This window comes from Myxocyprinus asiaticus, chromosome 14, assembly GCF_019703515.2.
Source record: "Myxocyprinus asiaticus isolate MX2 ecotype Aquarium Trade chromosome 14, UBuf_Myxa_2, whole genome shotgun sequence".
In the NCBI taxonomy this organism is placed as follows: Eukaryota; Metazoa; Chordata; class Actinopteri; order Cypriniformes; family Catostomidae; genus Myxocyprinus; species Myxocyprinus asiaticus.
This window is the reverse complement of record NC_059357.1, coordinates 23,865,846-23,926,793: the sequence shown is the minus strand read 5'-3', so window position 1 is coordinate 23,926,793 and position 60,948 is coordinate 23,865,846. Positions and strand designations below refer to the sequence as shown.

Sequence of the window (60,948 nt, the reverse complement as noted above, 5' to 3'; positions counted from 1 at the left end):
AAGTTTGTGACTATTTTTTGAAGGCCAACAAATGTAAAGACTGTCTATATACACAATAGTCGTGCTCACACATACAGCCTTTTCCAGAAAATTACCTACAATTTCCAGTTTAGAGGCCATGTGTGAACACAACCCTTTTGAAAATACTGGTAATTTTTTTTCTTCTGGCAATATTCGCTTAATACGAAGTTGTATCATAACCTATACTGTACATTTCCTTGATAGTATGTGTGAACAGCACATTTTGTACATTTACCAGTAAAGGCAACCCAACGATATTCCTGTAATTTACCTGGTTGTATGTGTGAACAGGGCTATTGTCAAACAGGCAGAGCAAAGCTGAAATTGTAAAACCAATTTATGTAGATTAATTTGAACTTAACAGTCCTTCATTAGACACTTGACAACAAGATCAGTATTATGTGGGATGTGGGTGAGTGACATATGGATGTAAAAAGGATAAAGCAAAAGGAATACACGCTATTACCGCAAACAGGCAAAAGTCAAGCCATCACTCTTTTGCAAATAAACACAAACACACACTGGTTGCATTAAACAACCTTTTAGAATAGTGTCTTCAATAAGTTGCCATGGACAGACTTATCATGCAAGGCAATCATTTTTGAGATTATGTTACACATTGGATAAAACAAGCCAACAATGAAACACTTTGAATGGATGCTACAAACAAATAAGGGGAAAAGTTATTTTTTAACACAGTTAAAATTGTCAACATATAGATTGAAATAACTAAGGGTTTTCCAAAAGCATACTGTATATGCTGTGTGTGTACTGTATACTGTATATAATGTGCAATCCAAGTATTCTTATCTGAGCATGTTGGGATCATTACCAGCTCGGTGCATATATGTAAATTTTCTGCTCCATATTTAAACAGTGAGCCAGTTTATAGACGTTCATCTGATGACTAGAGGAAGAGAAAAGAACAGCAGCAGTTCAAACTGGCTTGTAAAATACGGCTGCTACCTTCATCATGTTCTCTTCGTTTTCAGTGTTGCTTCTGGCAATGGTATCCTGTAAGTTCACTTTTCTCTGTGATATAGAACAATGGTGATATATATATATAATCAAAATAAATAAAAACTTAGTCTTCAAACTGAATGCACTATATCTCACAAATCTGGTATTATTTCATTTCCAACAGGTGTTAATTCATATGACCTCACTCAGCCTGAGTTCATGACTGTTCGACCTGGTGACACTTTGACTATCAACTGTAAAGTCTCCTATTCAATTACTAGTTCGAGTAATTATGGTACAGGCTGGATTCGTCAGCCTGCAGGAGAAACTCTGGAGTGGATTGGAGTGATCTACTATGATGGGAGCTTAGCCTACAAGGATTCACTGAAAAACAAGTTCAGTATCACCAGAGACACCTCCAGTAACACAATCACATTGAAGGGGAATAATATACAAGCTCAAGACACAGCTGTGTATTATTGTGCCAGAGACATCACAGTGACAGACACTAACAGCCCCCCTGTACAAAAACATTTTCATGTTAAAAATAGGGCATTCACGATGAACAATCACATAAAAATACATAATAATTAGCTATAAGAAATTGGAAATAATATATATATATAAAACATTAAAAATACTCGTATGACTGATTATCCAAGAGGCACAAGAATAAAGCGACATTTTAAATAAAACTTTATGAATATGTGCAGCCAGTATTTCTAAATTGTAAACCTTTTGAATGAAAATGCGCATGTTGTGATTTCAGATCGGATGGGCGCGGTCTCGACTCCGTTTGCGGTCTCTGTTAATTGTGCGTGTCTGGAGCTTGTCAAGTGTAACATTAACTAAGATACGACATCATATACACTTTCCACTTCTTGAAATATCTATATTAATGTATCAAACGATTCACGCGTGATTCTCATGTATTTATTTATGGCCTAAATCTGAACGCGATGTTAAATTCCTGACCTTAAGTTATTTAACGTCGGAGCCCGTCTATCCGTCTTTTAAAGTTAACCGCATTTATATCCACATCAGCGATTAAAAAAATTAACTGGATAAGACTTTATTCTGAAAAAAAAACAAAAACAAAAAACAAAAACAAAAAAAACAAAAAACAAACAAACAAACAAACAAACAAACAAAAAAAAGTAAAAATGCTCCATAAATGCTCCATAGAGTATTCTTCTATTCTGAATATTCCTCCTTATGTAAAACAAAGAAACATTCTCCATCTTTTTTTAAACTGTGCTACCTCTGGTAAGGCGCTATCTAAATTTGACATTATTATTATTATTTAACTAAATAATGGTGTCTTATCATAAAAATGACTGATAGATTTATGGAATTTTCACCTGTTTTTATGCTATATTGATTTTATTTTAATTTCTTTTAATGTTTGAAATTGTATTTATTATTCACTGCAAAATGTGTGCTTGATATTTCACATTTTGAGTGACACCTCCTGCTTCCAGAATAATGTTGTTATACATACACAGACAAATGAAAATTCTGTTTCATGCAGATATTAATATCTGAAATACCAGGAGAAACCACAGCCAATTATTGTATAATAATAACAATAATAATTATTATTAGGCTATTGTTATGAAAAGGCATATTTTATTAATAGAAACTATAAATACAAAGTTTAACATTTAAAATTATTAAAATATTATTTTATTTAGTTTTGACGCATTTCCGGTTTAAGCTCCGCCCACACCCGGTTCTATCCGAATACAGAGACAGATCATTTTGTCATATGAACAGATACAGATAATGGCTTCGCTGCACACCTAATATATATATATATATCAGTGACTCTTCTAAAAACTATATATTTATATATATAGTTTTTAGAAGAGTCACTGAAGTGCTCATTTTATTTGTCCTGTGTGAGCTACAACAGTACATTTTTGTCCCAATGGCAGTAGATGGCAGTAACTTACAGTATACTGAATAGCATTAATTTTCAGTTGTTTTAAACATTGCTGGAAAAAAAAAGTTAATCATAAAACATGTGCTTTGTGTTGTAACATTTAAATGAACTGTTTTAATTCAAATAACAAATACTATTTAACTCATATAGATAGAAAAGTTAGGCTATATTGCAGGTTACCACTTTTTATAGTGATTATGATATGATTTTAATATAATGTCTGCATACAGGCATAATTTTCTGTAATTTAGCTACAATAAAGAAATAATTAAAAGACATTTAAGAATAAACAATAAAAAGAAATACAATGCATGAAAAATACTTTTACATCTAATATCCTAACAGAAAAATAACAGTATCTGAAATATCTCAAATTCCACCATAAAATCTCAACACACATTTCATATTATCCAAATAAATTTGCATAATGTGGAAACTTCAAAATTAACTGGTTTTATTCAAGTGAAAAATATGATTTATCATCACTGAATTAACCTGAATACATTTGGATAACCAATAAAACCAGTTTTTTAGGGTCAGATCAAGTAAACACAGCTCCTTATGGTAACAGGTTACCACGTTTTACAGTGTACCATTAGTCCTCTGATATTCATTTATGCAAATCACCTTCCTTCTTTAAATGTGCTGTCCCTATGCATGTGTGTGATCTGAACAGCCATCTGAACAGCTCTGGGAGTACACATAACAAACTTAACATACACCATGTTACAAAAGATTGCTGTATTTGTATTTCTGGCAGTTTTATCATGTAAGTCACCACAAAAATGCAAAATTGCTGCTAATGAGTTCTACTTTATACTTAATTATGTTCTTTTTTTCCATAGGTATTCAGTGTCAGACATTCACTCAGTCTGAAGCAGTGGTTAAAAAACCTGGAGAATCTCACAAACTTACATGTACAATAAATGGATTTACTTTCAGCAGTCTTGTTTTGAACTGGATCAGACAGACCCCTGGAAAAGGACTGGAGTGGATTGCTTTTATCCATACATCCAGTTCTTCTGTCTACTATTCTCAGTCTGTTCAAGGAAGGTTCACAGTGTCCAGAGATGACTCCAGATGCCAATTGTACCTACAGATGAACAGCCTAAAGACTGAAGACACTGCTGTTTATTACTGTGCTAAGAGACACAGTGAACTTAATGTCACTAAGCCATACAAAAAAACACTTCCTCATTCATGTATTGTATGCACATGTAGAAAATGTATTTATTAACTGCAGGGTATTTCATGCAGATACAGCCTGGATTTGTCATCCTGCAAGAAAAGATCTAGAGTGGATCAGCCTGATCTTATACGTAGTTCTTAAAATAGGAGACTTATAGTACTTTAAGGATTTACTAACAATTAGTAGATAATTGTGTAAATATAATATATATAAATGAAATTGAATAATAACTCAACAATCACCATCTTTAGCATCAGTCACATCACTTTGACATTTGCCATGAGTTCTTTGCAGTTGTGTGTAAGGCACAGAGAGGCAAATAATTAATTTAATAATTAATAAATAATAATTTTTTGTATTGAATCATGGAAAGGTAATCATGTTTTGCAGCCGTGCTGGCTGTAGCCAACAAAGTAATATTGGGGAACAGTAGAGGGAACTTTTGTCTTTTAAAAGATAATCATTTAGTTCAGATTAGTTTGAAATTGAAGGTCATGCCCACTGAAGCCCAAATCAAGTGAAAAATTGTTTGTAAGTGCCATGATTACAATTAAAATTATAGAAATATCCCACAAAATTATATTTTATACAGTAATCTAAGGTTATGAAAAGAAGAGATTCTGATAGCAGTGATATTGTCATAACTTCTTATACCAGATTTTAAAGCCCCACCCCTTTTGTAATCAGAATGTAAATTACACAAAGTATTTCTACCTACAGTCTTCAATGATTCATTTGCAGTTCTCTGGTCTCCCTGCATGCCTTGAGATGGCACACATTTCATTCTTATTTCTTATTTCTTATTTCTTTCAATTAATTCTGTCTTCAGTGTTGAATTAATTAACTAATGTAATGTATTGAATATGACACTGTCAACTGCTCATTTTAACCTTCTTTTGTTTTAGATGTTAATGGTCAGAGTCTTGAGTCAATCCCTTCAAGTTCTGTCAGCAAATGGAGAAACTCTGAATCTCACCTGTAAAGGATCTGGATTTGATTTCGGACAATATGGCATGCACTGGAAGGCTTGAATCCGAGCACTGACATCCCGTCAGCATGACACAGGCATATGCAAAACAAACCAAAACACTTCTCTTTGAAATATAACAAAGTTTATTTATGCAGTAATATCAATTAATAATTAATACAATGCAGTCAATAAACTTCCAACTTCCAACTACAAACTAAACAGTGATATGATTAGATATGGTAACCAAAATAATCCTATAACACATGAGGGTGTGTGTGTGAGAGAGAGGGTGTGTGTGTGTGTGTAAAATGGCGGACGTGATTCTCGTGGAGAGTATGTCACGCGAGACTTCCGGCCAAAGAATATGGCCGCAAATGTGGCCGGAGAGAAACCAGTCAATGGTGTCTGCCAGTTTACCGCGTGTATCCACTTGTACGATAGCTTAGGGACAAAGCTGAGCTTTATCACGAAGCTATCTACTAGCCAAAAATGTGTGCGAGAATGTTTGTGAGGGGTCGCGTGTGTGTGTGTGTGTGTGTGTGTGTGTAAGGAGGGACAGAGAGAGAATAAAGTGACGGCCCCAAAGCCGATTTCGTGATCGTGGGAGAGAAAGCAGCTGTTAGTTTATCACTCAGAGACGCGGTGGACGGCTCTTAAACTGTCCCGCGGTCTTTGGTTCTTTAATGGATAAACTCAGTGTGCCGGTCTCACCCGTGATGGTGGAAATGCACAACAGTCCAATGTGGTTGGACTACAATACAGCAGATCTCATTCGTGATAATTAATACCTTAAGTATTAGCCGCAATGAGCGGACTCGGTTTTCCATAAACTGTACAAGCAATAACCTTGATACACAAGAATAACACACTGTAATATTCTATCTTTGCCCAGATGTAAACCTCTTACTTGAATCGCTTGAGGACACAGACGAATGTGTGTTCATCCGTCCTTTAACTCCGACTCGGTTCCTCGAGGCTCGGGTGATGACGGGAGGCCGTTTCCTCGCTCTGTCGGCGGGCGGTACGGCTGCTGATTCTCGGCGGGCTGGCGGAGAAATCAGTGACGTCGACTTGATTGAAGATGGAAGAGAAATCTTTTCTTTTCATTTCTGCAGACAAACAGATGAAGATGCGGATTGCTCGGCGGTCTCCTTTGGATCCGTTAGAGTGTTCGATGGATCACAGAGTAATCTCAACTCGTCCAGCGAGATGGAGATTGTATGGCCACAGTTTCAAGTCGGACATTACTTCCTTGTGCCACGAGACTGCACCTGAGAGCAGCGATGAGCTGCGTCTACACACGGTGAGCAAAGTTGCTGGAAGCAAATCCCGGAAGCATCTCAGAGATATTTCTACTCCCGATGATGTCATGGTTGAGGGATGTTCTGTTGTGTGCCACATCCAATAGGAGTTGAGAGTTTGATCCTTTAGTAAGCAAAGCTTCATGGGATTTGTAGTCTGTTTTGGACTTTGTTTGATTTTGGCACGTTTTTATCAGTAAGACTTATGACTTGGTATGTGGGCCTCAGTTAGGTTTTATGACTGGGTTAGGCCTGCCTTTGTCTTCTATCTGAATACATGAGGCCCAATAGCAGTCTCAGAATAAGAGCTCATCTGCTAAATGCATTAACTGTGAGATATTATGTAATCATCACAACTCATCATTCTTGTATGAAGCATATTCACGCAATTCTGTGCTGCTTGAATCAGATTTTGCCTTCACTAAACTAGAGTATTAGGCCTACATGATTAAATGTAATTCGGAAATAATGCAGACATCAAAAGACACCTCCAAGGTTTAATCACTAAAACAATATCTTTAAATGTTTACACTAGTATAGTATAATATTAGAGACTTTAACATTATTCAATTCAAAGCATGAGACTTGTTTAAAATAACATTGTAATGATAGTGTGATGCTTCTTTATAATCCCAGTCATAGGCAGAGCGTGTGTAAGGCTGGGCAATGTTTAGCCTTCCCCTGGCCATGGGCATGATGTTCGTATTAATGCTTATTAGCAGGCACGTGCACACATAGACGTCAAAGGGAGCTTGAGCACCTGCCCTTTTTCTTCCTCGAGAGAAAGTGCCCTTTTTCTGGGGTGCTTTTTTTTTTCTTTTTTTTTTTTTTTTAAATAAATGAATATATATATATATATATATATATATTCCTGTTTGTGCACAGCTTCCCTGTCAAACAAATATATTTATTGAATAAAAAATCTAAATATCAGGCCGGTGACAAAGATGAGACTTTGTCAAGTTCTGATGCCCTCCCTCCCTCTCTCCCTCTCTCTCCCTCCCTCTCTCTCTCTCTCTCTCCCTCCGCGTCTCCGCGCAGCAGCAGCACACATCGGCACATCAGACACACAAACACACAGACAGGCAGACAGGCAGGCAGCAGCCCCTCCCAGCTCCTATCTCAGTTGTGTTTTTCATGGCCTGTGTGGAAGTGAGTGGTGATGAACAAAAGACTAAGCTACCAGTGCCTCGTCTTTACAGCTAATTAGCCAAAAGCCAAAAATAGTTAACTTGTGTCTTGCTAACATGCATGACTCATGAGCTACTACCTAATGTTATAAGTTAGCTAAAGTTTAGCTAAGGCAATATATCATGGCCATACAGGCTAATGTACTGTACTTAATGGAGACACTACAGGTGAATACAGTAAAATTTGTGTCTAATAACGTCATCACAATCGCCACATTGATATGCAGATTAGGCGTTAACTAATTAAAATGTGTTAATCTGCATACATTTGACAAGGCACTGCAGGTGAATAGGATAAACAAAATAACTAAAACATATCACCACAGAACTACCCCAGTTAATAACTTACATCAAGAGTCTTTTCCCCTGAAATGCTATGTTTAAATATGCAGATTAGCTTGTTTTGGTTAATTTAGAAGAAATCTACAGATGCAGACAGACGGAGGGTAGTAGGCTTAAAACAAACACCATCTAAATGTGTATTTTGGAAGTTTTCTTTCCATTAGAGTAAAAGAAGACATGGAAGCAAAATAGACCAAAATCTCAAAATTTACCACTACATGAAAAAGGTGTCCTGCCTTAAACAGTAACTTCATAATTTTGATCGTAGGCTCCTCATCTAAAACGATTTATTGCTTTGTGCAAAATAAACAAATTATTAGTGAAACTATGTCCCTCTCCTTGGTGTAGTCATTTATTCTAAATATATACTTGAAACTAGTAGCATAGAAAACATGCACATTGTGGCACAGTTTCCTTTGCTGTTGCCTGCTCTTGTGATAAACTTAGTGAATACTAAAGAAGACCATGGTCTCTGTGTGAACTGATTATATTGTATAAATCTGTTGAGTATGAAACAATTGCGTGAGTGTGAGGGAATTAAAATAAATTGGTAAGGAAGTCAGAGTTGTGTTAATATATTTAACGTTTTGTTTAAAAAAAATTTTTAAATAAAAAATTATGAGAAGTGCCCTTTTTTCCACTTGAGCTCCTGCCCCCCAAAATGTCTGTGCACGTCACTGCTTATTAGGTATTGATCGGAAATCCCTTTTTGCCTCTCTGGGATAACACTGCTTGTAGCTGCCCCAGTAAAATGTCTAGGATCAGTTCCCCCACCTCATACACAAACTTTTATTACTAGCATAAAGGGAAAGCTGACTCTAGATCAGTGGCCATGGCAAAATTCATCTTAAAATGTTAATCTCTTAAATCACTGTGTGCATGGAGAATGTCTTTATTTCTGAAAGAATTTAACATAAAAAAAAAAAAAAAAAAAATAATATATATATATATATATATATATATATATATATATATATATATATATATATATATATATATATATATATAACGTAGTGCAATTCTTACATTAATATTTATTTATTAGATTCTGGTAGCATTGAAAGGAGTGTATCCGCATTTGTAACATTCCTTTTTAATTGCATCCATTCACATTTAAATCAATAAGCATCCGATCAAATGTGAAACGATCCAGCATGGAGATGACTGAAAATAAATTCATCATTGTTCCTTGAGCTTGTGAAGAAGACTCTCTCCACTGGCTTTGATCTTAACTTCCAAAACTTTAATTCAACTGCATGACAGGTGCAGGACCACTTTTAAAAGCGTATGCAGGTCCAAACAGTTCTGTTTTTTATTTTATTTTAATTAGCAAAGAGTTTTTACTACATATTATTTAATTTACTGTTATGCCAATAAAATAAATCCTGCATATTTGCTTGCTGTAGCCTAATATTGAGTCGCTAAAATAATTATTAATATGAATAGCCTACTGGCATCTGTGTAAATAACAATAATTAACCATTTATTCATCTAGAGATGTTTTTTTATGGAGTGTGAACATGAGCAGTTGGTAGTAGATAATTGCCATTTAATAAAATATGTTGTCTTGAATGCAAGGGTTACATTAAGATTTCGGAGGTGGGGAACCTTAATCGTGTGATTGTTGTTATAACATACATTCAATTTAAAAATATGGGTGTATAATTATGTATATTTATAGGCCATTATGGTATTTCATAGAATATTTGGTTTCTTCTCTCAGATGAAAATCATTTCTCTCTGACTGGGATTCTGTTATATAATCATTTTTAACTCAATTGTGAAAATAGTTATGTGATTTAGTACATTAAATGACAAAAATAAATGTTTAATAATGATATCAGATGTATTTTATAATAATCAGATGACAGCTGGGACAAGTTTATCTTCTTATCCAATTATTTTAGTATTTAAAAGTAAATGCACATTCTTAAGGGGTATACAGCTTTGAAATAAACTATGCAAAATTGCTACTGCACATTGATCTCAGAAATGGGTGAGCAATTGATTCCATACAATATTTCATGATTTCTATAAATCAGAGACCGCATCACAGAACAATAAGGAATCAGAATGCGCGTCTGTATGCGGGGGCACGCAGTCACGCGCCGCTCTTGAATAGCTGCCTCTACCAGCATGCAGAACTGACTAGAGTGAAGCATAATGAACTTGAAAGGTGTCTGATCAAGTATACTCGTGAAATGTGTGAAAGCCAGAATGTGTGAAATAACAAACAAAAACCGTGTCGGAAACAAAATAGAAATAGAATAGACTGACAAACAAGCAAAGGTGCCGGACAGTTGCAGCCCAATTTAAGCCCTGACTGAATATGGCTCTAGATAGCAATAACTGTATTTAAATAAGATCCCAATAAGATAATCTTAATATTCTTTCTATCTAAGCATCCAGGGTCCATTATCAGCTCTTTATGTATATGCACATTTTCTGTTCCATATTTAAACAATGCGCATCGCACATTATCATGTTAGGGCATTCATCATAATGAACAATATGAAACATAATAAACCACAGGCTATAATGTAATGAGCTAATATAATTAACATGTGAATACAATCAGCTAATAAAAAACTTCCTTTGCCATACATAGCCTATGACAGATTGAAAATTCAAGGTAGCTCACCTTTACAGTATAAGGTTCTAGTCGGTTGTTTAATAAAGTGCAACTTTTGAGTACCTTGTGTTATTGTTGTGTGTGGTTAGATTTTCCATAGCTCGTTTAGTTTGTATGGTGTAGGTAGGCTACAACAGTACAGTTGTACGACCAGTGACATGTCCAGACTTTTTTGACTAGGGTGGCCCATGTGGGGCACAGACTCATTCAAGGGTGTCATGAAGCGTAACTCAACATCCCTTATTTCATTATTGTTAATAATAATAATAATAATATGTACATTTTCAGGAATTTTTAATAGGTGAATGTTGTTTAATTGATTAATTGTTAGTGTGGTGATGGGGGTATGGCCAAGCAACATTTGCAGAGAGAGAGGCCTGGAGAGGCAGAACAGTAAGGATTGACACCAGTGGGAAATCACCTCTATGTTTATACTGAAAAGTGGACCTTTACCTGGCTCCTGCTTCCTCCGTCAAAAGAAATCTAGAGACCTGTCACAGTGGTGCTAAAACCCGAGAATTTGGAGGAAGAGTCCTCGCCCTTTGCCGCTCTGATCAAGACCCTCACCAGCATCCACCAAATGCAACATCAGGCTCTGATTGAGCTGCGCCAGGAACAGGAGCAGCGATTCCGAATCAGAATTAGCTTTATTGCCAAGTATGCTTACACATACAAGGAATTTGTTTTGGTGACAAACTTCCAGTGCACAAACAATACAGCAACAAGACAGAGATAATAAAAAATAGAATAAAAAGTGAATAGAAAATATAAGTATATAGAGAAAGACAATATATATATACAGGTGCATCTCAATAAATTAGAATGTCGTGGAAAAGTTCATTTATTTCAGTAATTCAACTCAAATTGTGAAACTCGTGTATTAAATAAATTCAATGCACACAGACTGAAGTAGTTTAAGTCTTTGGTTCTTTTAATTGTGATGATTTTGGCTCACATTTAACAAAAACCCACCAATTCACTATTTCAAAAAATTAGAATATGGTGACATGCCAATCAGCTAATCAACTCAAAACACCTGCAAAGGTTTCCTGAGCCTTCAAAATGGTCTCTCAGTTTGGTTCACTAGGCTACACAATCATGGGGAAGACTGCTGATCTGACAGTTGTCCAGAAGACAATCATTGACACCCTTCACAAGGAAGGTAAGCCACAAACATTCATTGCCAAAGAAGCTGGCTGTTCACAGAGTGCTGTATCCAAGCATGTTAACAGAAAGTTGAGTGGAAGGAAAAAGTGTGGAAGAAAAAGATGCACAACCAACCGAGAGAACCGCAGCCTTATGAGGATTGTCAAGCAAAATCGATTCAAGAATTTGGGTGAACTTCACAAGGAATGGACTGAGGCTGGGGTCAAGGCATCAAGAGCCACCACACACAGACGTGTCAAGGAATTTGGCTACAGTTGTCGTATTCCTCTTGTTAAGCCACTCCTGAACCACAGACAACGTCAGAGGCGTCTTACCTGGGCTAAGGAGAAGAAGAACTGGACTGTTGCCCAGTGGTCCAAAGTCCTCTTTTCAGATGAGAGCAAGTTTTGTATTTCATTTGGAAACCAAGGTCCTAGAGTCTGGAGGAAGGGTGGAGAAGTTGATAGCCCAAGTTGCTTGAAGTCCAGTGTTAAGTTTCCACAGTCTGTGATGATTTGGGGTGCAATGTCATCTGCTGTGTTGGTCCATTTTGTTTTTTGAAAACCAAAGTCACTGCACCCGTTTACCAAGAAAGTTTGGAGCACTTCATGCTTCCTTCTGCTGACCAGCTTTTTAAAGATGCTGATTTCATTTTCCAGCAGGATTTGGCACCTGCCCACACTGCCAAAAGCACCAAAAGTTGGTTAAATGACCATGGTTGGTGTGCTTGACTGGCCAGCAAACTCACCAGACCTGAACCCCATAGAGAATCTATGGGGTATTGTCAAGAGGAAAATGAGAAACAAGTGTGTGTGTGTGTGTGTGTGTGTGTACGTATGTACAAATACAAATACAAATCTGTTATATACAGATGCAAGGGAATGTATGGCAGAAGAGGTATGGTATGATGGATAAATAGAAATAGACTAAGCTGTGTATTGCACATAATTATTGCTCAGTGGGGCAGTTTTAATTGTTCATGAGATGGATAGCCTGAGGGAAAAAACTGTTCCTGTGCTTGACGGTTCTGGTGCTCAGTGTATCGGCGTGAGGTGAACCTAAATGAATGCTGCCAAAGTGCTGTTTAGAATGGTGAGCGGGGTAAATGTTGGGGTGTTCTCCTAAAGTCCACTATCATCTCCACTGTTCTGAGCGTGTTCAGCTCCAGGTTGTTTTGACTGCTCCAGTGAGCCAGCCGTTCAACCTCCCTTCTGTATACAGACTCATCGTCATCTTGGATGAGGCCGATGAGAGTAGTGTCATCTGCAAACTTCAGAAGCTTGACAGAAGGGTCCTTGGTGGTGCAGTCATTGGTATACAGGGAGAAGAGTAGTGGGGAGAGCACACATCCCTGGGGGGCACCAGTGCTGCTTGTACATGTGCTGGAAGTGAATTTCCCACTAGCTGCTGCCTGTCCGTCAGAAAGCTGGTGATCCACTGACAGATGAATGTGGGAACAGAGAGTTGGTGTAATTTAGTCCGGAGAATAGCTGGGATGATGGTGTTGAAAGCCAAACTGAGGTCCAAAAAAAGGATCCTTGCATATGACCCTGGTCTGTCCAGATGTTGCAGGATATGATGCAATCCCATGCTGACTACATCATCCACAGACCTGTTTGCTCAAAAAGCAAATTAAAGGGAACTAGAAAGGGTCCAGTGATGCCCTTCAGGTGGCCCAACACCAGTCTTTCAAATGATTTCATGACCACAGACATTAGAGTGATGAGTCTGTAGTCATTAAGTCCTGTGATTTTGGGTTTCTTTGGGACAGGAATGATGATGGTGTGTTTGAAGCAGCATGAAACTTCACACTGCTCCAGTGAAGATCTGTGTATAGATGGGGGCCAGCTGGTCAGCGCAGGATTTTAGACAAGTGGGTGAAACACTGTCTGCTTTCCTTGTCTTTTGTTTCCGGAAGACACAGCACACCTCCTCTTCACAGATCTTAAGTGCATGTTGAGTAGCAGAAGGGGGAGGAGGGGGGTTGCAGGAGGTGTTGATATTTGTGTGAAGGGAAGGTCAGATTGGGTGTGGGGTGTGAGACTGGGCCTCTACAGTAAAACACATTCAAGTCTTCAGCCAGTTGTTGATTCCCCACAGTGTTGGGGGATAGTGTCTTAAAGTTAGTAAATTCTTTCAGGCCATTCTACACTGATGCAGGGTCATTAGATGAAAACTTGTTTTTCAGTTTCTCAGAGTAGCTTCTTTTAGCCGCTCTGATTTCCTTATTCAGTGTTTTCCTGGCCTGATTGTACAAGATTTTATCTCCACTTCTGTTCAGTCCCTTTGGCCTGATGAAGCTGCCTGAAATTTGCTGTAAACCATGGTTTGTCATTGTTGTATGTTAAATAAGTCCTTGTAGGAATGCACATATCCTCACAGAAACTGAAATATGATGTCACAGTATCTGTGAGCTCGTCCAGAGTGGTGTCTGCAGCCTCAAATACACTCCAATCAGTGCAGTCAAAGCAGGCTTGTAGTTCCAGCTCTGCTTCATTGGTCCATCTCTTTACAGTCTTTACTACAGGTTTACAGGTTTAGGTGTAAAGACACCTAATCTAAAGTGGGAACCATTTTTGTTTATAAATCCCATAACAAGGACTGAAATGCAAAAATCTAAATCAGTTCTCTATGTACTTTTACATTTTTATTTGCATTTATTTAGCAAAGTTTTTACATCAACGCAAATCACCGCCCTTTTCTTATGTAAATAGGAACACACAGACATAATTAAAGGGTTTTTGTTTTTTACAGAGCACCAGCAGAGAGAAAATACAGCAACAAACATGTAAAGCTGCACCCTTGTGAGTATTAGCCTTCAACATAACACAAGCATTTCTAGACAGGCAATGTGTAACTTGTCTAATTAATATTGGTTGTTTATAGGTCTTGAATGGATTAAACTGGATCAACCTGCAGTCATGGTAGTAAAACCAGGGGAATCATTTTCCATTGCTTGTAAGATTAACTGGATATTCAGCCTCAGGCGGTGGCTACACAAACTGGATACAACATTCAAGGGAAAAGCAATGGAATGGATTGGATATTTCTATAGTTCCAGTAGCAATCGTGTCATAGATTCACTGAAGAATAAGATCGGTTTCTCTGCTGAATCTTCCAGCAATACAGTGTTTTTAACAGGAAAAGACTTTAACCCTGAGCACACAGCTGTGTATTACTGTGCTCGTTACACACTGTGCCACAAACTGTCAAAAACCTGTACAAGAATCTTTCAATTAAACACTCTCACAAATGTTCAATAAACAGGAAATTTTAGGTATTTGTCGACAATGAAAGCCATTGTAGAGTTTCTTTTTATATTTTTGTTTGATACAATATCTCATCACACAATACATGACTACAAATGTTTACAAATCAATAAAAAATTTCAAAAAACAATAAATGCTTTGAACACCGAATTGCCTGGACGATGTTTTAGATCAGCTGCATTTTAATTTTTCTCATAATGAGATTTTGCAGGCTTCTAAGGTTTACAGTGTACCAGCATTCAGCTGTAGGCCTTCTTCTTTAATTAAATTAAAATCTGATCTATGCATTGTTATCTATATATTATGATCCAGGTAGATATACATATAATGCTATGATTTTTGTTTATATATTAATAATTAAAAAGTCATAAAATTTGAAGAATGTACATAATTAAATACACTGAAAAAATAATTTTAAGATTTTTGCATTTCAAATTGAATTGAGTAATCTTTGATAAGAAAAAGAAATGTTTAAATTAATTTGTTAAACATTTAACAATTAATTTTGATGGAATTTTGTTATGAAATTGAAATGTGTAAATCTTAAAAATAGACAAATAGTTTTGAGTGTATTTGAAAAATCATCGTAATTAATCTATTTTTTTTAAAGGCTGAAACAGCCATAGTTTATTTATTTTAAAATTGTGCATTTTTACATGTTTGATACAAAGAAAAACACATCTGTTTGTCCCCGTTATGTTTCCATTAAATTATCAGCACAAAATTACAAATTGACAATCCCTAAATGACCACTGTTGTGTTAATCTGGTTTGAGTATGCAGCATCTTCTTAAAGAATGTAAAGTGGATGGACATTTCTCATCAGGCTTGCTTAAGTCATATTTTTTTATTAATTTAATTAGTTATAAAAAAAATCATGCCATGTGAAATCATGCTATTATTCTCCATTTGTTTATATTTAGAATGTAAAAACAATTATGTTGGAAATGTGAATGGCAGCTTCAAAATGCATCTTAATTTCAGCTATAGATACTCCACATATAGATGGATACAGTTTAACAAATGTTCTGCCTGTTTAAATATTTTTAAAAGCCCTTTGTCTTTTTGTATCTGCATAACGTCACCACCTTCTGATTGACATGAACATATATGACCCATCCTTCTCTATTAATGTAGTGCATGTCACCTTGATCTTGCTCACCTCATTGTCCAAAAAATGTTGAACAAACTACTTTACCTTCTGCTTTTACTGGCCGTTACAAGCGTGTGCCATAACATTATGAACCTATTACCATCTCAAATTGTAACAATAGAAATTATCATGATGTTGAGTTCTTCTTATTTATTTATTTTAATAAATAATAAAATTATTTTTCCCAATAGGAGTGAAAGGTCAAAACTTAGAGTCCATTTCCTCTGAATCAGTGGTAAAGTCTGGAAAAGCTCTGAGTCTTTCCTGTAGAGCAGGGGTCCCCAAACTTTTTCTGCGAGGGCCACATCATTTTTCCTTTCTTTAATGGGGGGCTATTAAAACTACTGTGAAAGGCAGGCCTTTCACAGTAGTAAAACCTAACTCAGCCCCCACACACCAAGTCGTAAATCTTACTGATAAAATCGCGCCAAAATCAAACAAAGGGAGTCCAAAACAGACTACAAATCCCATGAAGCCTAAAGGATCGAACTCTCAACTCCTATTGGATGAGGCACACAACAGAACATCCCTCAAACCATGACATCATCAGGAGTAGAAATACCTCTGAAATGCTTCCGGGATTTGCTTCCAGCAACTTTGTTCACCTTTGCTCTCAGGTGCAACCTCGTGGCACAAGGAAGTAACGTCCGACTTGAAACTGTGGCCATACAATCTCCATCTCGCTGGACAACCTGGTTCAACCGAACACTCTAACGGATCCGAAGGAGACCGCTGAGCAATCCGCATCTTCATCCGTTTGCCTGCAGAAGTGAAGATATATTTTATTTCACCCAATTTGGAATGCCCAATTCCCAGGGTGCTTTTAAGTCCTCGTGGTCGCGTAGTGCTTCGCCTCAGTCCGGGTGGCGGAGGATGAATCCCAGTTGCCTCTGAGTCTGAGACCATCAACCCACGCATCTGATCACGTGGCTTGTTGAATGCGTTGCCACGGAGACATTGCGCGTGTGGAGGCTTCACGCCATCCACCGTGGCATCCGCGCTCAACTCACCACTCGCCCCACCGAGAACGAACCACATTATAGTGACCACGAGGAGGTTACCCCATATGACTCTACCCTCCCTAGCAACCGGGCCAATTTGGTTGCTTAGGAGACCTGGCTGGAGTCACTCAGCACACCCTGGGATTCGAACTAGCGAACTAGCGAACTCCAGGGGTGGTAGCCAGCATCTTTTTCCACTGAGCTACCCAGGCCAACTCTGCTGAGAATCAACAGCCGTGCCCACCAACAGAGCGAGGAAACGGCCTCCCGTCATCACCCGAGCCTCAAGGAACCGGGTCAGAGTTAAAGGACGGAGGGACACACATTCTACCTGTGTCCTCATGCGATTCAAGTAAGAGGTTTACGTCTGGGCAGAGATAGAATATTATAGTGTGTTATTCTTGTGTTACAAGGTTTTTGCTTGTACAGTTTACGGACCGCCATGTCTGCTCATTATTAATACTCAGGGTATTAATTATCACAAATCTGTTTTGCTGTGTGGTCCAACCAAATTGGACAGTTGTGCATTTTCGCCATCGCGGGTCAAAGAACGTGGGACTTGTACGAGCCGTCCACCGCGTCTCTGAGCGATAAACTAACAGCTGCTTTCTCTCCCACGATCGCGAAATCGGCTTTAGGGCTGTCACTTTATTCTCCCGTTCACACTCGCTCTCTCACACACACACACCCTCATGTGTTATAGAATTATTTTTATTTCCATCTAATCATATCACTGTTTAGTTTGTAGTTGTAAGTCGGAAGTTTATTGACTGCACTGTATTAATTATTAATTGATATTACTGCATAAATAAACTTTGTTTATATTACAAAGAGAAGTGTTTTGGTTTGTTTTGCATATGCCTGTGTCATGCTGACGGGATGTCAGTGCTCGGATTCAAGCCTTCATTCATTGTTTTTTTTCCCGAAAACCGATATTCTTCGGATGTCGATTTTCCTAAGAAAACAATCTAATATTGAGACTGTTATACTATGTGGTTATTAGTCCCTGATTCCATGGTGGTGCCCTGTCAATGTTAATCCTTATTAATATTCTATTGATTTTTGATAATTGATAATTATCTTTGATGATTGTTGAATTTGAATGATCAATAAGCTAGTGTTAATTTTAATTAATGTTTCATCGATGTTAACAATTAATGATTATCTTTGACAATTGTTGATTTAAAGGATTAAAAAAAGCTAACATTTATTCTCATCAATTTTCTATTGATTTTAATAATTAATAATTATCTTTGATAATAATTAATTATTGCTAATAACCAAACCCGCTCCTAAACGTAGCGCACTACATTTACTGGAGCCCCATATGAGGTTTTAATGAGTTAGATTCAATGAATTAATTGAAATATTAATTAATAACTAAAGAAATAATTATCTGATAGTAACACTGATCTAAGCAACCAGTAAAGTCCTATAGAAGCGAAGGGGTTCTGTAAAAGGTGGATTTCTTTAGCGTGGACATGTAGCTCACGGAACCGCACGTCAAACTCCGCCTTCAGCATTTCCAGCGCTTCCACGGACTTTTCAGCTGGGAATGGAGCCACTGGTTTCTCAGCTGAGAGACTTTGGGTAACGGGGAGATGAGTGAAGTCTTGCTTTTGCACTTGTCCCACAAGCAGTGCTAGCTTTTATGTGGGAATACATGTCACATATTAGTTTCCCCTTGCCTTGGAGCTGCAAGTTGAGGCCGTTCAACATTTCTGTCACATCTGTTAAAAAGGCAAGGTCCCATTTCCATTCTGCGTGGATCAGTTCAGGGACAGTTCTGCCCTTTGTCAGAAGAAAGGCGTTGATTTTGGGTAGCAGCTCATAAAAACGCCTCAAAACTCTGACTCGGCTTAACCATCGGACTTCAGTATGGTAAAGCACATCTCCGTGAGCAGACTGTAGCTCGGCGAGAAAGGCTTGGAACTGCCGGTGTTTAAGTGCTCTGATGAAGTTTATACATGACACCACCACCTTCATGACTGATTCCCACTTCAAAACTTTGCAGCAGAGTGCTTGTTGGTGAATCAGGCAGTGGACTTGTAACGGGGGGCTGAGACCTCTTTCCTCCATTTCTCTATTCATGCATCCTATAAGCCCCCTCGACGCGCCAACCATACTAGGAGCCCCGTCGGTAGTGATGCTGGCCAGCTTAGACCAGTCTAGACCCAGCTCTCCCATCATTTGGCACACTTTACCAAAAATATCCTCCCCTGTCATAGTGCCTTTTAGACTTGTAGGGCTGCCAGCTCTTCGGACACTTCAAAGTTTGAGCTAACGGCGCGAAGAAAAATTAGCAGCTGTGCCGTGTCCTGCACGTCATTGCTCTCATCCAGTGCTAATGCAAAAAATTCAAATTCTTTCACTTTCTCCTGCAGCTAGGCATATACATTATCCCCCATTTCTTCAATTCGTCTGGTGATTGTACTTGCGGACAGACTCACCGCATTTAAGACGTCTTTTTTATCGGGGCACACCTCCTCCGCAACAGCATTCATACATTTCTTGACGAACTCACCGTCACTGAATGGCCTACCGCTGGTTGCAATCAGTTTAGCTACCTGAAAGCTAGCTCGAACGGATGACTGGTTCAACTGGGTTTGGCGTACAAACGTATTGTGCTGAGCTAATAGTACACTTTTTAGCTTCGACACTTTGTCTGCTCTCATTTGGCCTTGTGTAAGGCTGGCACCAGAATGTCTACAACCAAAATGCGCCATTTCCGGTAAAAGTCAAAGAACTCTGCGAGAATCAACGTCATAGAACTCTCTCACAAAAGCTGAAATCTACATCTGAATATCACCACAGTGTGATAAATTGCAAATCACCTTGCTGCCCCCCCTTCTCTCTCCCCCTTCTCCCCTTCATCAGCTCTGGACCAACACAAAAGACACAAGATTTATATGTAAAAATATAGCAAATACCATGAAAACAAAGAATGCAACTGTATGTGTTTGATATCATTTAAAAGGTCTCTGTGCGACTGGTATAGTGGTCTCTTTCCCATGTTGATAAAACTAATGGTAACAAAGTTATAAGGTCTTTGCCAAATACTGCATAATTCTGGAGGTGTCTCCCCCTCCTTGACCTACAATTGAAATGATCTCCTGTATGTTAACAAGGTTAAACCCCAGGAAGTTAAGAACCCATTCACCCCCAAATACTCATTGTTCAAAGGATGATACCATTTGGTACACAATGTTTATTCTGTCTAGATATTTAAGGAAAGTTGGCATGAAGCTCTGGGAATCTGTATGCAGATCTACCATGCTGTACCGCTGCATGTAGTTTTGTCAGGTATGTTTCTTTGACTTGTCTTTTATTTTTAGTAATGCTTGTTTATTCTGATCATGTGAAATTGGCTTTGATTTGAATTTCTGCAACAATGTTTTATATCCTACCTGACAAATAAATTGTTATTATTTGATTTATTCTGAATTACTCTGAAATCATTTCTGGAGCTTTAATATAGGAGGAAGCCATTTAAACCACTCAGGACAACCAGGTAGGACAACCACCTAGGACAACCAGGTAGGACGACCACCTAGGACAGCCGGGTAGGATTTGAATTTCATTAGACCAGGGTAGACCATACTGGAGCTTTAATATAGGAGAAACCACTCAGGACAACCGGGTAGGAGAAAACCATTTAAAGATTCTCAGTCACTGCTCACCGCCCGTCTTAGCAAGTTGTATTTACGTGACTAAGCGGCAATATCGTCTGGTTATGAGACAAGCCAAACCAGACGATATTAGTTAACCCTACAACCGCTGACTAAGAACGGAACTGGCTATCCATTTTCGGGAGGTTTACGTAATTTAATAACGGCCGGAGTAAGTCTCCAAAGATCAAAAGGACAATGAATAGAAGAGGATTTAGAGTAATCAATAACCTAAAAATGTTAAATTAAAAGAATGATCAGAAATTAATTAGAGCTTAAATATAAATTAGAGGTCAACTTAAAATTGGAGTCAGATTAATATAAAATTGGAGTCAGATAAAGTGAATAACAGAATTAAATGTGAATTAACAATAATTGCTTTACTTCAGAAATTTTTTTACATTTGACTGAGGATAGCATGCCAAGATATAATCACTAAGGACCTTATTAGGAACACCTGTACACCTATTTATTCATGCGATTATCTAATCAGCTAATCGTGTGGCAGCAGTGCAATGCATTACATTATGCAGATATGGGTCAGGAGCTTCAGTTAATGTTCACATCAACCATCAGAATATTAAATGAACTTTAAATAATTTAATTATTTCTAAAAGTGAAGGGGACATGCCCCACTCAGTTATAATATTTCCTATGCCCCGTCTCAGTGATTTCGACCGTGACATGATTGATGGTACCAGACAGGCTGGTTTGAGTATTTCTGTAACTGCTGATCTCCTGGGATTTTTATGCACAACAGTCTCTAGATTTTACTCAGAATGGTGCCAATATCTGGAATTTCAATATCTGGAATTTCAATCTAAAAATTTTCCATTTTCAGACTTAAATAATCAGTAGAATTATTCTCTATGTTTAGTGGCAGGTAAATGGTGTCACATATAGGCAGGTAGTAAATGTGTCTCATAAAAGGCTTCCTGCTTGTTTTTATACTTGACCTATAAAGGTTATTGTGCTGGAAATCTACATGGAAATCTACATAAGGCCCAGTGGGCAGGACACCTACATATCATTGTGATCAATGATAAAACCTGTGGTGTGTTCAATAACAAAGCAGACACAATTCATATTTAGAATAATTAATATTTAGGGGGTTATAGTAATGTAGTGCAGATATGGGAACAATAGTTAAGGGCAACATTTTTCAACTTATGCAAATACAGTACTTTTTAGGCAGCAAGTAACAAATTAAGATACTGCTTACTCAACCATTTCAGAAAAGGGTACTGTTTCTGTTAACTTTAATCACATTTACAATTTCATAATATCTCAAGTATTCTATAAACAAATGAATTAGTCCCTGCAACAAGAGGACATTTTTTTTAACCCCAAATAATGTTCTTTTACTTATTGGACAGTGTGACGAGGAGGAGGGCGTGGTCGGGCCATGAGGACACATGCCCGGCGCTGAATTGTCCTAATCAGCCGGGAGGGGGATAAAGATTAGCTGGAGGCACCAGTTAGAGAGAGAGAGACACACACACACGCAGCTGCTGTGTGTGTGTCTGTGTGTTATGTTTGTTTAAGTTCAGTTATGTCATTAAAGTTATGTTGACTGTTCTGCCGGTTCCTGCCTCCTCCTTGCCCATCGTGAACCCTGTTACAGATAGTCATTTATTTTTTATTTTTTATTTAATCACTTGAAGAAAACTGAAAATGAAAAATATGAATTTGTTCTCAAAATAAATGCCATAATGTCAAAGATTTTCATCAGCTACATACATTTGCAACATTTTAAATGTTATAAAATATAAGATCAAATTACCTCAAAATCAAACTTCGGATATTGCACACAATGATCTCATAAATCAGGAATATTTTGCAGTGTATAGTAACAAACAGGTATTTAGTAAAGTGCTATGTTGGTTTTTGTTGCTATTTAATGTTTTGGGAGAAATAAAAATCAAAGTGCCTTTTACCCCAGTGGCCCTTTAGTCCTGTTGTCCCCTATTATTAATTTAGCAGTTAGATAGTCACTGTACTTAGGTAAGATATAGTGCTGTATGCAAATATTCCACTCCTTCTCCTGAGTTTGAGAGATGAATGAATATAAAACAGATCGCTCAAGCTCAGCTCATCTCAAGCCATGTTTTCCTCATATCTGTTTTTGCTGCTTTCCGCAGCTATGTCTTGTAAGTCTTAATAGCTACAGGGCTATTACAATTGGAAATGTTTTCTTAAATGTTTAATCATGTCATATATCCAGGTGTCCACTGTGTTGAACTGATTCAGCCTTCTTCGACTCTTTTAAGGCCTGGTCAGGCATTGACACTGACCTGTAAGTTTTCTGGATATATTTTGACTGATGGCAACTACTGCAGTCACTGGATACGACAGGCTGCAGGAAAAGCTCTGGAATGGATTGAAGCGATATGTGGTGGTGGTGACATACTACAGTGATAAACTAAAAAGTAGATTTCAAGTTACCAGAGACTCTTCCAGCAGCACAGTGACTCTACAAGGACAGAATATGCAGATTGAGGACACAGCTGTGTATTACTGTGCACGAGAATATCAGATCACAGTGATACAAACCACAAGCACTTCTGTTAAAATGCAGCTTGAATGAAAAGCACAACAGAAAAGTTATTTTGAGCTTTCATGTCAATAGCATGAAAAGGCATAAACAATCTCATAAAATATGCCCTGATTTGTTTTTAGACTTGTCCCACATTAGGCCCAGTAGTCAGGAAACCCACATTACTGTGGTCTATGATAGAACCACTGATGTTCCCTATCTGTCACTCACTCGACGTTGGTGTCGATGTAGTGACACTAGGGGTCACTCTTGGGAGCCCGAGACACCTCTGGTCTTTGATAAAAGGCCAATGAAAATTGGCGAGTGGTATTTATATGCCACTCCCCCGAACATACGGGTATAAAAGGAGCTGGTATGCAACCACTCATTCAGATTTTCTCTTCGGAGCCGAACGGTCATGCTCATCGAGCTAAATAGCACTGTTCATTCACCTCTGCTGGATCTGACGGCGCATTTCAGCGGCTTCTCCCTCCTCTGCACTGGTGCACTGCAGAGAACGCCCCTGGGCGCTTCGGCAGAAAAACTAGAGAGTATATTTTCTGAAAGAGCATTTGTCCCCTCTAAAAGAGTATATATTTCTCTAAAAGAGCGCACACACGGAACGTCTTTTTAAAGATGCGTCTTTTTAAAGATGCCTGTCCGTTCGTGTGTTATTCCTGGTTGCGGTCGATTTCTCTCAACTTCGGATGGTCATGATCGCTGTCTTTCGTGTCTGGGCGCGACCCACACGGAGGCAGCGTTTATGAATGGCTCATGTTCTCACTGCGAGAACATGACCATGGCAACGTTGCGGTCGCGGCTTGCTTTTGTAAGAAAGCAAGCCACCCCAGCGGCTCCCCGCCTTGGTCCTCCTACCTACGGGTTTGAGGTCAGCGCGGCTGGCGCTGGGGGCGATTTGGGGACCTCAATGGGATCGCCTCCGCCGGGTTCCCCCCGCGGACCTCCCATTCCCCAGCACGCTCGTCTGCCCCAGTCGGGCTTCCGGATGAGTTCGCCGGCTCGTCGCACGGCGAGTCTGGCTTCTCGTTCGAGGCCCGCGAAGATGATGAGCTTTCGAGCGCAGCGTCGGAGAGCAGGCTTGTCCAGTCGGACGCAGAAGCCTCAGCTGGGCTTCCCCCTTCGGGGACGGTCGCCCAGTTACAGGCCGACGCCGAAATGACGGACATGCTTTCCCGGGCGGCCGCGAGCGTCGGGCTAGAGTGGAACCCTCCGCTCTCCCCTGAACCCTCGCGGCTTGATGATTGGTTTCTGGGCTCGCGGCGCCGCTCAGACCGGCCGCGCCCCGCTCCAGTGCCATTCTTCCCGGAGGTGCATGAGGAGCTGACGAAGTCGTGGGAGGCACCTTTTACTGCCCGAACCCGGCTCCGCAGTTCCCCCGCTCTCACTACCCTCGATGGCGGGGCGGCCAGGGGCTATACGGCGATTCCCCCGGTGGATAAGGCGCTCGCAGTGCACTTAAGCCCGCAGAGCGCCGCCACCTGGCGTGGACGCCCTAAGCTCCCCTCCAAGCCCTGTAGGCTCACGTTGTCCCTGACGGCCAAGGCCTACAGCGCTGCTGGACAAGCCGCCTCTGCCCTGCACGCCATGGCTCTCCTGCAGGTCCACCAAGCCAAGGCACTGAAAGAACTGCACGAGGGTAGTTCCGCCCCAGATTTGATGCAGGAACTGCGCTCGGCGACCGACCTCGCCCTCCGGGCGACGAAGGTCACAGCGCGGTCTCTTGGGCGGACGATGGCCACACTAGTGGTCCAGGAGCGCCACCTGTGGCTCAACCTGTTCGAGATGGGCGAGGCCGACAAGACACGGTTCATTGCTGCCCCCATTTCCCAGGCGGGCCTATTTGGCGACATCGTTGAGGACTTTGCCCAGCAGTTCTCGATGGTAAAGCAGCAGACGGAGGCAATCCGGCACATCCTGCCCCGGCGCGGCTCAAGACCCCGCACCCCGTCTGCTCGTCGCCAAGGGCGTACCCCTGCGGTGACTGCACCGGCTCCGCCGCAGCCCGCCCCTCCGGCCCGGCCCTGGCGTGGAGCCCACCGCAGGAAGCCGACGCCACCCGTCTCTCAGCCGACACCGAAGAACCCACGGAGGTCTTCGAGGCGCCCCTGAGACGGACAACCCAGGGACGAGGGAACCCACTCACATGGAGCTGGTAGAAAGACCACTCCATCCCCCGGTGGAGGGCCGGGTGGGAAATCTTTTGTTGCCTTTTCGTTTGATTTCGCCGTACGCCCAAGTGGCTGCGGTACCCAACAGTTCAACAAAAGAGCGGCTTCCTTCCTCCCTGGGTCACATACCCGTTGTGTACGGTCGTCACCACGACTACTGTCCATGGGCTTTATCTTGCAGGATTGGCGCTCCAGCAGTGCCCTTTTCGCCCCTGAGCGCCCAGCTGTGGCACAAATCCACCCCCGATGTGACAGCCTCCACGGGTCGCGAGGACAGGCCTCTTCCTCCCCCGTCCCAGGCTGTTCCGGGGGTGGTCACAAGGAGCCAGGTAAGTGCTTCGATGTCCCTAGACTCAGCACGGCCACGACGTGCTGTGGCACCTCGCGCTCCGCCCCGCCGCGAGGCCCCACCTGCCGGTACGTCCGACGACGTTGTCCCCTTGGTTCCCCTCGCACGGAATTTGGATGCATGGCTTGCACTTCCCAATCCGTCGCGGTGGTTGATCCGGACCGTCCGACTCGGCTACGCGATTCAGTTCGCCAGGCGCCCGCCCAGGTTCAGCGGTACTCACTTCACCTTCGTCAAGGGCGAAAACGCTGTTACTCTGCGCGCGGAAATCGCTACCCTCCTACGAAAGGGCGCGATAGAACCTGTCCCTCCAGCCGAGGTGAAGAAAGGGTTTTACAGCCCCTACTTCATCGTACCGAAGAAAGGCGGTGGGTTGCGGCCAATCTTGGACCTGCGAGTACTGAACCGGGCTTTACACAGACTCCCGTTCAAGATGCTGACGCAAAGACGCATTTTAGCGAGCGTCCGGCATCAGGATTGGTTCGCGGCGGTAGACCTGAAGGACGCGTACTTTCACGTCTCGATCCTTCCTCGACACAGACCCTTCCTGCGGTTCGCGTTCGAGGGTCGGGCGTATCAGTACAAAGTCCTCCCTTTCGGCCTGTCCCTGTCTCCTCGCGTCTTTACGAAGATCGCAGAGGCTGCCCTTGCCCCGTTAAGGGAGGTAGGCATTCGCATTCTCAATTATCTCGACGACTGGCTAATCTTAGCTCACTCTCGAGACGTGTTATGCGCACACAGGGACCTGGTGCTCTCGCACCTCAGCCGACTAGGGCTTCGGGTCAACTGGGAAAAGAGCAAGCTCCTCCCGGTTCAGAGCATCTCTTTTCTCGGTTTGGAGTTGGACTCAGTCTCTCTGACGGCGCGCCTTATGAACGAGCGCGCCCAGTCGGTGCTGGCCTGTTTGAAGGCGTTCAAACAGAAAACAGCGGTTCCACTGAAACTTTTTCAGAGGCTCCTGGGGCATATGGCATCCTCGGCGGTGGCCACCCCGCTCGGGTTGATGCATATGAGGCCGCTTCAGCACTGGCTCCAGACTCGAGTCCCGAGACGGGCATGGCGCCACGGGACACACCGCGTGGCCATTACACCGGTCTGTCACCGTCTTTTCAGCCCTTGGACCGACCTCTCATTTCTACGAGCAGGTGTTCCTCTAGAACTGGTCTCCAGGCGCATCGTGGTCACGACAGATGCCTCCAAGACGGGCTGGGGCGCTGTTTGCAACGGGCACGCAGCCACCGGCCTCTGGACGGGTCCGCGGCTGCGTTGGCACATCAACTGCCTCGAGTTACTGGCAATTCTGCTCGCCCTGCGGAGGTTCCGGCCGTTGATCCAGGGCAAGCACGTGCTAGTTCGGACAGACAGCACGGCAGCGGTAGCATATGTCAACCGCCAAGGCGGTCTGCGCTCCCGCTGTATGTCACAACTCGCCCGCCGTCTCCTCCTCCGGAGTCAGCAGCACCTCAAGTCGCTGCGAGCCACTCATATCCCGGGCAACCTCAACGTTACAGCGGACGCGCTGTCACGGCAGGTTCCCCGCAGGGGAGAGTGGAGACTCCACCCCCAGGTGGTCCAGCTGATTTGGAGTCGATTCGGTCGGGCTCAGGTGGACCTGTTCGCCTCCCAAGAATCCTCCCACTGCCCGCTCTGGTATGCCCTCACCGAGGCTCCTCTCGGCATAGACGCATTGGCACACAGCTGGCCCCCTGGCATTCGCAAATACGCATTTCCCCCAGTGAGCCTACTTGCACAGACACTGTGCAAGGTCAGGGAGGACGAAGAGCAGGTCATCCTGGTAGCGCCCTACTGGCCCACCCAGACATGGTTCTCGGACCTCACGCTCCTCGCGACAGCTCCCCCTGGCAAATTCCCCTGAGGAAGGACCTTCTTTCTCAGGGACGGGGCACCCTCTGGCACCCGCGCCCAGACCTCTGGAATCTCCATGTCTGGCCCCTGGACGGGACGCGGAAGACCTAGGTGGCCTACCACCCGCGGTGGTAGACACGATCACTCAGGCTAGGGCCCCCTCTACGAGGCGCCTGTATGCCTTGAAGAGGTCTCTGTTCGCTAAGTGGTGTTCTTCTCAACACGAAGACCCCCAGAGATGCGCAGTCGGATCAGTGCTTTCCTTCCTGCAGGAGAGGTTGGAAGGGAGGCTGTCCCCTTCCACCTTGAAGGTGTACGTTGCTGCCATAGCAGCACACCACGACGCAGTTGAGGGTAAGTCCTTAGGGAAGCACGGTCTGATCATCAGGTTCCTAAGAGGCGCTAGGAGGCTGAATCCCTCCAGACCGCTCTTCGTTCCCTCATGGGACCTCTCCGTAGTTCTTCAGGGCCTACAGAGAGCCCCCTTTGAGCCTTTGCAGTCAGTCGAGCTGAAGGCACTCTCCCTGAAGACTGCCCTCCTGACTGCACTCACTTCCATCAAGAGGGTAGGTGACCTGCAAGCGTTCTCTATCAGCGAAACGTGCCTAGAGTTCGGTCCGGGTTATTCTCACGTGATCCTGAGACCCCGACCGGGCTATGTGCCCAAGGTTCCCACCACTCCTTTTAGGGACCAGGTGGTGAACCTGCAAGCGCTGCCCCAAGAGGAGGCAGACCCAGCCCTGGCGTTGCTGTGTCCGGTGCGTGCTTTGCGCATCTATTTGGATCGCACGCAGAGCTTTAGACTCTCTGAGCAGCTCTTTGTCTGCTTCGGTGCACAGCGGAAAGGAAGCGCTGTCTCCAAGCAGAGGATCGCCCACTGGCTTGTTGATGCCATATCTATGGCATATCTCGCCCAAGACATGCCGCCCCCGGTAGGGCTACGGGCCCATTCTACCAGGGGTGTAGCGGCTTCTTGGGCTCTGGCCAGAGGTGCCTCTCTAACAGACATTTGTAGAGCAGCGGGCTGGGCAACACCCAACACCTTTGCAAGGTTCTACAACCTCCGGGTGGAACCGGTTTCGTCCCAGGTAGTGGCACGCAACACAAGCGGATAAGCCCGGGATAGCCGGCCGGGTGTATCGCTTGCACATAGCGCCTCCCACCTCCTTTTGAGCTGAAGACGTGCGCTGTTAATTCCCAGTAGTGTTCACAAAAGTTGTTCCCTGGTTGATTTCCTCCGAGCCCTGTGGCAGTCGAGTCTTCGGAGAGACTCACTGCCGGCCCAGTACACGTGCTATCTAAGAGCCCGGTGCTGGGGTAGGTGCTCCGCATGTGGCGGTTCCCTGTAAGGCTAACCCCATGCGATCTATATCTTCCGCTAGCTCGTTTCCCTGCTGGCAAACGGCGTCTTCCTTGGGCAGAGCCCCTCTGCCCCAGTCTCCATGTTGTAGTACCTCCTCCCCCATTGGGCAGGATCTACCTTGAAGGCTCTCCACATGGTTGGAAAGACCATGTGATGTATTCTTCCACTTAAATATCCCCCCCTCTTGGGGCGAGGTGTGGTCTCCGCAGTGTCCTCCCCTTGGGAGGGACACCCCCCGACTAGACCTGGCGGCCCAGTCGGATAATCCCCCTTCTTTTTTAGGGAGTGGAAAAAGAGAAGGGGAAAAGAGGCCACGACTGGGTTAAGCCCGTCTCTATCTTTGGGTAGTCGACTTGTCCCCAAGTAGGGCCGTTTGACACTCATAACTGTGTTGGGGGAGGTTACGTGTTGACCTGGTGCGCTGGCTATGAGGCACACAGCAAGTCTGCCCACCACACACCGCCAGTTCACGTAACACAGTTCAGCCTTGTGGCGTTTTGTATAGGGACCCCTAGTGTCACTACATCGACACCAACGTCGAGTGAGTGACAGATAGGGAACGTCATGGTTACTGGTGTAACCTCCGTTCCCTGATGGAGGGAACGAGACGTTGGTCCCTCCTGCCACAACGCTGAACTACCCGCTGAAATGGCCGGACCTTATATCGGCTCCTCAGCGTAAAACCTGAATGAGTGGTTGCATACCAGCTCCTTTTATACCCGTATGTTCGGGGGAGTGGCATGCAAATACCACTCGCCAATTTTCATTGGCCTTTTATCAAAGACCAGAGGTGTCTCGGGCTCCCAAGAGTGACCCCTAGTGTCACTACATCGACACCAACGTCTCGTTCCCTCCATCAGGGAACGGAGGTTACACCAGTAACCATGACGTTTTCTTTAACAAATCTTCTTTTTCAAAAGGTTTATACAAAGTGGTTATCAGGTATATTTTCATAATGTTCAGAGAGAACTGTGCTTTTGCTGCGCTTATACAGTATTTAGAATAAAGAGCACATACATTGATGTGTCATTCTGTGTTATAGAATTACAGGAAGACAGCCCATCAGTTATAGTTATGTGTTAATCCACTTAAGAACCACCAGATTCTACGGCATTAAAACAGTGTATTCTATAACACACAATTAACAACCTACAATAAGCTTGACAGGCAGGAAACTGCTCGATGGGCAGGAAACCCACATTTATGTGTTTTGCAAGTTTTGAGTTTATAATGGTGGTAACAATAGCATATTATATACAATATACTGTATATATTGTATATATCTAGTGAAGTTAATTTGCTAAGGCTTTGAAGAAAGGTTAGCACAGCAATGAAATCCTTTCTTTCAAATAATTAAGGAGACATATTTAATGTTTAAGTAAAGATTTTGTAACTGTAACTGATAGGGGGCACTCTCTGCCCACACACACACACAAACACACACACACACACACACACAGACATGTTGGTGCATCATTATGAGGACTCTCCATAGACATAATGATTTTTATACTGTACGAACTATAGATTCTATCCCCTAACCCTACCCCTAAACCTAATCCACACAAAAAACTTTCTGCATTTTTACATTTTCCAAAAAACATAATTTAGTATGTTTTTTAAGTGATTTGAATTATGGGGACACTAGAAATGTCCTCATAAACCACATTTATAGCATAATACCCTTGTAATTACCAGTTTGTAACCTAAAAAAAACTGTTCAACCTGGTGACACTCTGACTATCAACTGTAAAGTCTCATATTCAGTTACTAGTTATAGTACAGGCTGGATTCGTCAGCCTGCAGGAGAAGCTCTGGAGTGGATTGGAGTGATCTGGAGTGGTGGGGGCTTAGCCTACAAGGATTCACTGAAAAACAAGTTCAGAATCACCAGAGACACCTCCAGTAACACAACCACATTGAAGGGGAATAATATACAAGCTCAAGACACAGCTGTGTATTATTGTGCCAGAGAATCACAGTGACACACATTAACAGTCTTCCAGTACAAAAACATCATCATATCATAAATTAGGACATTCATGGAAAATGTCAGCAAAAACAAGTACTACTGTCATTACTATTACTACTACTAATATATACGCAATATATAATATTTATAATAAAAGCAGTAGATGTCATTTTTGGCATTACTGATGGAAACTGGATTAAACGTTTTCACTGATCTTACAGAAAGAAAAGAGTGTTTTAGAACATTCAAACACCATTATATGCTTTAATTACACAATTTACCAATATAAAATGGGTTTTTAAATAGTATTAAAGACTATATAAAAAAGTCTGCTAAACACAGAGGACTGTGAGCCTAAACACATAATGTTTATGTGTATTCATTGGTTCATAGTGTTTTAATTGGTTGAAAAGAGTTTAAGCACTACCCCAAGGCAATTTGGATTTTCATATAGATCCTTTTATTATGAGATAAAATATTTTTACTTTCGATCAGTAATAAATACTCGATTTAGAGGAATCTAAAGCAGAATTTCAATGTAATCTAAAATACAGGAAGTTATTGTATAATTTTAATTGCAGATCAAAATAGTAAATACTAATCATGCAGATTACATTTATTTCTTTACTTATTTTGCATTTTCAAAATGGAAAATTCAAATATATTTCTGTTGAAGTAATGACACAGGATGCACCTGTTCCAGCATGAGACCACATATTTTTGCCTGCTTCTCTCTTCTTTTCTACTGGTCTGTTATATTTAATACAGCTACATGTATAAAGCAGCAAGACAAATATAATATTCTTTATTTTCTATTTGATAGGAAACCCCATGAGTATTTGTGTGGATGGGACACACATGTAACAAACAAATAAAATAAAGCGCAAAGAGATTTTCTTGCTAAATCTGGATCCTATTTAAGCTTTTAGGAGAATTCCATATGCTATTACACAAATAACAGTGAACCCCAAAGATTACAGAAATGTAAAAAATAACTCCCTTCAACAGCTTGCTTTTTATGAAGAATATACAGTTCAAGACATTTCTGGAATCACATGTTTTAAGGAAATATCTTATAATAGATATATCTTATAATATAAATATCTAATGGCCTACATGAGGGTCTTCGAATATTTTCTCCAACAATGGGGGTTCTTGGAGTCAAAAAGGTTGAGAACCACTGAGTTAAAGTATTATCTCTTAATATCTATTAGCACCATCAGTGTAGTACACAATAAAATCTCAAATATTCCACAGCATATATGTAACTCACTCTTTTAACAGCATTTATATTTTACTACTAATTCCTAATTACTCTCTTTCTAAAAAGAGAAGAGTTAATAAGATATAATACAGTCCTGTATGCAAATATTCCACACCCTTTCCTCAGTTTGAGAGATGAATGAATATAAACAGATTGCTCAAGCTTAGCTCAGATCAGCTCAGCTCAAGCCATGTGTTGCTCAAATCTGTTTTTGCTGCTGCTAGCAGCTATATCTTGTAAGTGTTAGTAACCACAGCACTATTCCAAATTAATGTTTGCAATTACATTGCTCACTGGATATGACAGGCTGCAGGAAAACCTCTGGAATAGATCGGAAGGATATGTGGTAGTGGTAACACATATTAAAGTGAAAAACTGAAGAGTAGATATCAAATAACCAGAGACTCTTCCAGCAGCACAGTAACTCTACAAGGACAGAATATGCAGACTGAGGACACAGCTGTATATTACTGTGCACGAGAATACACAGTGATACAAACCACAAGCACTTCTGTTCAAAAACATGTTAAATGAAAAGCACAAAAGAAAGGTATCCTTACATTATATAGTAATACAAAAAAGTATATAAATATTTTATTAAATTATTTATTTCTGAAATACATTACAATGCACAAGTTTGTGATTATTTTTGAAGGCCAACAAATGTAAAGACTGTCTATATACACAATAGTTGTGTTCACACATACAGCCTTTTCCAGAAAATTACCTACAATTTCCAGTTTAGAGGCCATGTGTGAACACAACCCTTTTGAAAATACTGGTAAAAAAGAATTCTGGCAATTTTCCTTAATACGAAGTTGTATCATTACCTATACTGTACGTTTCCTTGATGGTTTGTGAACAGCACATTTGGTACATTTACCAGTAAAGGCAACCCAACGATTTTCCTGTAATTTACCTGGTTGTATGAGTGAACAGGGCTATTGTCAAACAGGCAGAGCAAAGCTGAAATTGTAAAACCAATTTATGTAGATTAATTTTAACTTAACAGTCCTTCATTAGACACTTGACAACAAGATCAGTATTATGTGGGATGTGGGTGAGTGACATTTGGATGTAAAAAGGAAAAAGCAAAAGGAATACACGCTATTACTGTAAACAGGCAAAAGTCAAGCCATCAGTCTTTTGCAAATAAACACAAACACACACTGGTTGCATTAAACAACCTTTTAGAATAGTGTCTTCAATAAGTTGCCATGGACAGACTTATCATGCAAGGCAATCATTTTTGAGATTATGTTACACACTGGATAAGACAAGCCAACAATGAAACACTAAAGTTGATTGGATGCTACAAAACAAATAAGCGGAAAAGTTATATTTCTTAACACAGTTAAAATTGTTGAACTTATAGATTGAAATAACTAAGGGTTTTCCAAAAGCATATATATATATATATATACTGTACATACTGTGTGTGTGTGTGTGTGTGTGTGTTCTGTATACTGTATATAATGTGCAATCCATGTATTCTTATCTGAGCATGTTGGGATCATTACCAGCTCGGTACATATAGACTACCGGTCAAAAGTTTTGAAACACTTACTCATTCTTTATTATATTTTTTTCTCCACATTTTAGAATAATAGTAAAGTCATCAAAACTATGGAATAACATAAACGGAACTATGGGAATTATGTTTTGATTAAACAAAATACAAAATAAATCAAAACTGTGTTATATTTTAGCATCTTCAAAGTAGCCACCCTTTGCCTAGAATTTGCAGAAATGTACTTTTGACATTTCTTGAGGTATCACCCTGGGATGCTTTTTAAACAGTATTGAAGGAGTTCCCATCTATGTTGGGCAATTATTGGCTGCTTTTCTTTATTATTTGGTCCAAGTCATCAATTTCAAAAGCTTTTTTTTTATTATTAAATTTTAGTTTTATAATGAAAGAAATTAATATGGTGGCACAATTATATTTTTGTCTATAAATCTAATTTCAAACATTTAAGCATATGCCTTCAGATCAAAAGATTTTTAAGATCATGAGAAACATTTCAGTCATGTGTTTCAAAACTTTTGACCGGTAGTGTATGTAAATTTTCTGCTCCGTATTTAAACAGTGAGCCAGTTTATAGACATTCATCTGATCACTAGAGGAAGGGAAAAGAACAGCAGCAGTTCAAACTGGCTTGTAAAATACGGCTGCTACCTTCATCATGTTCTCTTCGTTTTCAGTGTTGCTTCTGGCAATGGTATCCTGTAAGTTCACTTTTCTCTGTGATATAGAACAATGGTGATATATATATATAATCAAAATAAATAAAAACTTAGTCTTCAAACTGAATGCACTATATCTCACAAATCTGGTATTATTTCATTTCCAACAGGTGTTAATTCAAATGACCTCACTCAGCCTGAGTTCATGACTGTTCGACCTGGTGACACTCTGACTATCAACTGTAAAGTCTCATATTCAGTTACTAGTTATAGTACAGGCTGGATTCGTCAGCCTGCAGGAGAAGCTCTGGAGTGGATTGGAGTGATCTACTATGATGGGGACTTAGCCTACAAGGATTCACTGAAAAACAAGTTCAGTATCACCAGAGACACCTCCAGTAACACAATCACATTGAAGGGGAATAATATACAAGCTCAAACACAGCTGTGTATTATTGTGCCAGAGAATCACAGTGACACACATTAACAGTCTTCCAGTACAAAAACATCATCATATCATAAATTAGGACATTCATGGAAAATGTCAGCAACAACAACCACTACTGCCATTACTATTACTACTACTAACATATAGGTAATATATAATATTTATAATAAAAGCAGTAGATGTCATTTTTGCCATTACTGATGGAAACTGGATTAAACGTTTTCACTGATCTTGTGAAAGTTACAGAAAGAAAAGAGTTTTTTAGAACATTCAAACACCATTATTTACTTTAATTACATAATTTACCAGTATAATATGGGTTTTAAGTAGTATTCAAGACTATATAAAAAAAGTCTGCTAAACACAGAGGACTGTGAGCCTAAACACATAATGTTTATGTGTATTCATTGGTTCATAGTGTTTTAATTGGTTGAAAAGTGTTTAAGCACTACCCCAAGGCAATTTGGATTTTCATATAGATCCTTTTATTATGAGATAAAAAGTTTTTACTTTCAATCAGTAATAAATAATCAATTTAGAGGAATCTAAAGCAGAACTGAAATGTAATCTACAATACAGGAAGTTATTGTATATCTTAATTGCAGTTAGTTTATCTGATCAAAATAGTAAATATTAATAATGCAGATTACATTTATTGTAATGGAAAATTCAAATATATTTCTGTTGAAGTAATGACACAGGATGCACCTGTTCCAGCATGAGACCACATATTTTTGCCTGCTTCTCTCTTCTTTTCTACTGGTCTGTTATATTTAATACAGCTACATGTATGAAGCAGCAAGACAAATATAATATTCTTTATTTTCTATTTGATAGGAAACCCCATGAGAATTTGTGTGGATGGGACACACATGTAACAAACAAATAATATAAAGTGCAAAGAGATTTTCTTGCTAAATCTGGATCCTATTTAAGCTTTTAGGAGAATTCCATGTGCTATTACAAAAATAGCAGTGACCCCCCCACACACAGTATTCATTATTTTATGTGATGCACTGTTACGTTATTAATGACTCTTCATGTTGTTTTTTTATTAGTTAGGCCTTGCAGTCATTATTGCACCTTGGGTGTCATTGTTAGAGCCAGTACTTTAAGATTATATAAAGATTATAGAAATGTTAAAAATCTGAGTGGTATGAAAAAAACCAACTCTGCTGTATAATAGTTTGCTCGACTAGCACAGTGTTACAGCACTTCAAAAATACTGAGGCAGTGCCTGTTTGAGTGCACCATCTGAGCATGCACCTTCCATTCCAGCATTTATTGATAATTTAAAGCAGTGGTTCTCAATCAGGGGGTTGGGACCCACTAGGGGGCCTCAGCACACTTCCAGGGGAGCCTCAAGATCTCTTAAAATTATTTAAACTATGATAGATTATTATACTTTTTATATAATTATTATAATTCAACATACTGAAAATGCTAAAAATGTAATAACTCTTTTCAACAGCTTGCTTTTTATGAAGAATATATGAAGAACATTTCTGGAATCACAAATTTTAAGGAAATATTTTTATAATAGATATATCTTATAATATAAATATGTAATGGCCTACATGGGTGGCCTTCGAATATTTTCTCTGACAATGGGGGTTCTTGGAGTCAAAAAAAGTTGAGAACCACTGAGTTAAAGTATTATCTCTTAATATCTATTAGCACCATCAGTGTAGTACACAATAAAATCTCAAATATTACACAGCATATATGTATCTCACTCTTTTAACACCATTTATAATTTACTACTAATTCCAAATTACTATCTTCCTAAAAAGAGATGAGTTAATAAGATACAATACAGTCCTGTATGCAAATATTTCATGCCCTCTCCACAGTTTGAGAGATGAATGAATATAAACAGATTGCTGAAGCTCAGCTCAGCTCAAGCCATGTGTTGCTCAAATCTGGTCTTGCTGCTGCTAGCAGCTATATCTTGTAAGTATTAGTAACCACAGCACTATTCCAAATTAATGTTTGCAATTACAATGCTTAATCATGTCATAATTTCACCAGGTGTCCACTGTGTTGAACTGAATCAGCCTGCTTCCAGTGTTTTAAGGCCTGGTCAGGCATTGACACTGACCTGTCAGGTTTCTGGATATTCACTGACTGACAGCAGCTACTGCACTCACTGGATACGACAGGCTGCAGGAAAACCTCTGGAATGGATCGGAGAGATATGTGGTAGCGGTAACACATATTACAGTGAAAAACTGAAGAGCAGATATCAAGTAACCAGAGACTCTTCCAGCAGCACAGTGACTCTACAAGGACAGAATATGCAGACTGAGGACACAGCTGTATATTACTGTGCACGAGAATACACAGTGATACAAACCACAAGCACTTCTGTTCAAAAACATGTTAAATGAAAAGCACAAAAGAAAGGTATCCTTACATTATACAGTAATACAAAAAAGTATATAAATATTTTATTAAATTATTTATTTCTGAATAGCATTACAATGCACAAGTTTGTGACTTTTTTTTGAAGGCCAACAAATGTAAAGATTATCTGTATACACAATAGTCGTGTTCACACATACAGCCTTTTCCAGAAAATTACCTACAATTTCCAGTTTAGAGGCCATGTGTGAACACAACCCTTTTGAAAACACTGGTAAAAAAAACAATTAAAAAAAAAATTCTGGCAAATTCCTTAATACGTATTTGTATCATAACCTATACTGTACATTTCCTTGATGGTTTGTGAACAGCACATTTTGTACATTTACCAGTAAAGGCAACCCAATGATTTTCCTGTAATTTACCTGGTTGTATGTGTGAACAGGGCTATTGTCAAACAGGCAGAGCAAAGCTGAAATTGTAAAACCAATTTATGTAGATTAATTTTAATTTAACCGTCCTTCATTTGACACTTTTTGACAACAAGATCAGTATTATGTGGGATGTGGGTGAGTGACATTTGGATGTAAAAAGGAAAATGCAAAAGGAATACACGCTATTACTGCAAACAGGCAAAACCAGGCCATCAGTCTTTTGCAAATAAACACAAACAAACACTGGACAGACTTACCATGCAAGGCAATAATTTCTGAGATCATGTTACACACTGGATAAGACAAGCCAACAATGAAACACTAAAGCTGATTGGATGCTACAAAACAAATAAGGGGAAAAGTTATTTTTTTAAACACAGTTAAAACTGTTGAACGTATAGATTGAAATAACTAAAGGTTTTCCAAAGCATATATATATATATATACTTTATATACTGTGTGTGTGTGTGCGTGTGTGCGTGTGTGCTGTATACTGTATATAATGTGCAATCCAAGTATTCTTATCTGAGCATGTTGGGATCATTACCAGCTCAGTACATATAGTTCATGACTGTTCGACCTGGTGACACTCTGACTATAATCTGTAAAGTCTCCTATTCAGTTACTAGTTATGGTACAGGCTGGATTCGTCAGACTGCAGGAGGAGCTCTGGAATGGATTGGAATAATTTACTATGGTGGGGGCTTAGGAAGGCTTAGGAACAAGGATAAACTGAAAAACAAGTTCAGCATCACCAGAGACACCTCCAGTAACACAATCACATTGAATGGGAATAAAATACAAAATAAAAAGCTCAAGACACAGCTGTGTATTATTGTGCCAGATACACCACAATGACAGACAATAACAGCCTCCCTGTACAAAAACATTTTCATGTTAAAAATAGGGCATTCACGATGAACAATCACATAAAAATACATAATAATTAGCTATAAGAAACTGGAAGTAATAACTCAGCAAAAAAAGAAACGTCCTCTCACTTTCAACTGCTTTTATTTTCAGCAAACTCAACATGTGTAAATATTTGTATGAACATAAAAAGATTCAACAACTAAGACATAAACTGAACAAGTTTCACAGACATGTGACTAACAGAAATGGAATAATGTGTCCCTGAACAAAGGGGGGTGGGGTCAAAATGTAACAGTCAGTATCTGGTGTGGCCACCAGCTGCATTAAGTACTGCAGTGCATCTCCTCCTCATGGACAGCACCAGATTTGCCAGTTCTTGCTGTGAGATGTTACCCCACTCTTCCACCAAGGCACTTGCAAGTTTCCAGACATTTCTGGGGGAAGGGCCCTAGCCCTCACCCGCTGATCCAACAGGTCCCCGACGTGCTCAATGGGACTGAGATCCGGGCTCTTTGCTGGCCATGGTAGAACACTGACGTCCCTGTCTTGCAGGAAATCACGCACAGAATGAGCAGTATGGCTGGTGGCATTGTCATGCTGGAGGGTCATGTCAGGATGAGCCTGCAGGAAGGGTACCACATGAGGGAGGAGGATGTCTTCCCTGTAACGCACAGCGTTGAGATTGCCTGCAATGACAACAAGGTCAGTCCGATGATGCTGTGACACCGCCCCAGACCATGACGGACCCTCCACCTCCAAATCGATCCTGCTCCAGAGTACAGGCCTCGGTGTAACACTCATTCCTTCGACGATAAACGCGAGTCCGACCATCATCCCTGGTGAGACAAAACCGCGACTCGTCAGTGAAGAGCACTTTTTGCCAGTCCTGTCTGTTCCAGCAAAGGTGGGTTTGTGCCTATAGGCAACATTGTTGCTGGTGATGTCTGGTAAGGACCTGCCTTACAACAGGCCTGCAAGCCCTCAGTCCAGCCTCTCTCAGCCTACTGCGGACAGTCTGAGCACTGGAGGGATGTGCTTTCCTGGTGTAACTCAGGCAGTTGTTGTTGCCATCCTGTACCTTTCCCGCAGGTGTGATATTCGGATGTACCGATCCTGTGCAGGTGTTGTTACATGTGGTCTGCCACTGCAAGGATGATCAGCTGTCCTTACTGTCTCCCTGTAGCACTGTCTTAAGCATCTCACAGTATGGACATTGCAATTTATTGCTCTGGCCACATCTGCAGTCCTCATGCCTCCATCCAGCATGCCTAAGGCACGTTCAAGCAAATGAGCAGGGACACTGGGCATCTTTCTTTTGATGTTTTCAGAGTCAGTAGAAAGGTCTCTTTAGTGACCTAAGTTTTTATAACTGTGACCTTAATTGCCTACCATCTGTAAGCTGTTAGTGTCTTAACAACCATTCCACAGGTGCATGTTTATTAATTGTTTATGATTCATTGACCAAGCATGGAAAACATTGTTTAAACCCTTTACAATAAAGATCTGTAAAGTTATTTGGATTTTTACAAAATTATCTTTAAAATACAGTGTTACAGGGAAGACATCCTCCTCCCTCATGTGGTACCCTTCTTGCAGGCTCATCCTGACATGACCCTCCAGCATGACAATGCCACCAGCTATACTGCTCATTCTGTGCATGATTTCCTGCATGACAGGAATGTCAGTGTTCTGCCATGGCTAGCAAAGAGCCCGGATCTCAATCCCATTGAGCACGTCTGGGACCTGTTAGATCGGAGGGTGAGGGCTAGGGCCATTCCCCCCAGAAATGTCCAGTAACTTGCAAGTGCCACGGTGGAAGAGTGGGGTAACATCTCACAGCAAGAACTGGCAAATCTGGTGCTGTCCATGAGGAGGAGATGCACTGCAGTACTTAATGCAGCTGGTGGCCACACCAGATACTGACTGTTACATTTTGACCCCACCCCCCTTTGTTCAGGGACACATTATTCCATTTCTGTTAGTCACATGTCTGTGAAACTTGTTCAGTTTATGTCTTAGTTTTTGAATCTTTTTATGTTCATACAAATAATTACACATGTGAATTTTTACAAGAGCCACTGAAGTGCTCATTCTATTTGTCCTGTGTGAGCTACGACAGTACATTTTTGTCCCAATGGCAGTAGGTGACATTACTTACAGTATATTGAATAGCATTCATTTTCAGTTGTTTTAAACATTGCTGGAAAAAAATAAAAAAAGTAAATCTTAAAACCTGTGCGTTGTGTGGTAACATTTAAATGAACTGTTTTGATTCCAATAACAAATATTATTTAACTCAATCATGCCTCAGACAAAATTGATTCTAAGGGTTAAGTCAAGTAGATATAGATAGAACTGTAGGATATATTGCAGGTTACCACTTTTTATAATGATTTTGTTATGATTTTAATATGTCAACATAATTTTCTGTAATTTAGCTACAATAAAGCATTAATTAAAAGCTATTTAAGAATAAACAATAAAAAGAAATACAATGCATGAAAAACACCTTTATCTCTAATATCCTAACAGAAAAATAACAATATGTGAAATATCTCAAATTCCACCATAAAATCTCAACACACATTTCATATTAACCTAAATAAATTTGCATAATGTGGTAACTTCTAAATTAACTGGTTTTATTCAAGTGAAAATATGATTTAACATCACTGAATTAACCTGAATACATTTGGATAACCAATAGAACCAGTCTTTAGGGTCAGATCAAGTAAACATAGCTCCTTAAGGTAAGAGGTTATCACGTTTTACAGTGTACCATTAGTCCTCTGATATTCATTTATGCAAATCACCTTCCTTGTTTAAATGTGCTGTCCCTATGCATGTGTGTGATCTGAACAGCCATCTGAACAGCTCTGGGAGTAAACATAACAAACTTAACATACACCATGTTACAAAAGATTGCTATATTTGTAATTCTGGCAGTGTTATCATGTAAGTCACCACAAAAATGCAAAAGTGCTGCTAATGAGTTCTACTTTATACTTAATTATGTTCTTTTTTTTTTTTCCATAGGTATTAAGTGTCAGACGTTCACTCAGTCTGAAGCAGAGGTTAAAAAACCTGGAGAATCTCACAAACTTACATGTACAATAATGGGATTTACTTTCAGCAGTCTTGTTTTGAACTGGATCAGACAGACCCCTGGAAAAGGACTGGAGTGGATTGCTTTTATCCATACATCCAGTTCTTCTGTCTACTATTCTCAGTCTGTTCAAGGAAGGTTTACAGTGTCCAGAGATGACTCCAGAAGCCAATTGTACCTACAGATGAACAGCCTAAAGACTGAAGACACTGCTGTTTATTACTGTGCTAAGAGACACAGTGAACGTTAATGTCACTAAGCCATACAAAAAACCACTTCCTCATTCATGTATTGTTTGCACATGTAGAAAATGTATTTATTAACTGCAGGGTATTTCATAGAAACAGGTACAGCCTGGATTTGTCATCCTGCAAGAAAAGATCTAGAGTGGATCAGCCTGATCTACATTATAGTTCTTGTAGTACTACAAGGATTTACTAACAATTAGTAGATAAGTAATTGTGAAAATATAATTTGCAATAATATTACAGTAAGTGAATAACTCAACAATCACCATCTTTAGCATCAGTCACATCACTTTGACATTTGCCTTGAGTTATTTGCAGTTGTGTAAAAGGCACAGACAGGCAAATAATTAATTTAATAATTAATAAATAATTAATTTTTGAATTGAATCATGGAAATGTTTTGCAACAGTGCTGGCTGTAGCCAACAAATGAATATTAGGGAACAGTAGAGGGCACTTTTATCTTTTAAAAGATAATAATTTAGTTCAGATGAGTTTGAAATTGAAGGTCATGACCACCGAAGCCCAATTCAAGTGAAAAATTGTTTGTAAGTGCCATGATTACAATTAAAATTATAGAAATATCCCACAAAATTATATCTTATAAATGATTACAGTTAAGTGCTTATAATGATAAAGCTACTCAGTGGGAGACCTGGTTTGGTTCACACACATTGCACAGTGATGCTTGTGTGCGGTTTATCTGGATTTCAAATCGACCTGTTCCCTATCTGTCACTCACTCGACCGTTGTGTCGATGTAGTGACACTAGGGGTCACTCCTGGGAGCCCGAGACACCTCTGGTCTTTGATAAAAGGCCAGTGAAAATTGGTGAGTGGTATTTGCATGCCACTCCCCCAGACATTCGTGTCTGGGCATGACTCACACGGAGGCAGCATTTGTGGATGGTTCATGTTCTCACTGCGAGAACATGACCATGGCAACGTTGCGGTCGTGGCTTGCTTTTGTAAGATGCTCTCAAGCGCAGCATCGGCGAGCAGGCTTGTCCAGTCGGACGTAAAAGTCTCAGCTGGGCTTCCCCCTTTGGGGACGATTGCCCAGTCACAGGTCGATGCCGAAATGACGGACATGCCTTCCCGGGCGGCCGCAAGCGTCGGGTTAGAGTGGAACCCTCCGCTCTCCCCTGAACCCTCGCGGCTTGATGATTGGTTCCTGGGCTCGCGGCGCTGCTCAAAGCAGCCACGCCCAGCTCCAGTGCCATTCTTCCAGGAAGTGCACGAGGAGCTGACGAAGTCGTGGGAGCCACCTTTTACTGCCTAGCCCCGATTCCGCAGTTCCCCCGCTCTCACTAACCTCGATGGCGGGGCGGCCAGGGGCTATACGGCGATTCTCCCAGTGGATAAGGCGCTCGCGATGCACCTATACCCACAGAGCGCTGCCACCTGGCGCGGATGCCCAAAGCTCCCGTCCAAGCCCTGTAGGTTCACGTCATCCCTGATGGCTAAAGCCTACAGCACTGCTGGACAAGCCGCCTCTGCCCTGCACGCCATGGCTCTCCTGCAGGTCCACCAAGCCAAGGCGTTGAAAGAACTGCACGAGGGTAGTTCTGCCCCAGATTTGATGCAAGAACTGCGCTCGGTGACCGACCTCACTCTCCGAGTGATGAAGGTCACGGCGCGGGCTCTCGGGCGGACGATGGCCACACTAGTGGTCCAGGAGCACCACCTTTGGCTCAACCTGGTCGAGATGGGCGAGGCCGACAAGACACGATTCCTTGCTGCTCCCATTTTCCAGGCGGGCCTATTTGGCGACACCATCGAGGACTTTGCCCAGCAGTTCTCTGCGGTGAAGCAGCAGACAGAGGCAATCCGGCACATCCTGCCCTGGCGTGGCTCAAGATCCTGCACACCATCTGCTCGTCACCAAGGGCATCCCCCTGCGGTGACTGCACCGGCTCCCCCACAGCCCAACCCTTTGGCCTGGAGCCCACCGCAGGAAGCAGACGCCACCCGTCTCACAGCCGGCGCCTAAGAACCCACGGAGGTCCTAAAAGCGCCCCTGAGACAGGCGACCCAGGGACGAGGGAACCCACTCACGTGGAGCTGGTAGAAAGACCACTCCATCCCCCGGTGGAGGGCCAGGCGGAAAATCTTTTTTTGCCTTTTTGTTTGATTTCGCTGCATGCCCAAGTGGCTGCGGTACCCAACAGTTCAGCAAAAGAGCGGGTTCCTTCCTCCTTGGGTCACATACCCGGTGTGTACGGTCGTCACCACGACTACCGTCCACAGGTTCTCTCTTGCAGGATTGATGCTCCAGCGGTGGCCTTTCTGCCCCTGAGCACCCAGCTGTGGCACTGTGGCCCGGGAGTGGTCACAAGGAGCCAGGTAAGTGCTTCAAGGTCCCTGGACTCAGCACGGCCACGACGTGGTGTGACACCTCGAGCTCCGCCCTGCCGCGAGGCCCCACCTGCCGGTACGTCCGACAACATTGTCTCTTTGGTCCCCCTTGCGCGGAACTTGGACGTGTGGCTCGTGCTCTCCAATCTGTCGCGATGGCTGATCCGGACTGTCCGACTCGGCTACGTGATTCAGTTCACCAGGCGCCCGTCCAGGTTCAGCGGTATTCACTTCACCTTGGTCAAGAGTGAAAACACTGCCACCTTGCACACGGAGATCACTACCCTCCCACGGATGGGCACGATAGAACCTGTCCCTCAAGCCGAGATGAAGAAAGTGTTTTACAGCCCCTACTTCAACGTACCGAAAAAAGGCAGTGGGTTGCGGCCAATCTTGGACCTGCGAGTACTGAACCGGGCTTTACACAGACTCCTGTTCAAGATGCTGATGCAAAAACGCATTATGGTGAGCATCCGGCATCAAGATTGGTTCACAACGGTAGACCTGAAGGATGCGTACTTCCACGTCTCGATCCTTCCTCGACACAGACCCTTCCTGTGGTTTGCATTTGAGGGTCATGCGTATCAGTACAAAGTCCTCCCTTTTGGCCTGTCCCTGTCTCCTAGCGTCTTTACAAAGATCGCAGAGGCTGCCCTTGCCCCGTTAAGGGAGGTGGGCATTTGCATTCTCAACTATCTCGATGACTGGCTAATCCTAGCTCACTCTCGAGGCATGTTGTGCGCACACAGGGACCTGGTGCTATCACACCTCAGCCGACTAGGGCTTCGGGTCAACTGGGAAAAGAGCAAGCTCCTCCCGGTTCAAAGCATCTCTTTTCTTGGTTTGGAGTTGTACTCAGTCTCCTTGACGACGTGCCTTACAAATGAGCGCAACCAGTCGGTGCTGGCCTGTTTGAAGGCGTTCAAACAGAAAACAGCGGTTCCACTGAAACTTTTCAGAGGCTCCTGGGGCATATGGTGTCCTCGGCGGTGACCACCCTGTTCGGGTTGATGCATATGAGACCGCTTCAGCACTGGCTCCAGACTCGAGTCCTGAGATGGGCATGGCACCACGGGACACATCGCAAGGCCATAAAGCCAGTCTGTCACCATCTTTTCAGCCCTTGGACCAGCCTCTCGTTTTTACGGGCAGGTGTTCCTTTAGAACTGGTCTCCAGGTGCGTTGTGGTCACGACAGACGCCTCCAAAATGGGCTGGGGCGCTGTTTGCAATGGTCACACAGCCGCCGGCCTCTGGATGGGCCTGCGACTGCATTGGCATATCAACTGCCTCGAGTTGTTGGCAATTCTGCTCGCCCTGCGGAGGTTCCGGCTGTGGATCCAGGGCAAGCACGTGTTGGTTTGGACAGACAACACGGCAACGGTAGCATATGTCAACCACCAAGGCCATCTGTGCTCTCGTTGTATGTCACAACTCGCCCGCCGTCTCCTCCTCTGGAGTCAGCAGCACTTCAAGTCGCTGCGAGCGATTCACATCCCGGGCAACCTCAACACTACAGCGGACACGCTGTCATGACAGGTTACCCTCAGGGGAGAGTGGAGACTCCACCCTCAGGTGGTCCAGCTGATTTGGAGTTGATTCGGACAGGCACAAGTGCACCTGTTCGCCTCCCAAGAATCCTCCCCACTGCCCGCTCTGGTACACCCTGACCGAGGCCCCCCTCGGCATAAACGTGCTGGCACACAGCTGGCCCCCTGACATGCGCAAATATGCATTTTCCCCCAGTGAGCCTACTTGCACAGACCCTGTGCAAGGTCAGGCAGGACGAGGAGCAGGTCATCCTGGTAGCACCCTACTGGCCCACCCAGGCATGATTCTCGGACCTCACGCTCCTCGTGACAGTCCCCCCCAGCAAATTCCACTGTGGAAGGATCTTCTTTCTCAGCGACGGGGCACCATCTGGCACCCGTGACCAGACCTCTGGAATCTCCATGTCTGGCCCCTGGACGGGACGCGGAAGACCTAAGCGGTCTACCACCTGCGGTGGTACACACGATCACTCAGGCTAGGGCCCCCTCTATGAGGTGCCTGTATGCCTTTAAGTGGCATCTGTTCGCTAAGTGGTGTTCTTCCCGACGGGAAGACCCCCAGAGATGCGCAGTCGGATTAATGCTTTCCTTCCTGCAGGAGAGGTTGGAAGGGAGACTGTCCCCTTCCACCTTGAAGGTGTACGTTGCTGCCATAGCAGCACACCACGACGCAGTCGATGGTAAGTCCTTAGGGAAGCACGACCAGATCATCAGGTTCCTAAGAGGCACCAGGAGGCTGAATCCCCCCAGACCACACCTCATTCCCTCATCGGACCTCTCTGTAGTCCTTCAGGGTCTACAGAGAGCCCCCTTTGAGCCTTTGTAGTCAGCCAAGCTTAATGCACTCCCCTTGAAGACTGCCCTCCTGACTGCGCTCACTTCCATCAAGAGGGTAGGAGACATGCAAGCGTTCTCTGTCAGCGAAACATGCCTGGAGTTCGGTCCGGGCTACTCTCACGTGATCCTGAGACCCCGACCGGGCTATGTGCCCAAGGTTCCCACAACCCCTTTTAGGGACCAGGTGGTGAACCTGCAAGCACTGCCCCAGGAGGAGGCAGACCCAGCCCTGTTGTTGCTGTGTCCAGTGCGTGCTTTACGCATCTATTGGGATCGCACGCAGAGCTTTAGGATCTCTGAGCAGCTCTTTGTCTGCTTTGGTGCACAGTGAAAAGGAAGCGCTGTCTCCAAGCAGAGGATCGCCCACTGGCTCATTGACGCCATAACTATGGCATATCACGCCCAGGACGTGCCGTCCCCGGTAGGGCTATGAGCCCATTCTACCAGGGGTGAAGCGGACTCCTGGTCCCTGGCCAGGGGTGCATCTCCAACAGACATTTGCAGAGCAGCATGCTGGGCAACACCCAACACCTTTGCAAGGTTCTACAACCTCCGGGTGGAACCGATTTCGTCCCAGGTAGTGGCACGCAATACAAGTGGATAAGCCCGGGATAGCCGGCCGGGTGTATCGCTTGCACATAGCGCCTTCCACCTTCTTTTGAGCTGAAGACATGTGCCATTAATTCCCAGTAGTGTTCACAAACTTTGTTCCCTGGTTGACTTCCTCCGAGCCCTGTGGCAGTCGAGTTTTCGGAGAGACTTACTGCTGGCCCAGTACACGTGCTAACTAAGAGTCCTGTTCTTGAGTAGGTGCTCCGCATGTGGCGGTTCCCATGCGATATATACTGTATCTTCTGCTAGTTCGTTTCCCTGTTGTTAAACTGCGTCTTCCTTGGGCAGAACCCCTCTGCCCCAGTCTCCATGTTTGTAGTAACTCTTCCCCCATTGGGTAGGATCTACCTTGAAGACTCTCCACATGGTTGGAAAGACCATGTGACATATCCTTCCACTTAAATATCCCCCCCTTTCTTTGGGCGAGGTGTGGTCTCCGCTGTGTCTTCCCCTTGGGAGGGACACCCCCTGACTAGACATGGCAGCCCAGTCGGATAATCCCCCTTCTTTTTTTAGGGAGTGGAAAAAGAGAAGGGGAAAAGAGGCTACGACTGGGTTAAGCCTGTGTCTATCTTTTGGGTAGTCAACTTGTCCCCAAAGGACCGTTCGACACTCATAACTATGTTGGGGGAGGTTACATGTCAACCTGGTGTGCTGGCTATGAGGCACACAGTAGTCTGCCCACCACACACCGCCAGTTCACATAACACAGTTCAGCCAATTGTAGCATTTCGTATAGGGACCCCTAGTGTCACTACATCGACACAACTTCGAATGAGTGACAGATAGGGAATGTCATGGTTACTTGTGTAACCTCCGTTCCTTGATGGAGGGAACGAGATGTTGTGTCCCTCCTGCCACAACGCTGAACTACCCGCTGAAATGGCCGGACCTTATATCGGCTCCTCAGCATAAAACCTGAATGAGTGGTTGCATACCAGCTCCCTTTATACCTGTATGTCCAGGGGAGTGGCATGCAAATACCACTCGCCAATTTTCATTGGCCTTTTATCAAAGACCAGAGGTGTCTCGGGCTCCCAAGAGTGACCCCTAGTGTCACTACATCGACACAACATCTCGTTCCCTCCATCAGGGAACGGAGGTTACACAAGTAACCATGACGATCTCTGCATTAGATCCCTAATTAAAGCAATAAATTATATTAACACTAACATTACTTTTTGATTTTTATCTGTAGTCCATTTCTTAATGTAAAAGCAATTATGTATGAAAATACTCCTCTTCCTCTGTGTATTTGAAATATTATTTGTACCGCTTTTACAGTTAGCATTAAACCATTCAGTATTGCATGCTTGCCATCTGTTGAATAATGCAGTCTCTTGTTAGTTGCTCTAAATAAGAGCTCATCTGCTAAATACGTTAACTGTAAAATGTTATGTAATCATCACGACTCATCATTCTTGTATGATGCATATTCACGCTATTCTGTGCTGCTTGAAATCAGATTTTGCCCTCACTAAACTAGAGTATTAGGCCTACATGATTAAATGTCGTTCAGAAATAATGCAGACATCAAAAGACACCTCCAAGATTAATTCACTAAAACAATGTCTTTAAATGTTTACACTAGTATAGTATAATATTAGAGACTTTAACATTATTCAGTTCAAAGCAAGAGACTTGTTTAAAATAACATTGTAATGATAGTGTGATGCTTCTTTATAATCCCAATCATAGGCAGAGTGTGTGTAAGGCTTGGCAAAGCATAGCCTTCCTCTGGCCACAGGCATGATGTTCGTGTTAATGCTTATTAGGTATTGATCGGAAATCCCTTTTTGCTGCTCCGGAATAACACTGCTCATAGCTGCACCAGTAAAATGTCTAGGATCTGTTTCCCCACCTCATCTACAAACTTTAATTACTAGTGTAAAGGGAAAGCTGACTCTAGATCAGTGGCCATGGCCAAATTCATCTTAAAATGTTAATCTCTTAAATCACAGAGAATGTCTTTACTTCTGAAAGAATTTAACATTTTAAAACAAATATAAAATAACGTAGTGCAATTCTTACATTAATATTTATTTATTAGATTCTGGTAGCATTGAAACAAGTGTATCCGCATTTGTAACATTCCTTTTTAATTGCATCCATTCACATTTAAATCAATAAGCATCTTGAAACGATCTAGCATGGAGATGACTGAAAATAAATTCATCATCATTCCTTGAGCTTGTGAAGAAGACTCTCTCCACTGGCTTTGATCTTAACTTCCAAAACTTTAATTCAACTGCATGACAGGTGCAGGACCACTTATAAAGGCACATGCAGGTCCAACCAGTTCCATTTTTTATTTTATTTTAATTAGCAAAGAGTTTTTATTACCTATTATTTAATTTGCTGTTATGCTGATAAAATAAATCATGCATATTTTGCATGCTGTAGCCTAATATTGAGTCACTAAAATAATTATTAATATGAATAGCCCTACTGGCATCTGTGTAAATAACAATAATTAACCATTTATTCATCTAGAAGTTTTTGTATGGAGTGTGAACATTAACAGTTGTTAGAAGATAATTGCCATTTAATAAAATATTGTGTCTTGAATGCAGGGGTTAAATTGAGATTTTGGAGGTGGGGAACTATAGTAGCCTTACCCTGCATTTCGTTCACCCTCTGCCTATGATCCCAATAACATAATTTAATATTCTTTCTATCCAAGCATCCAGGGTCCATTATCAGCTCTTTATGTATATCACCAGACACACTTCCAGTAACACAATCACATTGAATGGGAATAATATACAAGCTCAAGAGACAGCTTTGAATTATTGTGCCAAAGAATCACAATGACACACACTAACAGCATCTCTGTAAAAAAAAATTATCATGTTAGGGCATTCATCCCAATGAACAATATGAAACATAGTAAACCATAGGCTATACTATAATGTGCTAATATAATTAACATGTGAATACAATTATCTAATAAAAAAAGTTCCTTTGCCATACATGTAGCCTATGACAGATTGTAAATTCAAGGTAGATCACCTTTACAGTACAGTTCCTGATTTCTTCTATTTTTGTGTATTTTTCATACTAAATTGTTTTAGATCTTCAACTGAGATATAACGTCCTGGTTACTTTTATAACCTCTGTTCCCTGATGGAGGGAACGAGATGTTGTGTCGATGTAGTGACACTAGGGGTCACTCTTGGGAGCCTCAAACACCTCTGCTTTTTGAAAAAAGGCCAATGGGAATTGGCGAGTGGTATTTGCATGCCACTCCCCCGGACATACGGGTATAAAAGGAGCTGGTATGCAACCACTCATTCAGGTTTTGTACTGAGGAGCCGAGACAAGGTTCTGGCCATTTCAGCGGGTAGTTCAGTGTTGTGGCAAAATGGACACAATGTCTCGTTCCCTCCATCAGGGAACAGAGGTTACGAAAGTAACCAGGACTTTCCCTGTCTGTCACTCACTCGACCTTGTGTCGATGTAGTGACACTAGGGATCCCTATACAAAACGCCACAACTAGCTGAACTGTGTTATGTGGACTGGCGGTGCGAGACAGGCAGACCACTGTGTGCCTCGTAGCCAGCGCACCAGGCCATCACGTAACCTCCCCCGACGCTCTTATGAGCATCGAACGGTTCTTCGAGGACAAGTTGACTGCCCAACAAATAGGGACAGGCTAGCCCAGCCGTGGCCTCTTTTCCTCTTTTTTCTCCCCAAAAAGAGTGGAATTTGTTAACCGACTGGGGGCCATAAATGTCTACGTCGGGGGGTCACTCTCAAGGGGAAGACACCACGGAGACCACACCCTGCCTAGCGGGGTATTTTGAGTGGAAATACGTCACATGGCCTTACCGAGTCTTGTCGGAAGTATGTCGTGTGGAGAAGTTGCATGGTAGGTCCTACCCGAGGGGAGAGGAGTTTCTACAAACATGGTGACCGGGGGCAGAGGGGTCTCTGCCAAAGGGAGATGCAGTTTACTAACAGGGAAACGATTTAGCGGAAGATATCACATGGGGTCACCTACGGGGAACCAGCACATGTGGAGCACCTACCACAGTACAGGTCCTAATTAGCACACGTACTGGGCCGGCAGCGAGTTTCTCCACAAACTCATCTGCCACAAAGCTAAGGAGGAAAGTCATCCAGCGATCACAACTTGTGAACATGACTGGGAGTCAAAAGCGCACGTCTTCACCTCAGGGGAGGGGAAAGGCGCTATGTGCAAGCGGTACACCCAGTCAGCTGTCCCGGAACTTACCTGCTCATACCTGACAATAAACGGGACGAAACCGGCTCAAACCGGAGATTGTAGAACCTCGCAAAGGTGTTGGGTGTTTCCCAGCCCACTGCTCTGCAGATGTCTGCCAAAGACGCGCCACTGGTCAGGGCCCAGGAGGCCACTACACTCCTAGTAGAGTGGGCTCGTAACCCCACGGGGGCGGCACGTCCCGAGCGTGATATGCAATCAAGATGGCGCCAATGACCCAGTGGACAATCCTCTGTTTGGAGACAGCACTTTCTCTCCGCTGTCCACCAAAGCAGACAAAGAGCTGCGTAAAGCATGCACCGGACACAGCAACGCCAAGGCTGGGTCTGCCTCCTCCTGGGGCAGTGCTTGCAGGTTCACCACCTGATCCCAAAAAGGGGTCATGGCACAAAGCCCGGTCGGGGTCTCAGGATCACGTGAGAGTAACCCGTACTGAACTCCAGGTACGATTCGCTGACAGAGAATGCCTGCAGGTCCCCTAACCTCTTGATGGAAGTGAGCACAGTCAGGAGGGCAGTCTTCAAAGAGAGTGCCTTAAGCTCAACTGACTCCAAGGACTCAAAGGGAGCTCCCCGTAGACCCCGAAGGACTACAGAGAGGTCCCACGAGGGGATGAGGCGCGGTCTGGAGGGATTCAACCTCCTAGTGCCTCCCAGGGACCTGGTGATCAAGTCTTGCTTCCCCAAATACTTACCATCCACTGCATTTTGATGTGCCGAAATGGCGGCTACATACACCTTCAAGATGGAGGGGGACAGCTGTCCCTCCAGCCTCTCCTGCAGGAAGGAAAGCACCGATCCAACTGCGCATCTCTGGGGGTCTTCGCGTCAGGAAGAACACCACTTAACAAACAGACGGCACTTCAAGGCATACAGGCGCCTCATAGAGGGAGCCCTAGACTGAATGATTGTATCTACCACCGCGGGTGGTAGGCCATTTAGGTCTTCCATGTACCGTCCAAGGGCCAGATGTGGAGATTCCAGAGGTCTGGTCGCGGGTGCCAGATGGTGCCCTGTCCCTGAGAAAGAAGGTCCTTCCTCAGGGGAAGTCGCAGAACCACATCTGGGTGGGCCAGTAGGGTGCTACTAGGACGATCTACTCCTTGTCCTCCCTGACCTTGAACAGGGTCTGTGCAAGTAGGCTCACTGGGGGAAACGCATATTTGCGTAATCCAGGGGGCCAGCTGTGTGCCAGTGCGTCTATACTGAGGGGTGCCTCAGACAGGGCGAACCAAAGCGGGCAGTGGGAGGATTCCTGGGAAGCAAACAGGTCTACCTGTGCTCGACCGAATCGACTCCAAATCAGCTGGACCACCTGGGAGTGGAGTCTCCACTCTCCCCTGAGCGTAGCCTGTCGTGACAGCACATCCACCACGGTGTTGAGGTCGCCTGGGATGTGAGTGGCTCGCAGCAACTTGAGGCGCAGCTGACTCCAGAGGAAGAGACGGCGGGCGAGTTGTGACATGCAATGGGAGCGTAGACCACCTTGACGGTTGATGTATGCTACCGTCGCTGTGTTGTCTGTCCGGACCAACATGTGCTTGCCCTGGATCAACGGCCGGAACCTCCGCAGGGTGAGCAGTACTGCCAACAACCCGAGGCAGTTGATGTGCCAACGTAGCCGCGGGCAAGTCCAGGAGCCAGTGGGTGTGTGCTCGTTGCACATGGTGCCCCAGCCCATCTTGGAGGTGTCCGTTGTAAGCACGATGCGCCTGGAAACCTGCTCTAGGGGAACCCCTGCCCATAGAAATGCAAGGTCGGTCCAAGGGCTGAAGAGGCGGTGACAGATCAGCGTGATGACCACGCGATGTGTCCCGCGGCGCCATGCCCATCTTGGGACTCGAGTCTGAAGCCAGTGCTGAAGCGGTCTCATATGCATCAACCCGAGCGGTGTGGCCACCGCTGAGGATGACATATGCCCCAGGAGCCTCCGAAAAAGTTTCAGTGGAACCGCTGTCTTCTGTCTGCACACCTTCAGACAGTTCAGCACAGACTGTGCATGCTCGTTCGTGAGGCGTGCCATCATCGAGACTGAGTCCAACTACAAGCCGAGAAAATAGATGTTCTGAACCGGGGAGAGCTTGCTCTTTTCCCAGTTGACCCGAAGCCCCAGTCGGCTGAGGTGCATGAGCACCAGGTCCCTGTGCACACATAACACATCCCGAGAGTGAGCTAGGATTAGCCAGTCATTGAGATAATTGAGGATGCAGGGCAAGGGCTGCCTCCGTGACCTTCGTGAAGACACGAGGGGACAAGGACAGGCCGAAGGGGAGGACCTTGTACTGGTACGCCTGGCCCTTGAAAGCAAACCGCAGGAAGGGTCTGTTTCGAGGTATGACCGACACGTGGAAGTATGCGCCCTTCAGGTCTACTGCCGCAAACCAATCTTGATGCCGGACACTCGCTAAAATGTGTTTTTGCGTCAGCATCTTGAACGGGAGCCTGTGCAAGGCCCGGTTCAGTACTCGTAGGTCCAAGATTGGCCGCAACCCACCGCCTTTCTTCGGTACGATGAAGTACGGGCTGTAAAACCCCTTCATCTCAGCCGGAGGGACAGGCTCTATTACACCCTTCCGCAGAAGGGTAGTAATCTCCACACGCAAGGTAGCAGCATTCTCATCCTTCACCGAGGTGAAGCGGATGCCGTTGAACCTGGGTGGGAGCCTGGCGAACTGAATCGCGTAGCCGAGTTGGACGGTCCGGGTCAGCCATCGCGATGGGTTGGAAAGCGCGAGCCATGTGTCCAAACTCCGGGCGAGGGGGACCAAGGGGACAATCACGTCGGACGTACCAGCGGGCCTCGTGGCGGGCCGTAGCCTGAGGTGCCACGTCGAGGGGGCTCGAACCCCATGACCATGCTGAGTCCAGAGACATCGAAGCACTTACCTGGCTCCTGACGCCCACCATAAGATTGGTCGAGGAGGGGGGAGGAGAAATATCATCCCCGTAGTCCGTCGGAACTAACCCAGTGTGGGCATGTTTGTGCCACAGCTGGGCGCACAGGGGCGGGGGGTCCGCCGCTGGAGCACCAAACCTGCCAAACCTGCCAAAATGGGACGGTGGACGGCGGTTGTGACGATGGCTGTGCGCACCTGACATGTGACCCAGGGAACAAGAAAACCACTCTTTTGTTGAAGTTTTGGGTACCGCAGCCTCTTGGGCATGCGGCGAAAAATGAAACAAAAGATTCTCCTCCCGGCCCTCCACCGGGGGATGGAGTGGTCTGTCCACCTGCTCCATAGAAGCGGGTCTCCTCGTCCCTGGGTCGCCCATCTCAGGAGTGCTTCGAAGCCTTCCTTGGGTTCTTGACGGCCGGCCGTGAGATGGGTGGCATCTGCTTCCTGTGGTTGGCTCCACGCCGGGGCCGGGCTGCGGGGGCGGCTGCGGCGGAGCCGGTGCTGTTGCTGCAGGAGGATGCCCTTGGCGACGAGCAGATGGGTTGCTGGGTCTTGAGCCATGCCGGGGCAGGATTTGCTGTATAGCCTCCGTCTGCTTCTTCACCGCCGAGAACTGCTGGGCAAAGTCCTCAACGGTGTCGCCGAACAGGCCAACCTGGGAAATAGGGGCGTCAAGGAACCGTGCCTTGTCAGCCTTTCAAATCTCGACCAGGTTGAGCCAAAGGTGGCACTCCTGGACCACCAGGGTGGACATCGCCTGCCCGAGAGATGGCGCCATGACCTTTGTCGCCCAGAGAGCGAGGTCGGTCTCCGAGCGCAATTCATGCATCCCTGGTCAGAACTACCCTCGTGCAGCTCTTTTAGCGCCTTGGCTTGGTGTACCTGCAGGAGAGCCATGGCATGCAGGGCGGAGGCAGCATGTCCACCGGCACCGTAGGCTTTAATCGCCAGGGAAACCTACAGGCCCTGGACGGGAGCTTCAGGTGCCCACACCAGGTGGCAGTGCTCTGCGAGCACAAGTGCACTGTGAGCGCCTTATCCACCTGGGGGATCATCAAATACCCCTTGGCCACCCACCATCGAGGGTAGTGAGAGCGGGGGAGCTGAAAGATCAGGATCAGGTAGTAAATGGTGCCCCCCATGATCTTGTCAGCACCTCATGCACTTCCGGGAAGAAAGGGACTGGGGCGTGGCGGGGTGTGGCCGCGAGCGGCGCTCTGGGCCCAGGAACCAATCATCGAGCCGCGAGGGTTCAGGGGAGAGTGGAGGGTTCCACTCTAGCATGACGCTCGCGGCTGCCTGGGAAAGCATGTCCGTCATTTCCACGTCGGCCTGAGACTGTCGGCCTGGGAAGACGATGAGTTATTCGGTGACCATACTTGGAGGAAGCCCAGCCGAAGCCTCTGCGTCAGACTGGACGAGCCTGCTCTCCGATGCTGCGCTCGATAACTCATCATCTTCCCGGGCTCAGAATAAGAGGTCGAACTCACCTTGAGATGAGCCGGCGGTCTCATCCGAGAGCCCGACCGGGGCAAGCGAGCATGCTGAGGAATGGGAGGTCCGTGGGGGGTTATCCGGCGGAGGTGCTCCCATTGAAGTCCCCAAATCGCCCCCAGTGCTAACCGACGTGGCCTCGTACCCATAGGTAGACGGACCGAGGTGGGGAGCCGCTGGGGTGGCTTGCTTTCTTATGAAGGCAAGCTGAAACTGCAACATTGCCATGGTCATGTTCTCGCAATGAGGACAAGACCCATCCACGAACGATGTCTCCGCATGGGCAGCGCCCAGACACATAAGACAGTGATCTTGGCCGTCAGAAGCGGAGAGATAATGACTGCAACCAGGAATAACACACAAATGGTAAGGCATTTTTAAAAAGACGTTCCATGTGTGCAACTCTTTTAGAATTGAAAATATATTCTTTTAGAATATACTCTTTTGTTTTGTTCTGCCGAAGCACCCAGGGGCGTTCTCTGCACTCCACGGGTGAAGAGGGGGAGAAGCCGCTGAAATGCGCCGATAATCCAGCAGTTTGAGGTGAACGGTAGGGAGAAATTTAATTCAGTGCACTGAATGCAACCGCTCGGCTCCGAAGAGAAAATCTGAATGAGTGGTTGCATACCAGCTCCTTTTATACCTGTATGTCCAGGGGAGTGGCATGCAAATTCCACTCGCCAATTCCCATTGGCCTTTTTTCAAAAAGCAGAGGTGTTTGGGGCTCCCAAAAGTGACCCCTAGTGTCACTACTTCGACACAACGTCGAGTGAGTGACAGATAGGGAACATAAAACAAAGGCAGACTTAGTAAACACAAAATACAGTTGTCAAATATATATGTTTTTTTATTGAAGCAAAAAAGTTATCCAACACCTATATCACCCATGTGAAAAACTAACTGCCCCCTTAAACTTAACAGCTGGTTGTGCCACTTTTAGCAGCAACAAATGAAACCAAATGCTTACAATAACTGGAGACAAGTCTTTCACAACACTGTGGTGAAATTTTGGCACACTTTTCTTTGCAGAACTGCACCAAACCAGACAGATATTGAAGTGCAGAGGACAGATTCAATGACTGCTGAGTAGAACTGTATCAGCAGCGCCTGTGGCAGGTTGAACTTCCTCAGCTGGCGAAGGAAGTACATCCTCTGCGGGGCCTTTTTCACAGTGGAGTCAATGTGGGTCTCCCACTTCAGGTCCTGTGAGATGGTAGTGCCCAGGAACCAAAATGACTGCTGCCACAGTGCTGTTTAGAATGGTGAGCAGGGTCAATGTTGGGGTGTTCCTCCTAAAGTCCACTATCATCTCCACTGTTTTGAGTGTGTTCAGCTCCAGATTGTTTTGACTGCACCAGTCATTCAACATCCCTTCTTTATACAGACTCATCGTCATCTTGGATGAGGCCGATGACAGTAGTGTCATTTGAAAACTTTAGGAGCTTGACAGTGGGGTCCTTGGTGGTGCAGTCATTGGTATGCAGGGAGAAGAGTAGTGGGGAGAGCACACATACCTGCGGGCACCAGTTCTGCTTGTACATGTGCTGGAAGTGAATTTCCCCTGTCTCACTAGCTGCTACCTGTCTGGCAGAAAGCTGGTGATCCACTGATAGATGGACGTGGGAACAGATAGTTGGTGTAATTTAGTCCAGAGGATAGCTGGGATTATGGTGTTGAAAGCCGAACTGAAGTCCACAAAAAGGATCCTTGCATATGTCCCTGGTCTGTCCAGATGTCGCAGGATATGATGCAATCCCATGTTGACTGCATCATCCACTGACCTGTTTGCTTGATAAGCAAATTGAAGGGGATCTAGAAAGGGTACAGTGATGTCCTTTCAGGTGGGCCAACACCAGTCTCTCAAATGATTTCATGACCACAGATGTCAAAACGACGGGTCTGTAGTCATTAAGTCCTATTATTTGGGGTTTCTTTGGGACAGAAATGATGATGGAGCATTTGAAGCAGAATCGAACTTCACACTGCTCCAGTGATCTATTGAAGATCTGTGTGAAGATGGGGGCCAGCTGGTCAGCACAGGATTTTAGACAAGTGGGTGAGACACCATCTGGGCCCTATGCTTTCCTTGTCTTTTGCTTCCGGAAGACACGGCACACCTCTTCACAGATCTTAAGTGCAAGTTGAGTAGCAGGAGGGGGGAGGAGGGGGGTTGCAGGAGGTGTTGATGTTTGTATGAAGTGAAGGTCAGATTGGGTGTGGGGTGTGAGACTAGGCCTTGAACGCATTCAAGTCTTCAGCCAATTGTTGATTCCCTACAGTGTTGGGGGATGGTGTCTTGAAGTTAGTAAATTCTTTCAGGCCACTCCACACTGATGCAGAGTCGTTAGCTGAAAAAGTGTATTTCAGCTTATCAGAGTAGCTTCTTTTAGCCGCTTTGATTTCCTTATTCAGTGAGTTCCTGGCCCGATTGTACAATATTTTATCCGCACTTCTTTAAGCATCCTCTTTGGCCTGATGAAGCTGCCTGAGTTTTGCTGTAAACCACGGTTTGTCATTGTTGTATGTTAAATAAATCCTAGTAGGAATGCACATATCCTCACAGAAACTTATATATGATGTCACAGCATCTGTGAGCTCATCCAGATCGGTGTCTACAGCCTCAAATACACTCCAATCAGTGCAGTCAAAGCAGGCTTGTAGTTCCAGCTCTGCATCATTGGTCCATATCTTTACAGTCTTCACTACATAGCTGATTTTAGTTTCTGCCTGTAGGTTGGAAGATGAACCAGACAGTGATCAGAGAGTCCCAAAGCTGCTCTAGGGACAGAGCGATATGTATCCTTTATTGTTGTGTAGCAATGATCCAGTATATTTCTGTCTCTGGTGGGGCATGCAATGTGCTGTCTGTATTTTGGCAGTTCACAGGTGAGGTTAGCTTTATTAAAATCTCCCTGAATAATAATAAGTGAGTCAGGGTGTTGTTGTTCTGTGTCTGTGATCTGATCAGCCAGCTGTTGCAGCACTGCACTCATGCATGCATGTGGAGTAATATAAACACTCACCAGAATAAACAAGGAAAACTCCCGTGGTGAGTAGAAAGGCTTACAGTTGATAAAGAGTGCTTCCAGATTTGGACAGCACATCTTCTTTAACATTGTTACATCTGTACACCAACTTTCATTATGTAAAAGCATGTTCCACCACCTCTCGTTTTCTCCGTTAACTCCGCAATGCGATCTGCTCTAAACAGCTGAAAGCCTGGTAGATGTAATGCACTGTCCAGAATGGCTTCACTCAGTCAGGTTTCTGTGAAGCACAAGGAAGCAGAGTTTGAAAAGTCCTTGTTTGTACGGGTGAGGAGATGTAGTTTTGTTAGGGAGAGAGAGGAGATTCGCTAGATGAATACTCGGCAGCGCTGTTCGAAAGCCATACTGACCAGCACGCCGGATCGCTTCCCTCGCTTGTGTCTCAAGGCGCGCTTAAACAACACAGCTGCGCCTCTGACTAAAATGTCCAGCAAAGTGTCTGAATAGTCTAAAACTGGGAAAAGATTGTCTGGTATGTGCTGCCGAAGGTGTGCTGACGCTTGGCGAGCTTGGCCACCCATTTGCCTTTGCCCAACAGCTTTGTGACTCCTACTAGCGGTGGCTGCTGGCAACCGAACGCGACATGGCAGTAGTCGACCTGGTGGTCCTGGAGCTGTTGATCAAACGACTACCAAAAGGGACAGCGGAATGAGTCTAGTGCCACTGCCCGGCATCGCTGGATGAGGCAGTGCAGCTGGCTGAGGACCATATAGCAGTGTATTCAGGGGCCAGTGAGCCCTTCTCTTTCTCTCTCTCTCTCTCCCTCTCTCTCTCCTCCCTTCCCCCTCCTTCCCTTCATCCTGTATCTGTTCCCCGGAAACGGGGAATTCCTACCCCAAAACTGGTTCCCCGGTCCCGTGGGCCGTTCAAGCCTAACCATCTCCGCTCTCACCCACAAGCTGGTGAATCCGCTGCCGCGAGTGTGGCCGTGAAGTCTGGGCTGGTCTGTGAGGAGCTTGGGCATTTCCAGGACCGATTCCCCACAATGGAGACATTGGTCCGTGTCCCAGACGCACCACAGGCCACCCCCTGATCGAGCAGGAATGTACCAGATACCTATAAATATTAAGGGGGGTACATATCAATCCTTGGTGGATTCAGGTTGTAATCATACCTCCATTCACGAAAGCTTGGTTCAGTCCGAGGCTTTGGATACAAGCTGGTGGGTGAAGGTAAGGTGTGTGCATGGGGATATTCAAAATTACCCTGTAGTGATGGTAACTATTCAATTTTGGAGACAAAAACATAGTGTCGAGGCTGCGGTTAATTCCTGCCTCACCCATCCACTAATCTTGGGAATGAATTGACTGGCATTTACTACCTTATTAAGGGGAATGTGTGTGGATGGGTCCTGCAACAAAGTGTATTGGTGTGTGGTGTGTGACTCGCTGGCTGGGGAGGCAGAGCCAGGGCCTTCTACATCAGTTCTATGTCAGGAGGATGTAAGGGAGGGAGAAGTTTCAGCTTCCCCAGCCCTTAGAGGATTCCCTGCTGGGGATTTCCCTCTGGAGCAGATGTGAGGCGAGACCCTTTGGCACGCTTTTGACCAAGTGAAAGTGACTGATGGTCAAAACTTCCAGCCAGGCGTTGCACTCGCATATCCATATTTTTAAATTATTAAGAATTGGTTGTATCGAGTGACGTAGGATGCTCAGACAAAGGATGATACAACCCAATTGTTAGCACCGAAGAGCCATCAGGAAATGTTATTCCAGACGGCTCATTATAATCTGATGGCGGGTCATTTAAGGCAGGGAAAAACACTAAACTGTCTGATGGCCCGTTTCTATTGGCTGGGCATTCACAGGGATATTCCAGGAGGTGTGTGGTATGCCGTGAATGTCAGTTGGTGAATCCCGCAGCAACCCCAAAAGCGCCATTGCACCACCTTCCATTGATCAAGGTCCCCTTAGAAAGAATGGGCA

At 43.7% G+C, this 60,948-nt stretch overlaps 2 gene segments (V, D, J or C); both read left to right on the top strand.

Moving 5' to 3' along the window:
• Positions 1–872: 872 nt before the first annotated feature.
• On the top strand, positions 873–34,999 carry LOC127451547 (Ig heavy chain V region XIG8-like). The segment is given in 2 exon segments: positions 873–1,037; positions 34,683–34,999. Coding segments are annotated over 2 exon segments (360 nt in total).
• Positions 35,000–36,853: 1,854 nt separating this feature from the next.
• On the top strand, positions 36,854–37,366 carry LOC127451786 (Ig heavy chain V region 914-like). The segment is given in 2 exon segments: positions 36,854–36,913; positions 36,992–37,366. Coding segments are annotated over 2 exon segments (405 nt in total).
• Positions 37,367–60,948: the final 23,582 nt, after the last annotated feature.